Source organism: Gossypium raimondii, chromosome 11, assembly GCF_025698545.1.
Source record: "Gossypium raimondii isolate GPD5lz chromosome 11, ASM2569854v1, whole genome shotgun sequence".
Classification (NCBI taxonomy): domain Eukaryota; kingdom Viridiplantae; phylum Streptophyta; class Magnoliopsida; order Malvales; family Malvaceae; genus Gossypium; species Gossypium raimondii.
The window spans coordinates 48,809,921-48,882,009 of record NC_068575.1 but is presented as its reverse complement, the minus strand read 5'-3'; the positions used below and the strand labels follow the sequence as shown (position 1 = coordinate 48,882,009).

The 72,089-nt window shown below is 34.0% G+C and overlaps 3 protein-coding genes across 4 annotated transcripts in view; 2 read left to right on the top strand and 1 right to left on the bottom strand.

The window, feature by feature from the left end:
• LOC105803417 (glucose-6-phosphate 1-dehydrogenase, chloroplastic) overlaps positions 1 to 3,872 on the top strand; it is a 4,193-nt gene extending 321 nt beyond the window's left edge. The window contains exons 1-10 of the mRNA XM_012635584.2: positions 1 to 57; positions 537 to 727; positions 863 to 957; positions 1,062 to 1,176; positions 1,764 to 1,969; positions 2,057 to 2,206; positions 2,292 to 2,412; positions 2,509 to 2,738; positions 2,840 to 3,040; positions 3,387 to 3,872. The exon at positions 1 to 57 is cut by the window's left edge and continues 321 nt beyond it. Coding sequence (XP_012491038.1) covers positions 1 to 57; positions 537 to 727; positions 863 to 957; positions 1,062 to 1,176; positions 1,764 to 1,969; positions 2,057 to 2,206; positions 2,292 to 2,412; positions 2,509 to 2,738; positions 2,840 to 3,040; positions 3,387 to 3,639 — 1,619 coding nt within the window. The 3' untranslated portion in view covers positions 3,640 to 3,872. The remainder of the gene's footprint in view (positions 58 to 536; positions 728 to 862; positions 958 to 1,061; positions 1,177 to 1,763; positions 1,970 to 2,056; positions 2,207 to 2,291; positions 2,413 to 2,508; positions 2,739 to 2,839; positions 3,041 to 3,386) is intronic.
• Positions 3,873 to 46,354: 42,482 nt separating this feature from the next.
• On the top strand, positions 46,355 to 49,148 carry LOC105800984 (transcriptional regulator STERILE APETALA). The gene is given in 5 exon segments (XM_052623684.1): positions 46,355 to 46,561; positions 48,447 to 48,575; positions 48,578 to 48,803; positions 48,806 to 49,108; positions 49,111 to 49,148. Coding segments are annotated over 5 exon segments (903 nt in total).
• Positions 49,149 to 66,248: 17,100 nt separating this feature from the next.
• LOC105803419 (zinc finger CCCH domain-containing protein 18) lies at positions 66,249 to 70,711 on the bottom strand. Of its 2 annotated transcripts, none has more exons than XM_012635587.2 (8): positions 70,404 to 70,711; positions 68,564 to 69,504; positions 68,301 to 68,468; positions 68,031 to 68,210; positions 67,497 to 67,576; positions 67,217 to 67,390; positions 67,000 to 67,135; positions 66,249 to 66,816 (listed from the first exon to the last, which is right to left on the bottom strand). In XM_012635587.2, the coding sequence occupies exons 2-8, from the start codon at positions 69,475 to 69,477 to the stop codon at positions 66,744 to 66,746; spliced, it is 1,725 nt and encodes a 574-aa protein (XP_012491041.1). In that variant the 5' UTR covers positions 69,478 to 69,504; positions 70,404 to 70,711; the 3' UTR covers positions 66,249 to 66,743. The 2 variants fall into 2 exon arrangements, with proteins under 2 accessions (XP_012491041.1, XP_012491042.1); XM_012635588.2 differs by having other exon boundaries at positions 66,249 to 66,813; positions 70,404 to 70,710.
• Positions 70,712 to 72,089: the final 1,378 nt, after the last annotated feature.

Sequence of the window (72,089 nt, the reverse complement as noted above, 5' to 3'; positions counted from 1 at the left end):
ATTTCCGGATCAAATCCTCTAATGGACATCCATTAAATGCTGTTTCTATGCAGGGTGGTCAGTCATTTTATTACTTTTTTAAAAAAAAAAACTGTTTGATTTGTTCATAATATGCACTGAGCTGTATTTGCGAATGAAATTTAGATAATTGATTTTCAGTTGGTAATAATGTAACCTGTTATTTACAACTTGCAAGCATTCTAGTTGTTGGATTTTGGAATTGTTGAATGGAATAAGCTGCTTTTACCTTTCAAGATTTGAGATATAAATACTTTGACTTCGCCTATGTATGATTTCTGGGAAGCTTTGATGCTGTGTACTAATATGATTTTGGTGGATAATTATCAATTTGTCAAATAATAAACTATTTAAAGAGGTTTTTAGATTAGTCTAAAGCGGTGCAATAGTTTCTTTTACCATGTATTCGTAATTGTGATTGAAAGCCTGTTTTGGATTCTGGAAACCATGTGATTTTGTGTATTCTTCATCAAGTTTGTGGTTGGTTTAGTTTCTCACTCGAAGGCTTTTGGGATTAGGTATGGACGGAAGCCCTTTGGCGAAAGGGATCAACCCTGAAGAACAAGAAGAATTTTTCATCGACATCTTGGACAAAGAGGAAGCACTGTCTACACTCAGCATAACTGTTGTTGGAGCTTCAGGGGACCTTGCTAAGAAGAAAATTTTCCCCGCACTTTTTGCTCTTTACTATGAAGATTGCCTTCCTAAGGTAAAATCTTCTTCATTTCTTTCTGAAGATCGAATAATTTTCTTTGACTGGAGCCTACATGATTTCTATATGGCAGAAAAATAAGACATTGGCAATGACTAGTGAGTTTGTGCAATGTTTCCTCTTGTTATGCAGAACTTTATAGTTTTCGGTTATGCTCGTACTAAACTCACAGATGAAGAGCTCAGGAACATCATTAGCACAACTTTAACTTGTCGAATCGATAAGAGGTAAGATTATTATCATGCTGGAGTAACTTGACTAATCTCGATCATGTTATATCTAAAAAGTCAGTATGTTGTTGTGTTGATTTATTACATGGTATGACTTGTAGGGAAAATTGTAAAGATAAAATGGAGCAGTTCCTGAAGAGATGCTTTTACCATTCAGGTGAATATAATTCCGAGGAGAATTTTGCTGAACTAGACAGCAAGCTGAAAAAGAAAGAGGTAACATGTTAGCTTGCATTTTTTCTCGGTTTCCTTAACCTCGAATCAATCTTATTCTGTTGTTTTCGTATTTCCTTTTAAGACTAGCTTAAAAATGTACATGTAGGTACAGGAGCTGCATAGGTTTTAGCAATGCATATCTAATGGTATTAGGTTTGCTATCTTTTTGGAGTGGGATGAAACAGACTTGAAAATCTGAGAAATTTCCTTTAGATTTATGGAAAATTTACTTTTGAAAACGAACTATTGCAACCACAACATATAGCATTTTCTAACATTTTACAATTTGTTTCACCTACAAATTGTGATACCACTACACGATCCTCTCATTGAAGTCCTGACATTTTTAGAATGGTGCAATAGTGGAAGGTTTTTCATGTTTGTTCTTGTATGATAATACCGGGGAATTGGCCTTAGAAAAGATCGATTAAGATCTGATACTTAATGAAGTATAATACAGAAGGTTAGAGAATGATATCAAGGATTATCACTCATTGGGATGTCTTATTGAACCTAATGATGGATTTCATTGTTTGCCTGCTAAACACGCAATACATGCAAACTGATAGAAATAGCTTATTTTCCAGGCTGGAAAACTGTCAAACAGGTTATTTTACTTGTCGATACCTCCAAATATATTCGTGGATGTGGTGAGATGTGCCAGCATGATGGCCTCTTCAGCAAACGGCTGGACAAGGGTCATTGTTGAAAAGCCATTTGGCCGTGACTCAGAGTCCTCGGCTGAGCTAACAAGATGTCTGAAAAAGTATCTAACTGAGGATCAGATATTCAGGTACATCTTGCTTTACAGTTTTTAAAATGAAAATGTCGAAGTTGATGAAACTAATCGAACATCTTAATTTTAATTATGCTTTTTTAGGATTGACCATTACTTGGGTAAGGAGCTTGTTGAGAACCTCTCAGTGCTTCGCTTCTCGAATCTTATTTTCGAACCTTTATGGTCAAGGAATTATATCCGCAATGTGCAATTCATATTTTCTGAAGACTTTGGTACCGAAGGACGAGGAGGGTGAGTTGCTGTTCATCTTTTTGCATTTAAAAACACGGTTCTTTTCAGTGACCAAGATCACTTATGTGTTTCTTATTGATTTCAGTTATTTTGATAATTACGGGATCATACGGGACATAATGCAAAATCATCTCCTGCAAATACTGGCACTATTTGCAATGGAGACCCCTGTCAGCTTAGATGCTGAGGACATTAGGAATGAAAAGGTAATGTTATTACCTTTGACATGATTTACTTTTACATTGTTTTTAGTTTTCCGGAAATTCTATTTATCAAGAATCTAACATGGTGGGCATTTTCAGGTAAAGGTTCTGAGATCAATGAAACCATTGGAACTAGAAGATGTCATCATTGGTCAGTATAAGGGCCACAACAAGGGTGGTAGAGCATATCCAGGTTACACCGATGACTCAACTGTACCGAAGAACAGTATAACGCCTACATTTGCAGCAGCAGCTTTGTTTATCAATAATGCTAGATGGGATGGTGTCCCTTTTCTCATGAAGGCCGGAAAAGCTTTGCATCGGAAGCGGTAGGTGGATATTTTTATTCTTTGATTTTTATCACGGGCCTATGCCTTGTAATCATTCTTATAATTGAATGGATTGAAAAGTTGTGGACTTGAAAACCCAGGGCGGAGATCAGAGTTCAGTTCAGACACGTTCCAGGTAATTTGTACAAGCGTAATTTCGGAACTGATTTGGACAAGGCTACAAATGAGCTTGTGCTGCGTGTGCAACCTGATGAAGCCATTTATCTGAAGATCAATAACAAAGTTCCTGGTCTTGGAATGAGATTAGACCGCAGTGACCTTAATTTGCTTTATCGAGCCAGGTAGAGGGTTAAATTAACTGTTTTTCAACTCTATATGCTGCTTTCTTTCATTGACCTGCACTTAACGAGCTTGATATTGGAAACTATAATGTTCTGCATAGTAAAAACAATCATTGCTGGCCATTTTTTTAGTTCAGCGGCATCTTTAGACCGGCAAACCCATCGGTTTTCCCTTAAAATCACAGATTTTACAACTACCCTTGGCAAAATAAAGATTTCTTGCCAGAAAATGCATATCTAACAGGATTCAATTTGAAAAATAAAGATAATTTTTTGTCTGAAACTCCTTATTTCCTTCCAAGATTCTCTCATTGCATGAACTTAAGACTCCGGTTATGATATTCAGGTATCCAACAGAAATCCCAGATGCATATGAGAGGTTGCTCTTAGATGCTATAGCAGGGGAGCGAAGGTTGTTCATTAGAAGCGATGAGCTCGACGCTGCTTGGTCACTGTTTACGCCGTTGTTGAAAGAACTTGAAGCAAAAAAGATTTCTCCAGAACTATACCCTTATGGGAGCAGAGGACCCGTCGGAGCACATTATCTTGCAGCCAAGTACAATGTTCGGTGGGGTGATGTCGGGGGTGAAGACGACTAATGCTCCAAAAGTATCAAACAATTGAATCCTGTATACTCATTGTAAGCCATAGCAGAGCTGTTTCTTTCAAGTGTGTCGTGCATTTCAAGTGATACTTGTATTCACAAATCACAAGTTTGAAATCATTATTTCACATGCTGATGCATTTGGCATGTATCAAAACTGAAGATGTGAAAACTGTTAGTAGTCTGCAATTATACTTATTCAATTTAATACACCAAGTTTTAGTTCAATATGCATGTACTAATTTCATTAAAATTTTAAGCTACATTTTGTGCAAAAGATAAATTGATTACTAACATCTCAAATTAGTGGGAGATTATTAATAATTTGCAATATTTAGTAACCCTCCATTGCTAAGAAATATATAAGTTTATATATGTTCTTCAAAACTAAGCCAAATGAGTCTACATGATTAGCTCATGTATATATATTCACAGATTGACACTAGGGATAAGTTTATCCATATATTTCTAACAAAAACTATTATACTTATTATTTATGTTGTTTATATATGTTGTTTCATTACTTATTTTTTTATTTTTAGGGTTAAATCATTATTTAGGTTTGAACTTAACAACTTTTGTTATGTTGGGGTTTGAATTTTTTTTTGTCAAATTTCGAATTAGACAATTGTTCACACATTAGGACTTGAACTTGGCAATTTTTCCCATACTAATACTTAAACTATAAGGCTTTCAAGGACTAACTTGGACAAAAAAAAATTTAAGTCCTAATATAGGAACATTTGCCAAGTTCAGGCCTAACTTGAATAAAAAAAATTCAAGTCCTAATATAAAAACAATTACCAAATTCAAAATCTAACTTTAAAGAAAATTCAAAATTCAGACCCTAATATAAAAGAGTTACCAAATTCAATTCTCAAAATATGAATTAACCCTTATTTTTATAAACTATTGTCTTTTTTGAATTGCATATCCATTCCAGTATTAATTTGATTTTTAGGGTTCCTACAATACCACTGTTGGTGCATAGGCTGAAGTGTACCACAATATTTTGAAACTAATGTTGGTATATCTCATGCCACAACTTCAGTCAAACATGTGCCAATATCAGTCAAATTGATCTACATATTGTCGGTAGTTTTTTTACGACAAATATACCTCTTATTTTAACAGATAACTTGACAGCAAAATTTGTGATGATTAATAGTAGATAGTGGTTATTTTTATGATGGATATATTTTGGTGATTATCTTAGCTGATAATGAATAGCTTGTGTGATAAGGCAACAAGAACTTGATCAACTAATGTGAAGATTATATGTTAAGGTTTAATAATCATATGTTTCTTGAAGATAATGCAAGTCATAGTTGATGAACATATTGAAGATAATATGGATGATTAATAAGAAGATAATGTGGTATTTTGGTAATAATATGTAAAAGCTTATTGTACAAATTAGTGTAACTACATTTTTTGGTACACTTAACTACTAGATTTTTTTGGGGGGTTTGGTATTAAAATCATCCATTTAAAGTTGAACTCAATGTCCACTACTATTAGATGGTTCAAATTAGGCACATTGATTGAAAGACTAGAATAAGAGTTTTAGTCAAATCAATTGATGAAAAGGTGTTGAGGTGTATAGTTACTAGATGGGTACCTCTCTACATTGAGGCAAATGGTGTACAAACTCCTATAGTTGAGACAACATGGACATAAGAAGAAGATAAAACAGTAAACTATAACTCAAAATCTTAAATGTTATATTTGTAGCTGTAGATCCAGAAAAAATTAGATTGGTCTCAAAATGTGTATCCACACGTGAAGCATAGATCGTACAAGAGACCATGCACGAGGGGACACCAGGAGTCAAGCTCTCAAAACTCTAGATGCTCACTTCTAAGTTTGAATCATTACAAACGAATGATAGGGAAACTATTGCTGAATATTATGCCAAACAATATGATATTACTAATGAGGCATACTCTTGGTGAAGTGTATCTTGATGAGAAACTAGTTTGAATAATGCTAAGATTACTCATTGAAAATTTTACAATGAAAGTCAAAGCAATTGAAAAAGTCAAAGACATGAGTACCATACGTATTGGTGAGCTAATTGAATCACTACAGACTTTTAAAATGAAACTACATGAAGCACAAAATGGGCAACACAAAAATAAAAAAGACCATAGCATTGAATGTAACTACAGTAAAAGGTACATACGAAGATGCTTAACATCAAGGTTTAGTCGAGGCATTTGAAGCAAAGCGGTGGCGACCCCATTCCTAAGCCACTTCATCTTTTCCAGGCATTGCTGGTAATATCCGATCTTGTAACCGTTTTTAAGATGAAGAGTGTTACTATTTTTGTGCGACACCCCACACAAGATCCGTTGGTCGAATCCGAACGGATATATCACAATACGTTGTTGGAATAACTCAAACTATTTCTATTCATTTCGCTAAGTAATTTAACATACAATCTTAATGAATCTCATACATTTTCAATTTCAGTCATAAACATGCACAATAGAAGTTCACTAGTTTTTTTTTAAGTATTTTGGGATTATATGGGATCATACACATAGTTAGGATTCAAATCTAACTCAAAATATTAAAATTCAACAGTGTGTCTCGACACATTCCTCTCATGTTTTTTTTTTGAAATTGATTATCTCAAGACAATTGTCTATAGACAATGGGGTTCATGTCTCGAGACAATGACTTCCTTGTAACTTATGTCTTGAGACATGTTCATTTTGTCTCAAGACCATTGACCAGAAAAATCCTAAATGATCATTTTTGTTCTTAATGTCTTAAGACATGCTCTAGCTGTAAGTGTATACAAGGAAATCAGTAGAAAACAAATTGACTGAAATGAATTGAAAAATGATTTATTATTTCCTACCTTGATACAGTTTTAACTAATGTATTTATATACAATTTATAGAGAGATAACTGCTACTAACAACTTGTGAACAACTCACTAACCATACTAACAACCTAACAGATTCTTTACTAATGGAAGACGACTAAAATAAGCAAAAGTGGATGCAAACAAAGCTTTTGTGAGAATATCAGCAACCTGATCGTAGACTGGAACCTCACTGACAATAAAAGAACCATCAGCCACTTTCTCCCGAACAAAAAACAAGTCAAGCTCAACATGTTTGAACTTAGAATGCAAAACTGGATTAGCAGCTACCGCAACAACACTAGAGTTGTCACACCAGACAGTTGGAGTATCAGCAAAGCAAAACCATAATTCATTCCATAAAGAAACCAACCAAGTAACATCAAAAGCTGCAGCAGCCAAACTTCTGTATTCAGCTTCAGCAATGGAGCGAGACATAACTTGTTGCTTCTTAGAGCACTAGGAGATAGAAGTAGTTCCAAAATACACGCAATAACCAGTTGTCGATCGTCTATCATCAAAGTCCAAGCCCCAGTTAACGTCAGCATAGCCAACCAGAGATAGTTTGTTAAATGGGCAAAAAACCAACCCATAATCAATAGTGCCACTCAAATATCGTAAGATTCGTTTTAAAGCAATCAAATGAACACTAGTGGGCGCATGCATGAATTGACAAATTTGATTGACCGCATAAGCAATGTTAGGCCGAGTGAGAACCACATATTGCAATGTGCCAGCAAGACTTCTATATTCAGTAGGATCGTCCAGAAGAACTCATTCATCTTTAGACAACATAGAAGAACTAATCATGGGTGCGTAGACACCCTTGGCATTAGCTAATGAACTTCTGTCAAGAGGATCCAGAATATACTTACGTTGGCAAAGATGAAGACTTCCAGTCGACGAACGAGTAACCTCAACGCCCAAAAAATAATGAAGGGCTCCTATGTCTTTAAGAGAAAACTCATCGTGCGATTGTTGAAAAAAAGCATCAATACTTTCAGGTGCATTTCTGGTAATGATAATATCCTCTGCATAAACTAACACATACATACTCAAATCATTTGTAGCCCGAACAAATAGTGAAACATCATATTTTGATAAAACAAAACCTAAGGACACAAGAAACTGTTTTAACTTATCAAACCATGCTCGTGGAGCTTGGCGTAGCCCATACAAGGCTTTCGTCAGTTGACACACCAAAGGCTCTCCATTCACACCACATTGAACATACTCTGAAGGTTGTTGCATGTACAATTCTTCAGTAAGATCACCATTCAGGAAAGCATTGTCAACATCAACCTGAAACGGCTACCAAATATTGGAGACATCAACAAATAAAATAGTCTGAATAGTAACAGGTTTAACCACTAGACTAAACGTTTCTTCAAAATCACACCCTAGTACCTGAAAACAATCCTTTACCACTAATTGAGCCTTACGACGAGCTACAGTACCATCAAGATTATTTTTCACTTTGAACAACCATTTACAACCAATCTTCTTTCGTCCAGGCAGCAAGGGAACTAGTTCCCTAGTGGAATTTTTAATCAAAACATCATACTTAGCTTGTGCTGACAACCGCCACTCTTTACTATCAAATGTTTCAGCAATCGTGCGCGGCTCATTATCAACAACTTCAACAGACAACGCTTTGGGTTTAAAAACTCCCGCTTTGAACCGTGTAACCATGGGATGCGTATTACCCACAGGCAGAGGGATAGAAGAAGTAGTCGAAGTGGTAATCAGAGTAATATGACTTGAATCCTCCGATATAGCAGACAGAGTGTCTTGATCACAACCAACAACCCCCAATTCAATTGATGAATTTATCGGTCCTGTTGTGGTATGAGAATTAGTTTTAACAGATAAGTTACGGAACAAAGATCCAGGACTTAAGGACTTAACTGGCCTATCAAACAGAGACAGCATAATAGGAACATAAGTGGAGACATAACCACAGGACTGGGAAGGAACCATAAAAATCTCAATGTACAGAAATCGACGTTCATCAAACACAATGTGTCGAGAAACAATAACCTTACCATCCGGTGTAAGACACTAATACCCTTTATATTGATAAATCTATCCTAAAAACGTGCGTGGCTGAGAACGAAATTCTAGCTTGTGATTATTAAACAAACACAGATATGGGAAACAACAACACCCAAACACTCGCAGATGATCATACGTTGGGTCCTTACCATTAAGAATCTTGTAAGGAGACTGACCTTTCAAGACTGAGGTAGGTAGTCTACTTATTAACTATACAACACAAGTGAAAGCATAACCCCAAAATTTCATAGGTAGATTTGCTTGAGCCAAAAGAGTAAGACACATTGCAACAATATGTCTGTCTTTTCGTTCAGCCACACCATTCTGTTCTGACGTATGTGGGCACGAGAGCTGATGAATAATACTATGCTGAGCTAGAACTACCGTGAAAGCTCGAAACTCACCACCACAATCGCTTTGAAATTGTTTGATATCTCTCCCAACTAAGTTTTAACCAACTTCTAAAATTGAATAAAATAATCAATGGCCTGAGACTTCCGTTGAATGAGAAATAACCAGGTAAAATGACTAAACATATCAACAAACGATACATAATACCAATTACTTCCACAAACAACAGACATAGGTCCCCATAAATCTGAGACAACCAAATCAAAAGAACTAGTATATTCAGTAGTAGAGTTAAAAAATGACAACTTATGAGATTTTTCTCGTTGACAAGTAGTACAAACATTATCAAGTGAAACTTTATTCAAAACAATTTGACATTTATCTAAAACTGATTTAACAATACGGGCAGAGGGATGACCAAGTCGGCAGTGCCATAGTGCAAAAAAGTCTCAGGTGGCGGAGCTAGTCTAAAGTCCTGTGTTATGAAAAGAAGGAAAAACACCGCTTTGAACAGGGGCAATCAGTGAAAACTGATAGAGCCCATCATGAGTGTAGACCCATAACAAAATATCCTGAGTCTGAATGTCTTTAATAACACAGTGAAACGGGTGAAATTCAAAGAAGACATTATTTTCTTTAACAAAATGTGAAACAGATAACAAATTATTTCGTATATTCGACACACACAAAATATTAGACACAGATAAAGTAACTTATTCTTTGTATACAAGGTAGAATGCCTGATATATTTTATTTTTACAGGTGTCCAATCACCCATTATAAGAGGAGATGTACCTGAGTACGGCGTAGATTCATTCAAGGCTGAGGCCTCATTGTACACATGATACGTAGCTCCCGAATCAGGATACCACGACGAAGTTCCTACAGGCATAGGGACATAGGAATCAACATTATCAAAATTGGACCCATATTGGGTCGTATTTACATTAGACCCAATAGTGTTCAAGAAATTCGACTCATGTGCATCAGGGACCCTTGGCAACCCAACACATGGTGGAGAATCAAAAGCAAAAGTCAGATCTAAGGCCCTAACTCAAGAAGTCGACCCATAAAAAACACACGCTCTAGGCTTTGTTAACCACGGAACACTCGGCCCACTATTCGACCCATGAAAACCAACATCATTGACACCTAATCGCCTAATACCTTGTCCATGACCAGGTGGGCCCCCAAAGCTAACAAAGTTAGGTTTCAGCCCAAGTCTTTGGCCAACATGGTGCAGCCCAAGAGTGTGGCCTATGTCATTCAGCCTAGCAAAGCCATCATTTAGCCCAAAGTTATAGCCTGCAACATTTGGCCTAGTAAGGCCCATGGGAGAATCATGTGACCCAATGCGCATAACATCATAAGGGTTATGGAAAACCCTAAAAGATACCTCATTTGAAACGGCCTTGAGTAAACCTGGTGGAGCCACTATCAGAGATGCGCCGAATAAACTTGGAACCTTTAGAGGGAATGTAATACCCCTAACCCGAATCTGTCGTCGGAACAGGGTTACGGAGTATTACCGAAGTTTACAATTTAGACGAATAGAAAATTCAAATATTTCATAACATATAGCATTCATGTCAGAAACTAATCATAATCTTGCATATTGTCCCTAATACGAGCCCTCGAGGCCCAAAATACACCTTAGAAACAAATCGGGACTAAATTAAAAATTTAGAGAATTTTTTAGAAACTTATAAAATTTTTAAAACTGCAGGGGTCACACGGCTGTGTGGCCAAGCTATATGACTCACATGGCCAAAAGACACGCCTATGCTTTAGGCCGTGTCGGCATTCAAAATATGAACACATGGCCGCGTCTGAGCCCGTGTCCAAGCCGTGTGAGCATACTGACTTGCATTCTTTAAAAGATACAGGGGACACACAGTCGTGTCACCTGGCTGTGTGTCACACACGATTAAGACACACGCCCGTGTCTCTACCCGTGTAGACGAAAATAGGTCATTTTCCAAGCCACATTTCTCACCCAATTTGGTACCAACCTAAACACAACAATTTGTATATAACCAAGTCATAAATAGGCATCCAAAACCAGCCAAAATCAAGCTTAAAACATGTAATATCATCACATACAACCAATATGCCCTTGGCACTTCAAATGACAACTTATAATATGAATATTCATGTATTCAATATATCCAAATGTATAACTCACTTATATGCATATTTGCATCCAAAGTTTATCGAGCAAATTTACATCATTTCTTACCAAATTACTTACCTTCCAAAACATATCATTTAATGCCAAAATGTATTTCAAATACTAACATATTTAACTTATATGCCTTACATATCAAAACACCAATTCATGATCAATTCTTCATATTCTAGAACACATATATGAAATGCACATTAGGCTACCTTTTTACCACTCTTCATTCAATCATAAACCAAACAACACATCAACCATAATAAGCAAAATATGCACATATCCAAAATTTCATAACACAAACCAAAAAAGTGGCTAATATCAACAAAACATGTATAAGCCAATATTGGTCAAATTAACCTATACATACCATTATAACCGAAATTAAACAACCTAATGTACCAAAAGAGCTGATGGATGGTGTGATATAGCTCTGACAAGCTTCCAACCCGAGCGAGCTTCTGAATCACTAAAAACACGAAAAGTAACACAGAGTAAGCATTTAAGCTTAGTAAGTTCGTATAACATAGAATTTAACTTACCATTTAGTCACATTTAAAATAAGCATACAAAGCATATCCAAACTCAATTTGGCCAAAAGCCTAAACACATATCCTCATAAACCATGTTAGTCATGTAATTCTTATAAATATCAAGAAACATGTATGAGCTCAACAATAATCAAACTTCCATGTACATATAATTTCCACATCATCTATTTATATATCATGTACAAATCATTTTCATATATCTCATGTAAATATCTATAGTAGTTCGTATTGAACTCATGTAATCTAGTAACAGAATAGTGCCCATTGAACCATTTAGAATATCGTTGGATACGCGGGTAATACACACGAGGTGTACTAAACTATAATCTGTCAATTCCTGTACATATATGCTAATACAAGCTCTGGATCGGTTTGCTCTTACGAGCTGTAAATGGTAAGCTCCTTCGAGCTAAATAACGGTAAGCTCATGTAAGCTGAGTATCGGTAAGCTCATACGAGCTGAAACCGGTAACCCTAATGACATGTCATTTATATCCTACGAATTCCTAAAGTTCAAACGGGGCTCGGTAATCGTCGTATGTTGTCGGATATACGATTGATATTCATATATGATGATCATGCAAATAACATACATCTAATTCAATCAAAGCATATAATTACACAATTTAATTACACGAACTTACCACGACGAGTGTACGTAGATACGAAGGTGACTAATCCGATATTTTTCTTTTGCCCCGATCTAACTCCGTACGAGATCTAACCAGATCTATACGAATGAATTTAACTTAATTTAATATAATTCATATTCAATTTAGCCCAACACACATTTTTGGCAAAATTACCATTTTACCTTTATACTTTTAATTCTTTACAATTTAGTTCCTAGGCTCGAAAAATGAAATTCATTTAATTTTATCCGTACCCAAGACTAGCAAAATTATAAACATATTTATAGCAGCCCATGTATTTCAAAAATTCATAATTTTGCCACACAATTTATCACATTTTTAATTTAATCCCTAATTGATAATTTCATGAAAAATTCCTTTACAAAAGTTGTTTATCTAACAACAACCATTCATTTTATATCGTTAAACTTCAAAAACCTAACATTTTCATCAATGGAAAAACTCAAATACTTTAACAATTTCACAAATTAGTCCCCGGGCTAGCTAGATTAAGCTACAACGATCCCGGAAACATAGAAATTATCAAAAAAGGGACAAAACCCATACCTAATTGATGGAACAAGCTTGCCGAACCTTAAAGAGAAAAAATGGCTTCTTTTTCTTGGCTATTCGGTTGAAGAAAGAACATAAAAGATGATACTTGGCTTTATTTTACTAAATTTTGTCTTTATTTACTTAATTACTTATTTAACCTTTAAAATTATTTCAATTTACAAGTTTACCAAGCCATGACATTCCACTAACACATTTATGGGTTATTTACCATATAAGGACCTTTACTTTAAATTTCTATAGCTATTTAATACATTTAGCTATTAGAACTCAACTTTTGCACTTTACGCGATTTAGTCATTTTTATCAAATTGAACATGTAAACAGTAAAATTTCTTAACAAAATTTTTATACGATAATACTATCATACTGTTGACCATAAAGTAATAATAAAATAAGTTTTTTTACTTCAAATTTATGGTCTCGAAATCACTATTCTGATTTCACTAAAAATGGGATGTTATATGGAGGGAGAAACCACTATAGGTAGCATTTCCGCATTGATTCACAACACTTCAACCAAGTAAATCACACGACCCCCTTTTGTCACTTGCAACTGGAGCCCAAGCAGTCGAAACTCGAGCTACCTCCAGCGTAGAAGGGTCGTCGTAGTCCCTATTAAACTAATAATAGCAACGTTGGGCCAAGTGCCCAAACCGACCACAAATTTGACACTGGATCCAAGATCGAAAACCCTTCCCACGACCACTAGTGGAGGAGCGACCACCACGCGCGAGTTCCACCACCATCAGCGACGAGTCCGCTTCTATCAGGTTTGCGTGAAATAGCATCTCCTGCGCCACACAAGTCTATTGACTTTCATATTGCAATAAGACATCCTGAAGCCTTTGCATGGGAAATGGTTCAGGCGAGAACAATGCAAGAGTAAGAACGGCATCGCACTTCGACTACAAACTCGTAAGAACAATCTCAACCTTCGAGATTCAAGATCCAGATGCTTCGATCAAGGCACAGGTATTTTGAATTTTAGCCACATATTCTTTAATTGTCATATTACCTTTTTTAATCAAATGCAACTCATGTTTAGTGCAAGACAATTTGGCTCCGGTCACAGTGGCGAACAGTTGGTTTGCGGTACTCTAGACATCGCATGAAGTCTTTGCATCTGTAAAGTAAGAAAGTAAAGCACCACTTATTGTGGACAATAACCAAAACGCAAGCAACTTATCTTACTGATGAAAGAACGATGCCTCTAGATTCGGAACCAGAGGACCCTCCAGAGATGGAACAAATTGTGGTGGAGCAGGTAAGGTTCCTTCAATAAAACCTGTTAACTCATACCCTTCAACAATTAATTTTTTATGTTGTTGCCACTGAACAAAGTTACCTTCGTCTAATTTGATAGTATCACATCGAGGGAAACATTGAACTAACCGAGAACTTGACAGAACATTGGACAGATTACCATTGTTTGTAGAAACAGACTCAGTTAAGTTAGCCATGAAAGTGCAACACTAGGAAGGCTCCAGGACTTAGGTGAAAGATACCATGTAAGTCTATATAAGGAAATCAATAGAAAAATGAAATGACTAAAATGAATTGAAAAAGGATTTATTAATGCCTACCTTGATACAGTTTTAACTAGTGCATTTATATACAATTTATAGAGAGATAACTACTACTAACAAACTTGTGAACAGCTCACTAACCATATTAACAACCTAACAGATTCTTTATTAATGACGTATTCTAACATAGATGTCTTGAGAGTCGAGACTCTAATGCAAAATGGCCTAAAATCAACATTTTAAAGCATATAAATTATGACCATCCCCTACCTAACTTGGGCCAAAATTTTACCTATTCCATAAACATCTTAACATTCAAAAGCGTGATCTAAACATTTCAAAAGCGTAGCAATCAATACATCTAACATAGTTGTATATGTAACTTAATACTAATAAACATGCATACTGAACCATTAATTTACCATTGAAATTCAACAAGTGAAACTTCATTGGTCCAAAATTAACCAAATCATACCCCTGTATAGCTTTATAAATCTATATCTTTTGTAAACTTAGATACAACCTTTTCCATTTTTTATCTTTTTACGATATGTTTGGTTTAATGGAATGTAATAGTTATACGGTAAGAATGGAATATAGAAGTAAAAGATATTACGTTGTTTGGTTGATTGAAAGGAATAGATAACTAATAGTATTAGGTTGTTTGGTTGGCTAGATTGATGGTAAGGAATAGAAAAGTAATAAGTGTTAAATGACATTATAACCCTAAATTAAATAATAGTATTTTTATTATTCTATTATTATTAAATGTTTACACAAATTTAACTTAATTAATATAATTCATAATTCATAAAATATATATATATGTAGAAGATTTTAATATTATAATTTCGTACTATATTATAAATATATTTAATAGTATAATATATTATTTATAAAAATATGATTTATGTCTTAATAATTTTATAAATATTATGTCAAAAATAATATTTGAAAATAAATAATTTAACATTCTATAATTATTAATAAAACATTATTTAACAATAAAATTAATTTATTAAATTTAAAATAAATCTAAAAATCACATTTAAAATTATTTTATTATATTTAAATATTTAAAAATATTATTAAAAACCTACCTATAAAAGTATAGAATTTTATTTTAATATTACTTTATCACTTTCTTTTATATGGAGTTCTATCTGCTTCTCTTCGTTTTTAATGAACCAATTTTGATTTTTCCAGAATCTTACCACTCTTTGCTCATCACCATCGTCATTGTCACTTTATCAACCATCATCATAGAGGCTTTATGAAATTTCATCACAGGTTTCTCATAACTTCGTTCTACTGGGATTTTTCAAAAAAAAAAACTTAAACAATAAACTTGGATTACAATAACAATATTTAGCTTCCATTGCATTTTTGTGGTCTTCCATCTCTCCAAGCCTTCATTTTGGTTATCTTAATCATTGTTGACTCTTAGAATTTAAAAGCTCAAAACCCTTATTGCTAATTCAAATAAAAAATCCAAAAAGTTCTTCTTCTTTTTTGTCGTACCTCTTTAGCAGGAATGGTGTTGAAAAAACCAATTCAAGTTTGATTGGATTTGTCTTGATTTAGTTTGAAATGATGAGGGTAAAACTGAAAAAAAAATTATATGCTATTCGTCGTTAAGCAGAATAGTCATTCCTTGATAAAAGTGAAGAATAGTCATTCATTGTTGTCAGTAATAACTCATGGATTCTAATTTGGCTAAATAGGGAATTCATTAAACCAAATTACAGAACAATCATTCCCCTTGGAATAGACCCAAAATGGGTTGGATATTCATGCCGACCAAACGTACTATTAATGTTTTAGATAGAACCACTCTAGATTTTAATGATCAACTTGCATTTCAAGGCTTATCTAGGAACCTTTCTAGTTTTCAATGCCAAACTAGAATCTCTCACCTTCTTACAAGGGTTGATTTTGTGTAAACAAAGAAATACCTCTCTAATGTGGGTGTTTACAATGTTTAAGCTCTCAAAGATAGAATAAATTTTATACAAAGATATAACAATAAAGCTTTCACAAAAATTATGGACAAGAGAAAGAATGAATGAAGAAATTAAAGCTCTATTGTATTCTTCACATCATTTGATGCTTGGATGTTCATTTCTTGTTTGGATGTTGATCTCATACTTGTTGTAGTGTTTTTAAGGTCTATAAGTCCTCTCTAGAACAATCACATTTTATAAAAGCATTTCACTATAACAATTGATTTTGTTGTATAATTAATTTTTTATGTTTTATTTTGGCTTAAAATAACATTGATACTTTTTTCCTAATTTGGTACCTAAACTTTCTTTTTGTCTCATATGGTACCTAAACTTGTCAAACATTATAGAAATTACGCCTAGGAAAATACTCCCATATAATTGTATCCCATATAATGTTCACCAAGATTTTACTCCAATGGGGTGAAACTTCTAAATCGAACAATTTTTTATCATAAAAGTGTCAATTCTTCTCGAATACTTTTTTTTCTTATAAAACAAAACAATTAATGTTTCTTAAAAAGTATGAATGATTCAACTATACAAAATTAAAAAAAACATGAGCCAATCATGTAGACTCATTTGGCTTAGTTTTAAAGAACATATATAAACTTATATATTTCTTAGCAATGGAAGGTTACTAAATATTGCAAATTATTAATAATCTCCCACTAATCTGAGATATAGTAATAAATTTATCTTTTGCACAAATAAAGATTATAGAAAATACTCCCAACCTTTTTTTTTAGCATTGATAGTTTTTCCTTGGACGGACACATGCCACGAAAACTCTATTAGTATGTCACCATTAAACTAACTTTTATAATCATTCACGTACTTCTTACACTTCATGCAAATGCCCACACATCATCTAAGCACACTTATGCACCTTTACACAAATACACCCCCTTCTTTGTGCTAGTTTCTGATCCCTATTTCGAAGAACCAATATCCCAATTCCATCATGCCACTCCGTAGAGACAGTAGACCAGTTATACCCATCGAATCTCCACAATTCCTCCTTGTTAATTCGAACACATAAGTGTTTCCCCACAAGGTTGGGTATTCACTAGTCACGATTTGCATCAAAATGTCACATCAAAGGCAAAATATATAGTAACATTTCTCCTTTCTTCTTTTCACCATCATACGTATCAACACTCCGATACCCCTTTTCGTCGATCCGGATACAGAGCTTGTGCACCAAGGAAGGTGTTTTCAAACCAATGTACATGCAAGACGCATGTCTATGTTTTAATAACTTCAATAGTACATGCATCATCTAATTTCCACATTCCTTTTGCAGACGTACCAAAACCAAAGATTAGGACATCTCACTTGAATAAAAAAACAAGACAATTTAAACATGTTGATACAATTAATAGACACAAAGTACAAAGATACTCACTAGAAACCTTTGTATGGGATTTTATCTACTCGACAGGTTCTTTTCCCTTTACACAGTGAGATTCTCTTGTATCTTTGGCTAAAAACAATCAAATAACTCTTTTAAATAAAAAAAACAACCAAAATTTAACATAATAGCAAGAATCGATAAACATGCAAACAATTCCCAGATGGTAGTTTTCTTCATGTCCAGTATTTCAAATGAAAACCCTAATGAAATGCTTTTACATCTACCTTTTCCTACCTGGTAAAAACTTAAAGAAAGATTTAAGAGTTTACCAACAGACAACTAAAGAAGGTAGCTTCTACAAGCTTAACGATCAGTTCCTCTATAATCAATGAAGAACATTTCTGAGTTTTCTTCGATGACAATGTAGTTGAGTAGAGAAGATGAAAATAAAAATCTTCTCTCCACTACCAGGTTGTCCTATTTATAGGCAAACTCTAATCCAAATCCCACTTTAAGCTCTAACTAGTATCCATGCCAGACGTTTCCACTAATCAATCACATCCTACAAGGTTCTCCAAGTGTCTTGGTTATTGACATGTTACCTCCATTAGGATATCATATGTAACAACCCAAAAGTCAGTGGTGTCGAAAATGGTGGTTTCAAAATCCTGTTCTCTGACGATCGAGTTTGTAAATATTATTAATTAATATTTACGAGTTTATTATAATATTATATTAATTTTTGGTCTAGTAATTTTATTGAATAAATAGTTAATTAAGGTACAAGTGTATCAACCCTAAAGTCAATGGTTTTGGAAAATGAGGTATCGGGACCTCGTTTCTATAAATTGAGCCCGTAAATATATTTATAAAATATTTACAGAGTTATTATAGAGGTGAATGGAATTTTGAATAATTATTTTTGTTAAATTAGTGACTAATTAAGGTATAGAGACTAAATTGTAAAAGTGGTAAAAGTTAATCGCTATATATTTTAATTAATTGAAGGACTAAATGAGCATTTGGGCCTTTCTTAAATGGTGGTGGATGCCAAATTTTATCCATTAAAATTAGTAATCATCATAAAATTAAGTTAAATAAAGTTTAAGTTAATAAATTAAGATTTATTAATTTAATTTAGGAAAAGGAAATAAAATAATAAAACAAAACCATTTCTTCTTCTCTCACTCATTTTATTCACGAAAATAAGGAAGAAAAATGTAGGGTTTTGAAGTTTAACTTTGGTCCCTCAATTTGATAATATTTCAAGTTCTTTTCTTATAACTTTTATATTTTTGAGGTCTCGGAGGATTGATTTAGCTAACCTATGTATCAATTTGTAAAATTTTTAAAGTTTTCAAAAGTTTCCATTGATGAGTTCTTGATAAATTTGGTGTTAAATGCTTAGATTTTAAGCTTAGATATGAAAAAGTACTAGTTTGTAAAATAAATTGCTCATTTTTTATCATAAGGTTTAAAGTGTGAATATTTCAAAATTAGCATGAAATTTCTGTAATTATGGATAGTATAGGGTCTTAGAAGAACGTAATTGAGACTGGTTTCAAAATTGAGGCTTAAATTTGAAAGATATTGTGATTTTGATTTTAGGGACTAAATTGATTAAAATGAAAAAATTAGGACACTTTCAAAAATGAAATTGAATTGATATATGTTTATAATAGGTTGTTATAAGATTTTTGGAATTGATAAATTGAAATAAATTATTATAGATCGGGAATGAAATTAATCGGAGGTTAATCGTGGAAAAGGAAAAATTACAGATTAGTCTCTAACACCTTGTTTGCTGTTGTTTTTGCCAAGTAAGTTCATATGAAACTTACTTTATTAATTCATGATATTTTTTATTATATTGTTTTACTTATAGATTGAATTGTTATGTAATTAATGTATTTTGGCATCAAATGGACTAAATCATAAAATATGATTTAATTGGCAAATATGGATAAATACATGATATTGGATGAATGTGACATTGCTATATTATTTGATAGTATGTGTATGATGATTTTACATGGTTGAAATTGTAAACAGATTGCTATTTGAAATGTGAAATGTGTGTATATGGCTACTAGGATCGTACTGAACTACATATGGTAAAATTGTCCGAGTGAATGTATTAAAGGATAAGATATGATTGGCATGCCAATAGGATTATTTTCACGTTGTACGAGATATATGTGATGGTGGTGGAGGGTGTCTTGATACTGATTATATGATGCCTACAGACTTTGCACTTCAGTGCCCTGGTGTGGTGTAGTTACCCGTGTATCCAAGTCTATTTATTATAGTTCATCAGGCTACTAGAATAATGAAAAAGAGAAATGATAGTGAAATGATACAAGTAACATGCTCAAATGGTTATATGATGAATAAATGATACAAATGATAAAATATTGAATAATATATTACATGTTATAATGCTATATTACTTTGTTATACGTTGAACTCATCTTAATATTGTAAAATGCTATGTCGGGCTAAATTGTATCAAGTTATGATATTAATATGTTTCAAAATGAGTAAAGTTGAATGACATGATTTTACTTGTATATGAATTGAACAATATGATCTTTTTGTATAAATGGACTAACCTTGTGGTGAATTTGTGAATTTGTATATGTATGCATAAGGATGACAAAGGAGTGCCATGTTTTGTATTATTATGTTTCAATTACTTTAACTAGTTGAAATGGAAAGGTATGTTTAGTTATAATTTTCATAAGGACTTACTAAGTATTTGATATGCTTACCCCATTATTTCCCTTTCCCTATAGATCTCTAAGTTATGGAACATGTCTAATGGATCATCGAGAAGCTCACACTATTTTGTTATTGATTTGGTAGTCTTTCGATCGTTTAAAGCTCAGTTTTATAGAATGTTCTTAGGTGTTATGTAATTGGCAAGTTTAAATATTGATATAGTTGAAACTTACCTAATGCTTGATTATTGGTAAGTGAAAATGAATAGGTTGAAATGGTATGTTTTGAATCATGTATATAGGAGTTCATATATGTGTTAGTTTTAAACTAATAGTTGGTCTATATTGAACTAATATGGAAGTTGTGACTATGGTGACAAGTCATGTGCATGACTTAATAACAGGTTTTGAAATATGAATGATATATATACGTTTGCATGATGAAACATGTTGTGACATGAAGATTAATGAAATAGCTTGTTGGCATGTTGATAGTAATTGGAATGGAATGGTTTGTAAGTTTGAATGGTTGAGATTTCATAGGTTGAAATATTATGCTTAATTAGTGCTTAATTATTTGTTTGATTTTGGCATAGTTGAAATGATGACTTGATATGTATTTTGGAGTGATTTATATAGGTTTGAAGATGCCTAAAGGTATCATATTGAACACGTTTGATTGGGGATGAGTTAGGAATTAAAATGAATGTTTTTAGCATATGGGTTTGAATAATATGGGAATGGTTAATTACATTGTTTTGGGACAAATTTTGGTCAGTTTTGTGTAAGTATGGATGCGCAATTATGCACCAAATGGGTTATTGGTATAGTTGGCTTGAAATAGGTATCAAATGGCTTGATTTTCACCAAAAACAAAGTCCTCTTCCTGATGACCATATTTTCTCGTCGAAATGTTGGTCAAACAGTAGGTGACATCGTGATGTGACAAATTGTTGGGGGACTTCACGACGAGGAGGAGGTGACATCGCAGCGTCGGTCCTGGATTTTGAAAACTTTACAATTTGGTACTACTTCACGCTCAGGTCAACAAAAGAGCTTCATAAGCTCAAGTAAGGCTCGAATTTAATTGTGTATCTTAACATCTAGGTATTTATGACATAAATGAATATTTGAATGACTTGTTTATGGTATACTTGATCAAAAATTTTAAAAATGATACAGAAAGGTCATTATTTGATATCGGATTGACTGTAAAGCATCTGTATGCTTGAATAAGACCTAGAAATGAATGTTCATGATATTCAATGTTGAACTATTTTTTATTGCATGATTTATGATGTGAAATGATGTTTTTACTGTAAATTTGTCTGTAGTTGCTCCGGCAGATTGTGACATCCCGTTGCTTGGACCCGACAGTCGGGTCAAGTATAGGGGTGTTACACCATGTGACTTAAACTGTAACACCTCAAACCCGACCTAGACGTTATGGCCGAATCTGACGATGTCACATGGTAGTGCTTTTCGAAAAAAATGTCGCCGCTAAATCCTCTTTTCTATTTAACCATTTTTTTATTATCTTATGTTAACTTCAAATCATGTCGTTCATTTTCAAAATATTATTCATTTAGAAATCATTATTCAATTTCAAAACGTTTTATTTATTGCGAAAGCTTTTAAATAGTTTGCTTATTCGTGGTATTTTTGATAAAACATTAATTTCAATTGAAAACCCGAGTTTTACCTAACACTAGCAGATTTAAATCAGAAAATCGTATAAAATCTAAATACTCCAAAATAAAAGTAAAATCATAAATAGGTAGTAAACAGTGTAAAAGAAGTCGTGTGGCCACCACTGAGTCCTCCGCTGCACCGATCCGCCTATATCTAGGGATTACCTATACAGATTAAACAGAAGGGGTGAGTTTATGTAAACTCAGTGTGTAATCCCCATACAAATGAACAGACAGTAAAAAAATAATCATAGTCTGGGATTAAGCCCTTTTCAGTATTAGTATCAGTATCAGTCCAGTTTGGGCCTTAGCCCATCTCAGTACAAAAATGGTCATGCAGTAGGGCTTTAGCCCATCACAATATCTGTAGCAGTAACATATATGCAGTCACAAAAATCCTACCCATCGAGCCTTTAGGCTCGAGGCCTTTCAGTACACTTCCTCCAAACATTATAATCCCCCAACCCAATGCAAATATAACATGCTATAACATAATATCATGCATGTAAACAAGGCATACAGTATCAAATCAGTGGGACATCATCATGCTTAATCATATTAGTCATATAGTCATTTCAGTCAATTAGGGGTCTAGGTAATGTAACACCCCTTACCCGTATTCGACACCGGAATAGGGTACGAGGCATTACGAGAACACATACACTTGTAAACGTATTGAACCGAGTTATAAAATTTCATCTAAATTAAAATTTTCAAATTATTAACATACTTTTATAATTCTTCACTGTATATCCTCAAAATATTATATTCATAATAAATAGGGCCTACTAGACCCGATACATGCTCATGCAATTCAATGATTCATTTCCTTTTCATTCATTTCACAATTTCTCATGCTTACAATTCAAATCATATCACTAGCAATTTCCTTTTAATTCACTTACAATTCAATATCATTAAGATCAATACTAATACGTATTTACCATTTAACTCAATGTTTATCGATTATACCATTCATTAACACATCTATGAAATTCTCAATTTTGCAATGAAAATATCACTTTAGCTTAAATAACAACATCAATTCAACTAATTATCCCCTTTTTCGTCATTTTACACTTCAAGTATGAACTTACTACTTCATTACCTTTTTATACTCGTTTCCTATGGATATCACACAAGACATAAACATATCATTCAACCATAGTCGCAAGCTAGTGCATTTAAACATAATGCTTTTTGGAACTAACCACATGAAAAATCATTTCATTAGAGATTACATAATTTAAATCTTATCAGCCCTTTCTTGATCACATGCATATTTCCATTTTGGCACTTACCATTTCAATGCATAACTTATAAGTTTAATGTGGCATAATCCAGCCACAACTTGGCCAAAGCCTAAGCATATACACCAAATATGTTAGCCAAATAAACATATAGCATAAGCATTATAAGCATGGATGAGCACAACATTTGTTCATGTATCAAACTTACCAACATGAGTTAATTCATAAACCATTCATGAAATTACTTCATGCCAAATCATATACCCAATATACCATACACACATACTATGAAACTTTATTTTCTCACATGAGTTTAAACCATGACCAATAATGCACAAATATAAGCGTCATTTCTATTTCATCGTTTATCAATTATAATCGAACAAATGACTAATTATACACAAATAAATCATATATTTTCCAATTTTCTCCTCCTCCTCTCCATTCCACATCCTTAATGTATATACCACACTTAAACCACATTATCCATACTTTCACTATTTTCCTGTATGTAAATTTAAGTTGTTTATCTGAGTCAGAGTCACTAATTTATTTATATCTCGAGCTATAAAGCTCCAAATTAATATTCATTAATTTTCCACAAAAATATGCTCATATATCTTTTTACCATAAAATTTTCATAATTTTTGACTTAGCCAATAAATACAGTTTATTCTTTAAAGTTTCCCCTGTTTCACTGCTCGACAGTTCCAACCCCTCTTCACTAAAAATTATTTATCTCATTGTACAGAATTCAAATAATGTTCTCATTTGTTTCTTTTGAAAATAGACTCATTCAGAATTATAAAAATATAAATTTTAGCCCATAATTATTTTTTAAAAATTTTTAATGATTTTCCAAATTTAGAACAAGGGATTTTGAAATGATTCTGGCCTTGTCTCACTAAAATTCAAATATCTCATAATATAAAAATATTTTGCTTGCTCTGTCTCTTTTATGTGAAAATAGACTTATTAAAATTTAATTTCATATATTATTCAGCCTCTAATTCAATTTCCACCATTTTTGGTGATTTTTCAAAGTCATACAACTACTATTGTTCAAAACTATTTTATTTCTAAATTTACTCTTTAATAGTTTCATTACTTCATATCATCTTACTCAAGGGTCGATTAAATATCGAACCCAATATTCATCACGTAATCTTATTCATTTCACATGTACTTTCACTTGTCCAATTTCTCCGATGAGCACTTTGAAATATTAACCGTTACTCGGTGGAATCGACACTAAGCAACCAACTTATATTCAGTGATACGGGGAATCAGCACATAGCAACCCCTTTCACAATCAAGGATACGGTGGAATCAACACTTAGAAACCACCCTTAGAATCAATAATTGGGGGAATCAACACTTAGCAACCACATTTAGAATCAATAATTCGGGGAATCAGCACTTAGCAACCCTCGGGGAATCTGCACTTAGCAACCCCTTTTTGATCAGTGATTCGGGGAATCTGCACTTAGCAACCCCTTACATTCAATGAATCCCAATCTAATCCGAGTGTTCAATCAGGAACCTTATTTTACAACATTTTACCAACTTTTTCAAATTTAACCACATTTTTGTAATCTACATCAAAAATTTATTCTTTATTCAATCGTATCTCAACAATATATTAAATAAAATTAAAACAATGCATTATTCACATACAAACTTATTTAACACTCACATTATTCAATTTAGTCCAAAAATCATACTTTAGAAAAATTACATTTTTGCCCCTAAAATTTCACAAAATTATGATTTTGCCCTAGGCTCGTAAAATAATTTTTATTCAATTTCCTTACATTTTAGGCCTAGCCAAACCATTTTCATAACTAGCAGTCCACAATTTTCACTTATTCACACACTTACACACATTTTACAACCTAGTCCTTTTATGCATTTTCATCGAAAATCACTTAGTAAAAGTTGTTTCTCTAACCATAAACATGCATAATCTACCATTAACCATCAAAATGCACAAATTTCTAACATAGGTCAAAACCTAGATCTTCATCATATCTAAATAAATGGTAGAAATAAATAAATCATGTTACAAGGATTTCAAAAACGTGAAAATCATTAAAAACGGGGCTAGAACGGACTTACAATCGAGCTTGGAAGCTCAAAAAACCCTAGCCATGGTTTCTCCATGCAAATTTCAGCCCTAGCTTGAAGATGGACGAAAATTAGCTTTTAAATTTGTTTTTAATTCATTTTAATTACTAAATGACTGAAATACCCTTAATGAAAAACGTTGGAAACATGTCTAACCGTATCCATTTTTGTCCACCAACTTAACCATTGGTCTAATTACCATATAAGGATCTTCAATTTAAAATTTCATAACAATTGGTCCAATTTAAAATTTTCGAACGAAATTTTCACGAAATTATTCTGTGAAATTGTAGACCATAAAAATATAATAAGAATATTTTTTTCCTCGTCGGATTTGTGGTCCCGAAACCACTGTTCTGACTAGGCCCAAAATCGGGTTGTTACAAGTAAGCTTACTGACTCTACAGTAGGTTCACATTCGACTTTCGCGACCCGTGCAACCCATGCAACCTTATTAGTCAAACAGTGAAAATGGGCCTACAATCCCATGATGTTCGCCCGTGTAGGCCCACACGCCCGTGTCGCCCACATGGCCCAGATTGTCATTGGCCTCGTGATCCATTTTAATGTAACCCGTGCTAGATAACTATTCATATGTGTTTCCACTATTTACTTATATGGTCCTTCAAAGTTGTCTACTTGAGTCACTGTTGCTAAATTATTTGTATCTTAAGCTACAGAATTCCGAATTAAGATACGCAAATTTTCCCTGAAACTAGACTCACATATATTCTTACCATAAAATTTTTAGAATTTTTGGTTTAGCCAATAAGTACAGTTTATTCTTTAAATTTTTCTCTGTTCTGCAGTCTGATAGTTTCGACCTTTCTACACTAAAAATTAATTATCTTCTTGTAGAGAATTTGGATGATCTCGTTTGTTTCTTTTGAAAATAGACTCGCTCAGGATTTTAAACATATAAATTCAAACCCATAAATATTTTTATACAATTTTTAATAATTTTCTAAAGTCAGGACAGAGGATTCCAAAATTATTCTGACTCTATCTCACTAAAATTCAAATATCTCATAATATGAAATTATGTTGCTTACTTCGTTTCTTCTATGAGAAACTAGACTCAAATATCTTTAATATCATATTTTGTTCATCCTCTAATTCAATTTCCACAATTTATGGTGATTTTTCAAAGTTAGCCTACTGATGCTATCCAAACAGCAAGCAATTTCGGCTCTTCGCCAAGTCCCTTATCTTTGTGTTTCGGGTACACACCTGGTTTTGTTTCGTTACAAAAACACTCTCGAGCACTCCAATACCTAAAATTGGCCAAATGAACCCGGAATTAAACACTTAAAACAACATTAAACCGAACCAAAAGTGATGGACAACCAACTTAAATCGACTAAAATCTTACCTTAGGTCGAGCAACATTAATCCGTACATTTAAAGCGTCGACTAGGAAACCCCAGCACCTTGATATTCTCATAAACACAAGATACATCGATTAACTACCATAAACTGATGTTGTTTGACCCTAAATCAAAGGAAGAAGACCAAAAGAGATCACTTACCAAATGAAAAAGGGCCACGAACGCAAGAGCGATGATTGACTACAAAAAATTCAACAGGAAGCGGTGAAAAATCGAAGAAGAAAACTGAAGAAGAAAATCGACATTAGAATTTTGGAGAGAAAGAGAGAAACGAATTTTGAAAAGAATAAAAAAATAAAAATTATACTGATAACTCCCCAAATCCCAAATCCCCTATCTTCTCTCAATTAACTACCCATTAACAATCCACTACTCAAAATCCATCTTCTGCACAACTCTTCTAGGAAACTGAGTAAAAAGATTAACATTCTCGCTCGCGTAGATATTTGAACACATACGTATACGCATACAAAGCCCCTCAATAGAAGGTACTTATTCTTGATGATCAGCTTGTTCAATTGACAGTAGTCAATACACATATGCATGGATCCATCATTCTTTTTCACAAACAATACTAGTGCTCCCGACGGAGACACACTAGGACGGATGAACCCACAATCCAGTAACTCTTGAATCTCGGCCTTAAGCTCAAGAAGCCCTTTTGGTGCCATTCTATAAGGGTTAATGGACACCGGTGCTGTACCAGGAAGGAGCTCTATCCCAAAGTCCACTTCACGATTTGGAGGTAAACCTGGTAGCTTGTAAGGAAAGACGTCCGGAACATCCTTTACCATTCTGATATCCTTAACTGTAGAGTCCCTAGAATCCGAAACACTTACATAGACCAAGAATGCCTCACATCCCTTACGAACCAACTTCTCTGCCACCAGTGCAGATATCACTTAGATAAGTAGTTCTGACGTTCTCCGATCATGACTACCTTCATATCCTCCTCGGCGATTTTCGCTTTCTCGACCAGGGCAAAAAATCTCACTCCCCCTACTGGGCTATCAGAACTCTCAAATTATCTCTGAGGTCATTCTCAAAGCAGACACATCGCTCATACTCAAATGCTACCATACCTCGCGCATAGCGGCTCAGTCTCAAAAACTCGGCCTCATATTCGGCCACATTAAGGTGACCCCAATGACACCCCTGAAGAGCTCAGCTCCATTGGATTGGAGTTGTTCCGTAACCAACCGTCGGCCCCCAAATCCAGTATTGGGCCCAACGACCCTCTCCAAAATCATTAGCATAGCCTGGGACAATGCATCGTCCCCAACCATTCGGTCTTGTGACCCAGTCTTAGTGACAAGCGACACCGGCATCTCGCTAGTGTCCAGATTTGACATACTACCCAGTGAAGAGGACTCAGCTCAAGCCCCTCTACGACCTCTACCTCGGCCTCTAGTACCTCATCCGTGAGTACCAAGTACGCTCATCGTCTAGTCGCGCTTATTTGTATTAAAAGCTTTATGAATCAGTTTACAGTTCAATAGTTATTAGTAGATGTTTTATGGAAACAGTTTCAGTAGTTTAGAGTTTATTTTCGTACGACACAGTGTCTATCAGTGTTTATCGGTTTTACTACAGTATCAGTATACACTAACCTGAGTGTTTTCAGTACAGTCTATCTATAGTAGTCTCAGTATATACTATCTTTAGCACTTTCAGTTTTTAAACAGATATCAATTCAGATGACTTACAGGATTGGCGTCGGAGACTCGATGTACCACACTTTCAGTTAAAACATTTAGAAATCAGTTCTCAGAAATCACGTCTTAAAAACCCACACCCACAGTAGATTTTTGTAACCTAGCTCTGATACCACAAATGTAACACCCCAAACCCGGAATAGAGGTTATGCTCGAATCTGACGACGTCACATGGTAGTACTTTTCGAAAAAAATTTCGTCGCTAAATCCTCTTTTCTATTTAACCATTTTTTTATTATCTTATGTTAACTTCAAATCGTGTCGTTCGTTTTCGAAATATTATTCATTTATAAATCATTATTTAATTTCAAAACTTTTTTTTTTATTTTTATTGTGGAAGCTTTTAAACAGATTGCTTATCCGTGTTATTTTTTATAAAACATTAATTTCAATTGACAACTCGAGTTTTACCTAACACTAGTAGATTTAAATCATAAAATCATATAAAATCCAAATTTTAAACCAAAATTTGTAAAGACCATAATTACAGAAAAATTCTCACAAATAATAGTAAAACATATAAATTCTAACCCATAATTATTTTTATACAATTTTTAATAATTTTCCAAAGTTAGGATAGAGAATTTCGAAATCATTCTCACCCTGTCTCACTAAAATTCAAATATCTCACAATATGAAATTCTTTTGCTTACTTCGTTTCTTTTATGAGAAACTAGACTCAAATATCTTTAATACAATACTTTTTTAATCCTCTAATTCGATTTCCACAATTTATGATGATTTTTCAAAGTTAGCCTACTGTTGTTGTCCAAACAACAAGTAATTTCAGCTTTTCGTCGAATCCCTTATTTTTGTGTTTCGGGTACACACTTGGTTTTGTTTCATTGAAACAACACACCCGAGCACTCCAATACCCAAAATTGACCAAACGAACCCAGAATTAAACACTCAGAATGACATTAAACTGAACCAAAAGTGATGGACAACCTACTTAAATTGACTAAAATCTTACCTTAGGTCGAGCAACGTTAATCCGCACGTTTAAAGCGCCGACTAGGAAACCCCAACACCTTGATCTTCTCATAAACACAGGATACATCGATTAACTACCATAAACAGACATTGTTAGACCCCAAATCAAAGGAATAAGACCAAAAGAGATCACTTACCAGATGAAAAAGAGCCACGAATGCAAAAGCGATGACTGACTGCTAAAAATCCAACAGGAAGCTGCAAAAAATTAAAGAAGAAAAGTGAAGAAAAAAGTCGACATCAAAATTTTGGAAAGAAAAAGAGAGAAAAAAATTTTGAAAAGAATAAAAAAAATAATCCTAATAACTCCCCAAATCCCAACTCCCCTATCTTCTCTCAATTAACTACCCACTAACAACAATCCACTACTCAGAATCCATCTTCTACACAACTCTTCTAGGAAACCGAGTAAAAAGATTAACATTCTCGCTTGTGCAGAGATTCAAACATAGAACCGTCAACACTCCAACTCCATTACCATTTGAACCAGTAGGATCATTTGAACAAGGATAAGGCTTTAATCAGAAAAAAATTCCAAAATTCCACCAAAGGCATGGCTTGAACTTGGGACCTTCTACACACACCTAGAACACTTAACCACAGAAGCAGAGAGATATTTGTGTCATATTTTTACAAACAAAAATATATATTTTAGGGGTGTTACATACACGTGTCCCACTAACCACTATTTCTAACACACTAATACATTTAAAGTAACACAAAACACAGGTGGTGAACTTATTAGCGAAAGAATCCACCAAATAAGGATCTTGCCAAACAAAGAACTCGCCAACTATGAAATCAGAGTTCGCAAAGTTGGCAAAGCTTAGAGAAATACTTTGCTAGGGAATTCATCAATGCAAACCAGTCTAAATGTCGCGACTTAAGCGATTTCACTAGTACAACCTTCCAAACATATCGGTTCGCCAAGTGATGGTGTGACAAAATTTTTATCTATAACAACAACCATAAAATATGAAGACTCCCTATTAAATTAGTTTTCTATAATAGCCTCTTGTCTAAAGTTTTAAAAAAAATTAATTATTTTCTTAAGTGAAATAAAAATAATAAATTTTAGTTAAGATGCTATTTCAATAAAATTTTAAATTTATATAAAAATATATAAACCAAATTTATATTGAATAAAAATAATCCTTCATAAATGAAATTACATTTGTAAATATTATTAAATATATACTATCTAAATATCGCTATTTAATAATAATATTAATATAATATAATATAGACATCTTATATGTTATTATAGGTGTACAGCAACCAGCTTCTTATAACATCCAAAACTTTAGCAGACGAATAAAATTGTTGTAGAGAGGACTGGTTGTATTTACATCAAGAAATGAGTTTCTAGTTGTTTGGACTCGTTGGGGGATGAAAATTAGTTGTTGGAAAGTGAAAAAGTATGTGAAATTTCAACCCTAACAAATAAGGTTGTTTTAAAAAGGATTGATTGTATTTTGGGATGACAATAGAGTAAGACGGGGGCGAATGTTGCTAAATTAATCATCGCTCCACAGTTAGCACATTTTGGTTCACCATTGGTTTCACTCCACTATGGATGTATAACATTGAAAACCACTATCACCTCCATGGATATTAGATGCATTCATCCTCGCCCCACCCCATCTCACTTTGTTTCAATTTAATTTTTACTATTTATCTTTTATATTTTTAATCTTTTTAAAGGCAGGTAATACTTAAACATATAACATGAGTTTTTTTCTACAATTCATTATTACATCTTTACCATTTTAATAGTTATATACAAAGGGATAAAATAATAATTTTATATAGTGAAACAAGATAAGGCAAACAATTACCTTAGATCTATAACTGCTCAATACTCGTTTAAAAAAATCCACCCTATCTCGCATTAAAATTGTAACACTCCGAATTTTGAGGTTAGAAGTTTTAAGCCTTATGGTTAGGGTTAGTGAGTTGGTTGTGCTATTGTGTTTAGTTGCGTGTTTAAATGATAGAATGGGTTTGTTGGTCTGGTGGTTGGTAGTGTGTTAGTGTGCCTTTTGGTCCCGGGTTCAAGCCCCTAGGAGTGTTTTGAGGGACCATTTTTTTTGTTTTTTTTAAAGGTTTAGATAATTATCTTCTTTACTTAGTGTTTATTTTTTTCTTTTCTTTCTTTTTGGACATTCTCCTCTTCCCCTTTATTTGTTTTCTTTTTGTTATTTCTTCTTTTCTTTTTTGAAAAAGGTTGTGTTTGTAACACCCCTAATCCCTCTCAGTCGCCAGAATAAGGTCATGGAGTATTACCAAAGTTTACAGATCAATTACAGAAAAATTCATATAATTTACTATTCATATCCAAAATGATTCATTCAGAGAATCTTTCGTGAAATTTATAAATTTTTGCTTAGGTGTAGGGGACAGATGCCCGTGTGGCCAAGCCGTGTGGCTCACACGGCCAAGTGACTCGCCCATGTCTTAGACTGTGTGGGCATTCTATCTGAGGCACATAGTCGTGTTCCAGCCCGTGTCCATGCCCGTGTAACTGTCTAATTTGGGTCACACGTTCATCCACACGATCGTGTGCTAGGTTGTGGACAATTTAATATTCAAAAATTAGGTGTAGGGATCACACGACCAAGTTACAAGCCCGTGCGCTAGGCCGTGTGTCATACAAAGTTGAGACATATGGCCGTGTCTCTACCTATGTGAAAATATCTGGGCATTCTATTTCTCAATTTTAAGGATGCAGGGGACACACGGCCAAACCACATGCCCAAGCGTATGACCGTGTGTCACACACAGTTGAGACACATGCCCGTGTGTCTACCCGTATGGACGAAAATAGATCATTTTCAATGCCACTTTTCTCACCCATATTTTCCTTCAACCTACAACAAAACTTGAATACATTCACCAACCAATTCAAGACATTAAAACCAAGCCTAAAACCATTCTTATGCATGATATATCATCATATGTATTTTAAGTATTCAAACTTACCTATTTATATAATCATATAGGTTTATCAAAATTCAATCTATCATACCAAGCACATATATATATTAAACATGATATAACCTCCTACATATACATCAAACATACCATCACTAGCCATTCCAATGGCTTGTTACAATCAACTATATATATGCCATCATTTGCCAACTTAGTCTATACATGCCATTATACCAAAATAAGTTTGCTATTTATACCAAAACGAGCTAAAGGATAGTGTGATGTTGCTCTGACCACGTCCAGCCTTCACGAGCTTCCAAGTACTATAAAATAGAGAAAAGAAAATCGAGTAAGCATTTAATGCTTAGTAAGTTCGTATAACAGGAATTTAACTTACCAATCATGTTCATTTAAAATAAGCATACATAGCACACCTAAATCAATGTAATCAATAACCTAAACACATATATATCTTTATCAAACATGTTAGTATTGTAATTCATATAAATACCAAGAAATATAGATGAGCTCATCAATATTCCATTTCCACGTACATACATTTATCATTTCTAGTTTCTAGTGAACATGTACATATCATATTTTTGTATATCAAGTATTTCTCATAGTCACTCATATTGAATTCATATCATCTCATATGAAAACTTTACCCGCTAAATCATTTAAAATATCGATGGATACATGGGCAGTACACACGAAATGTACAATATGGTAAATCCATCAACTCATATCCGGGAGTGCTTATAAAAGCACATAAATGGGAAACTTATCCGAGCTAAAACAGGAAGCTCATAAGATCCGTGTTCAAGGAGCTCATACGAGCCTATAACGGGTAGCTCTAAAGAGTCATTAATTGGGAAGCTCTGGATAGCCATATGTCGAGAAGTCCAAGCGTGCCATATCGGGAAGCTCACAAAGATCCAATTTAACGGGAAGCTCACGAAGAGCCATATATTGAGATGCTCATAAGAGCTAAGGTGTGTCCACAACACAGGTAGGATCACAACCTATCAGGACGCTCCGAAGAGCTATAACGGGAAGCTCGCAAAAACCATATAACAGGATGCTCATGAGAGCTAATAACAGGACTCCCTTTTGAGCTATGGTGTGTCTGCAACATATGCAAGACCACAACTAATATGGGAGCCTTGTATCCAATCGATTTTCATGTATTCAAACAGGTTTTAATATTTATCGAGCATTTTTCTGATATTTGATTAATTTCATAAACATAACAATTATAAAATTCAATATTCACATATACAACATTTAATTCAAACATATAAATGTACACAATTTAGTTACACGAACTTACCTCGACACTTACTCGTGTATGAAAATCTACTAATATGATGCTTTTTCTTTTCCTCGATCCAATTTTGTACTAGGTCTATCCAGATCAATATGAGTAAATTTAACATCAATTTAATGCATTTCATATTCAATTCAATTTAATTTACATCCTAGGAAAAATTACCATTTTGCCCCTATAATTTTTAATTAATTCCAATTTTGTTCCTAGACTTGGAAGATGAAATTCATGATATTTAATCTTCATTCCAAGCCTATAAATTTCATACATAATAATAGCAATCCCATGAATTCCATAAAATTTAGAATTTTTCATGAATTCAACATCTTTTCACTTTAATCCATAAATCATGTTTTCTTCAAAATTCTTTAATAAAACACTTTTAAATAACCATTAACACTTCAAATTTATCATCTAATAACTAAAATCATATAAAATCATCAATGGTAGCTCCCAAAATTTTCAATAAAATCAAAAACCAAGGTAAAGGTTACTTGGACCTAATTGTAACAATCACAAAAACATAAAATTTTCTAGAAACGGGTGAGGATTTGACTTACATGAAGAAAAAATTGAAAAACCAGCTTAAACCCTCTTCAATGTATTTTTTTAGAACTAAAAATGATGATGATTTCTCTATAATTCTTTACTTTCTCATTTATTTCATTAAATTTGGTAAAATTTCCAATTTTGCCCTTCGTTCACACCATTTTGTCATCTTTTTAAGGCTTATGCCGGCCCAGCCATATGCTTTTGGCATATTTCTGCCTTAAATCCCTCCTTATTTATTGGTTAAGTTATTTAATCACCATTTCTTTTAATTAAAAAGTTTTACACCTTTTTCAATTCAGTCCTTTTTAACAAATTAGACGTGTATTTCTTAACAAAATTTTCATATAACATTCCTATCATATCATAGACTATAAAATTATATTAAAATAAATTTTCTTCTGACGTTGGATTTTTGGTCTCGAAACCACTGTTCCGATTTCACTGAAAACAGACGGTTACAATGTTGTGATTTTTGGAGAGCTTCAATTTTTTAGTCATCGAGTCGAGTTCTGGACGTCTTTGATCATGAATCAGGTGTGGGTTCAAACTCTTCAATTTTAATTTGTAGTCTCGATTGTGTTGAACTTGACATGTTCTAAGTGTTTTGGTGAATGTGTGGTAGGTTTCGCTTCTAAGTTTCGTCAAACTTGGTTTTCTATGACATGTTTCTGATCTATTAGATTTTAGGGGTGTTTGGTGTGTGAATTTACGATTTACAAGATGTTTCTAGGTGGTTTCGGGACCATATGGGCAACCACATAGGCGTGTGCTGGTTCACACGACCATGTGGATTTGGGGATTAGGGATTTTGGATGAAAATTCATGCCACGTGGCTGTATTGTTGATTTGGGGAAATTAGTCCATTTTTACACGGTCGTGTCCCTTGGGCATATGGGCGTGTGTGTTTGGGAATTATGGTTATAGTGATTTGGTGCCATACGGCCTGGTCACATGGTCGTGTGGTTAATTTGGGGATTTAGGGATTCCACATGGGCGTGTTTTTTGGGACACACTGCCGTGTCTGGTGGGCACAATGGCATGTAAGACTCGTACAAGACCGTGTCAGCCCTGAACCTTATTTTAACATAATTGGAAAAAAAGTTACACGGTCTGTTCACACGGCCATGTCCTAGCTCACACAGACGTGTACTTTAGCCATACGGTTGTGTGCCTCCACTCACACAGACGTGTGTTCCCTCACACAAGCGTGCCTCTTCCTCACGTGGGCGTGTTGACCTCCACACAGCCTAGGCATTTCCACACGTCCAGAGCACACGGCCGTGTAGCCCTAAGTCACCAATTTTAGTTTCATATATGTTTTTTATCTGAACTTGTGTCTGTGTGTTTCGACCCTTAGCTAGGCTTTAGTAAGGGTAGTTAAGACTCTAATCTGGGCTCTAGCTTATGTGTTATTTGTGATTGAGGTGCGAGATATCTAAATCTAAACCTAGTTATTCGGGTGTGTGCATGTCTGTATCTGTCTGACTGTCTGTTGATGTGTTCACTGTTTTTATGTGGTTGTAAGCATGCTTGCATTTGCATAAAGTAATTTTTGGGTTAGTTGTGAAGGGAAGGAAGATTGATTCTGATCTGATCTAGCAGTTTTAACTTCAATATATCTATACAGTGGTTACCGCATAGTACCGCATATACATCAGCTTTGCTGCGTATTATTTTTTTAGTGGCTTAGTCCACATACATGGTGTGTAGGGTTGGATAGGTCTTTCGAGGTCCTATGTTGTGTGTTTAGTTGGATGAGCTTGTACAGCTCTTTTGGGGTGTAATTGGGGGACGGAGAGGTGTGTTGGCTAGATGAGTGGGTTTTTTATTACTTGACTGCATTCATACGCATCTGTTTAAGTGACAAGGTGTAAGATTATTTGACTGTATTCTATCTAACTAAATAACATTTGTGACTAAGTGACTGTGTATGACATGGTGTGCTTGAATTGTTATGTTTTTTTGGGACGTTGGTTCCAAGTTTACTTTTTTATTCTGTGTATCTCTGTAAGTATGTTTCGCTATCGAACTAAGGGTCTGTTTGTTTGCCAGTAAAATGTTTTCCAGAAAATGATTTCTGGAAAATGATTTACTAAAAATATTTTATGGTGTTTGGATGAATCTGTGTAAAATATTTTCTGTTGTTTGGTAGTTCCTGAAAATATTTTTCGGAAAAGTTGTTTTTACATATATTAATAAAATTATATACATATTAATAATTTTTTATATTTTAAATTGTTTTTTCATATATTGCAATAATTTATTTATAAATAAATAAATCAAATTAAATATATCAATCAAATGGTTTAATTGTTCAAGATTGACAATAATCCTATAAGATTCATTCACATCACATGTAAATGGTAAAAACTAATCAACATATTTGTAGTTTAATAACTAAGTAGCAGCAGCTGCCTAGTAATGTATTGAAGCCGAACAATATATAGAACATATAGAAAAATATCTAATCTGAAATGACATGCAGTTTCATCCACAAAAGTGGATCATATCTGATTGTATCTAATGAAAAATCCCAATACAAAATGAAAGATAAGGTTGGTGTTTGCAGTGTTAACCATATCCTTAGGCATTCCAAAGCCATTCCAACAAATGCCAAAAAGTTAAAAGTTTAGTACATGAGCCGCTCCTTTCAGAACAAAGATTTAAGGATCAAACAATACCTACTAAAGGAATCATACAAAGATAGCTCTACCCGCAAATGACAAACGCTTATCTCTATCCTCATTGCTCATCATTTCACTTTCCCTTTTTCTTGCCCTTTTCAAATAACAAAATTGTTACAATGGCGTAAAGGAACCGGAGAAAAAAATTCATGATGTAACGAGATCAGGTGTTTCAGCCTCAATTGATAACCAAGCATATTATGTACTTTTCCTTCCAATTATCCAACCAGTCACGCAATCTATTGATCTGTGGAATTCCCAAAACTCGTGGCTGCACCCAAGAGACATGAATTGTTCCCTCAACTTGATCAATTATTCCCTCAATCGATTTAACCTGCAAATCATTATTCGCAAAAAGGTTATACAAGTTATCTTTAGAATTTTGAACCCGCTGAAGTATAGCTAGTTGCTACATGCAGGCCATGGATCAAATGTATACAATGGTGCATCGTCCATATGAAAAATTGAGACTTGGACTTCTACAAATGTTCACTATTCATAATAATTTGGATCTATAGGAACAACACTCAACTTTACAACCTCATAAAGCAACTTACGGCGGCGCTTTTACAGACTTTTTTTCGTAATGATTCATTTACCATTGAACCATTCACGTAATCAAAACCATAGGCCACTAGGACATGCATAACATCAATAGTTCGCGCCTCATCCTCTTTGTTCGTCAGAAGGTATCCTCTCTCGCAAGAATTCCTCAAACTGTAGGAACTACAAACTTGATTCACAAAACAATTTATCACTATCGAAAACAGAAAGAAAGAATGGCAATCTTCTGCATAAAAAAACCGCAAAATTGAAATATGAAGAACACCAAAAAGAAAGCAACATTATATATTAGTAAACAAAAAAGGAGTAAAAGAATCAATACTTACATCTCCTTCATCAAGGTGGACACATTTCCTCAAGAGTTTTACAGAGAAAACCACCTTCTTGTCAGCATTCGGGCATCCAAAACCAACCAAAATTTGAATATCCTGTCTCGACAATGACCTGAAATCAACTTTCTATTTTAGAGCCAGGCAAACTAACACTAATCAAAACAAGTGGTTCAAAATAAGTCCTTCCATAAACAATTTTTTCATAAATTGAACATATTAATTCAGCCAAAGAAGCAGAAGACTGCTAAAGAGGGACCAACATTGATACAAGCAGTTTGCACAGTCTTGTAGTCCTTAAAATCAATTCCAGCATCATCCTTGACTTCCTCAACAACATTAGTCATATCAAATCCCAAGTCTTCCACCATCTTCTCATCATCTCTTCTTTTATAATCAAAATAATTTTGCTGCACTAATCTCTCCATCAATTCTATCCACTCGGGCCATGGGTGCACCATCTCCACCTCCACATTATGCCCCTTATTCTGCATTTCTGACTCGCCCAACTTAGTCACTGAATCAGCACTCAAAACACCAACTTCAAATTTCACTTTTAGCATCCTCAAGACTTTCCTTATTCTCCCATACTTGAATTCCTCCAAGCATGAATCCTCCGAAAGCACCTCCGTTGGGTAAGTCAGTTAACTCAAGTGAATCGATAAAGCGACATCGTTTTGGCACTACCGAATCGAAATCATCATCAGAAGACTCTTTATCGTAAATGATTCCAACAATCATCATCTCAAACATAACAAAATAAAACATCAAAGCAAAGAAATTCGAAGGAAAAAGAAAAAGAAAAGAAAAAAACTACAACAATGGAAGTTTCAACAAACAATTTGGATTTTCTGGAATCAAATCAGTGAAAATTAAACAGAAAAAATGTTTTCTGGAATATTCAACAATGGAAGTTTCAACAAACAATTTGGATTTTTAAAAGAATTAAACAAAAAAAAATACCTGCTGATGACAGAGAGAGAACCACTGCTTCTGGGTCTTCTTTTCTTGACTGTGGCTGCTAATTTTTTAAGGTTTCTTTAAAATACAAGTAAGGCCGACGGTTGACGGAGATGACGGACGGAGATGGTGAGGTGAGGTGACGAACGGAGATGAGGAGGCAGAGGATGTGGAAGAAAATTTGCTTAGAAGAGAAAGAAGATTGCTTAGAAGAGAAAGGAGAAAGGGAAAATGTACGGATTAGAAATCGGTAAGACAATTTCCAAAATTTTGCTTTGGATTTTACCCGTGTTTGTAAAATGTTTTCCTATGGAAATCATTTTACACAAAACAAACATCAGAAATGAATGAAAATGTTTTCTGGAAAACATTTTCCACCAAACAAACACACCCTAATTTCTGTAATTCTGTTATTAGTCACGTGTCGAACTTACACTGAGCTAGTGTAGCTTACCCCCTTAATGTTTTCCCCTTTCAGGTACATTTATGTATTCTGATGCTGGGCTCGGTATACGGAGGTCTCGGACAGTCACGATTTAAAACAAGCTTTAATAGTGTTATTATAATTTCTGAGATTATAACTAAACAATTTGTGTTCTAAGTACTATTTGAAAACTGTGGTACAGAATTTTGTGTTTTACGCTCGTAAGTGTCGTTGGGACGGCATCTTCTTTTAAAATATCAGGGTTTTATAACTGAGAGTTTTTACACAACTTAAATACTGTTATGTTTTTTGGTTTGTTAAACTAAAATTTTCCTATTACCACTTCGGTGATCAATGCGACCTCCGAGATTCAGCCTAAACTTCTAAGCCGGGTTTTGGAATGTTATAAAAATTTATCATCCCTAACTGCAAATTGTTGAAAATTGAAAACTAAATAAATTTATTATAAAAAAATGTGTTAAATTTTAACCTCCAAGAGACAAGTGTATTAAATTGCAATCCTACATAGTGATTTGCAAGGATTTGGACCCGTATTACCTAATCAACATTAAGAAATATTCCAAATATTTAACCAAAATTTTATTTGATATTATATAAACTTCTAACAAATATAGTATTTAATAATATTTTTTACACCATCTAATACCCAAATTTTGCCCGGCCCAAGCCCAAGTATTAAAACCATAATATATAAAAATATATATTTCTAATAAATAAAATGCTCAATTTTTTTTACAATAGCAAGCCCAAAATAGCCCAATCCAAATTACTCAATATCAAAAAAAAAGCAATCATCCCAAGCCACCTAACCCCAGCCCAACACAAAAACAAATCAGAAAACCCTAGCATCACAGCTTCCAGCGCCGCAGCCACCAGGGTTCTCCAACAGCCTCGCAACGCGCCACCTTCGACCTTCCTCTCTACGCGCGCCACGCCACCACCTCCGTACTCTAGTACCTGCAGCAAACAACAAGCCAAAGCAGCAGAAAAGGAAGAAGACAAAATAGCGAAAAAGAATGAGATTTTTGTATTTTTCTCCTTTTATTATTCTGTATTTTCGTTATAAAATGGATTGTAAACCGAACGAAAAAAGGAACCCCACGAATATTGTATCAAAATCTTCGAAAGAAAAGCAATATAAAAAAAACAGTTTCAAAAGGTGACTGAGAATCCTTTCGACTATCTCTTTGCTTTCAATTGCTTTTTTCAATTGTTTTTTTTCTTTTTTCACATTATGTTTACTATTTTATAAAATAAAATAAACAAGGAGGGGGGTTTACCTTATATCGGTGCCGTCGAATCATCGTCGCTTCGTCGCAATCGAAGTTCGAATGAGGATTGGGGCATGAGAACGGCGGATGAGAAACCCTAGCAGAGACAAAAGAGGATGAGGCGGCCTCCTTCTAACCTGGACTTAGGGCTGAAACATTTTGTTTCAGATTTTGGGGTGCTTAAATAGATGTATAAAACAACGTCGTTTGAGGCTGGATTTCATAGCTTCAAAACGGCACCGTTTTGGCCGTTCAGTAACCACAACCCGCGCGGTGACTCAACCCGGGGAGGATTCGCATATTTTGTTTCAATGGCCTATTTATGTGTTTGGTCCTTCTATTTTTTCGATTGACTTCAATTTAATCTTTTTGTTTTTTTAATTTCGCTACATAATTCAATCTTGTTTTCAATTTCGTCCTTTTTTTCAGTTGAGGAGACAAACGTTCGAAACGACGCTGTTTCCAATAATCTGACTTGATTGCCAGATAGGATTTGCGCGTTTAATTTCTGTTCTAGTCCCTCTTATTTTAAATGAGTTTCAGTTCGATCCCTTTCATTTCATTTTATTGCATATCTGCACTTTGACTTTCTGTTTTAGTTTCCAATTAGCTCTTATATATATATATTTACTACAAATTAAGTGCTCTTATTATTATTTAAATTATTATTTTTATAATAATCAATGATATTATTCGTACTAATTACACACATTTATTTACCTCTTTGTATATATATATATTTTCTTATTATGTATTAATATTTTAAGTTTTATATTATCGTATATTAGTATCCCATTTCATTATATTTTATTGGTATTATAAATAACCATTTTAGAGTTATCATACATTTGTTTTAACCTATTATGTATTATTTATTTAAAATCATGGTATTATTGTTCCAAAGTTACTAAGTATTATTATTTAAATTTATCTTACATTTATTTTATTGTTTTAATTATAATTTGTACATATTTTAATGTTTTCATTTTATTTATAAGATTTTTCTTTACATTTTCTATGTTTTTTAAAATTGTTCTTTATAAAATAAAACTCTTATATAGTATTATTTTATACTTTCGCATTAACATATGATAAATTATTTTATTTTTATACGTATGGTATTTGTTTATTGGTATTCATTTATTATTAGTGTTTTTTAACATATATTGTGGTTTATGAATTATCGTCTCGCATCGTGCATTGTTATTCTGTCGTGCTTAATTCGTTCAAAAAGTCGTGTTTAGTATGGTTTAAGTATCAAAACCAATTTATTCAAAGGTTTTCAAAAATAACGCAATACTCGAAATTTGGAATCCTCGAGAGAATTGAGCCCTAACGTATTGGGTTCCAATTTTCCTCGTTGAATCTAAATAATCAAAAATTTTCTTTAATCAAAACACATAAATAAAAACTCATTCTCGGGAATTCGATACGTTGTGTCCTAATGTATTGAATGTGACATGCCGTTTTCCCGAAATGAAGATTTTAAAAAAATAATAAAGGCTATACTCAATGCTAGGAATTTTGAGAAATTGTGCCCTAATGTATTGGGTTTTAATTTTTCATCTGACTTAAAGCAATTGAATATCCTTTTTAAACTTCACCACACGAGTTTTGAAAATCAAAAGACAAGCTTATTCTCGAGGACTAAAAATGTCGTGTCCTAATGTATTGGGCGTGATATTTTATTACTCTGAGACGAGAAGGTCTTTAGCACTCACCTCGATTTATCCAAGCATCTTTTATAAAATTAACATTAATAAAAAAAGGGGAAGGATTGTATTTTAAAATATTTTCAAATTCTCAACACTAAGACTTTAGACAATCAATTCGGTACCAATATTTTTGGGCGTTACGAGGGTGCTAACCCTTCCTCGTGCGTAACCGACTCCCGAACCTATTTTCTTAAAGTTTGTAGACCTAAAATCGTTTTTAAGGTGATCTGATCACACCTCTTTAAAAGATCGGTGGCAACTCCCATTTTATTTTCAAAGTCAATTCCCGTTTTAAATCTAAAATTAAGAGTGGTTTCGACAGCTTGGCGACTCCACTGGGGATGGGTTCCTAAGGTCTTCTACATGTGGTTTAGCTCTAAAGTCGAGGTACCTGAACCAGCAGATTCCTTGATCTTCACCCATTATAGGCTCATACAGACCGAGTTCAGTTCAGGGGGATACATTTCCCTATGGCTGCACGGAGATGAAAATCTTACGAAGACATAGGTACGGATGTATCCCGGAAGTGATCTACTATCCTGCACGGAGGTGAAAACCTCACGAAGGAGTAGCTTCTCACTCTCGCTTAAAAGGGTAAGACTAACAGTCTTTATGCAATATGATGCCAAGGTATAAAACTCAATTTATAGTAGTCATACAAACAAATGCAAAGAGAGGATCGTAATTTTTCAAATCAAATTTTCAATTTTCAATAATAAAAAAAAATCAATTTTGCGACTTGACTCTCTTGAAGTCCCCAGTGGAGTCGCCAAGCTGTCGAAACCACTCTTAATTTTAGATTTAAAACGGGAATCGACTTTGAAAATAAAATGGGAGTCGCCACCGATCTTTTAAAGAGGTGTGATCAGATCACCTTAAAAACGATTTTAGGTCTACAAACTTTAAGAAAATAGGTTCGGGAGTCGGTTACGCACAAGGAAGGGTTAGCACCCTCGTAACGCCCAAAAATATTGGTACCGAATTGATTGTCTAAAGTCTTAGTGTTGAGAATTTGAAAATATTTTAAAATACAATCCTTCCCCTTTTTTTATTAATGTTAATTTTATAAAAGATACTTGGATAAATCGAGGTGAGTGCTAAAGACCTTCTCGTCTCAGAGTAATAAAATATCACGCCCAATATATTAGGACACGACATTTTTAGTCCTCGAGAATAAGCTTGTCTTTTGATTTTCAAAACTCGTGTGGTGAAGTTTAAAAAGGATATTCAATTGCTTTAAGTCAGATGAAAAATTAAAACCCAATACGTTAGGGCACAATTTCTCAAAATTCCTAGCATTGAGTATAGCCTTTATTATTTTTTTAAAATCTTCATTTCGGGAAAACGACATGTCACATCCAATACATTAGGACACGACGTATCGAATTCCCGAGAATGAGTTTTTATTTATGTGTTTTGATTAAAGAAAATTTTCGATTATTTAGATTCAACGAGGAAAATTGGAACCGAATACGTTAGGGCTCAATTCTCTCGAGGATTCCAAATTTCGAGTATTGCGTTATTTTTGAAAATCTTTGAATAAATTGGTTTTGATACTTAAACCATACTAAACACGACTTTTTGAACGAATAAAGCACGACGGAATAACAATGCACGACGCGAGGCGATAATTCATAAACCACAATATATGTTAAAAAACACTAATAATAAATGAATACCAATAAACAAATACTATACGTATAAAAATAAAATAATTTATCATATGTTAATGCGAAAGTATAAAATAATACCATATAAGAGTTTTATTTTATAAAGAACAATTTTAAAAAACATAGTAAAATGTAAAGAAAATCTTATAAATAAAATGAAAACATTAAAATATGTACAAATTATAATTAAAACAATAAAATAAATGTAAGATAAATTTAAATAATAATACGTAGTAACTTTGGAACAATAATACCATGATTTTAAATAAATAATACATAATAGGTTAAAACAAATGTATGATAACTCTAAAATGGTTATTTATAATACCAATAAAATATAATGAAATGGGATACTAATATACGATAATATAAAACTTAAAATATTAATACATAATAAGAAAATATATATATATACAAAGAGGTAAATAAATGTGTGTAATTAGTACGAATAATATCATTGATTATTATAAAAATAATAATTTAAATAATAATAAGAGCACTTAATTTGTAGTAAATATATATATATATATATATATAAGAGCTAATTGGAAACTAAAACAGAAAGTCAAAGTGCAGATATGCAATAAAATGAAATGAAAGGGACCGAACTGAAACTCATTTAAAATAAGAGAAACTAGAACAAAAATTAAACGCGCAAATCCTATCTGGCAATCAAGTCAGATCATTGGAAACAGCGTCGTTTCAAACGTTTGTCTCCTCAACTGACAGAAGGACGAAATTGAAAACAAGATTGAATTATGCGGCGAAATTAAAAAACAAAAAGATTAAATTGAAGTCAATCGAAAAAATAGAAGGACCAAACACATAAATAGGCCATTGAAACAAAATACGCGGATCCTCCCCGGGTCGGGTCACCGCACGGGTCGTGGTTACTGAACGGCCAAAACGGTGCCGTTTTGAAGCTATGAAATCCAGCCTCAAACGGCGTAGTTTTATACATCTATTTAAGCACCCCAAAATCTGAAACAAAATGTTTCAGCCCTGAGTCTAGGTCAGAGGGAGGCCGCCTCATCCTCTTTTGTCTCTGCTAGGGTTTCTCATCCGCCGTTCTCATGCCCCAATCCTCATTCGAACTTCGATTGCGACGAAGCAACGAGGATTCGACGGCGCCGATATAAGGTAAACCCTCCTCATTGTTTTTTTCTTTTATAAAATAGTAAATATAACGTGAAAAAAAAACAATTGAAAAAAGCAATTGAAAGCAAAGAGATAGTCGAAAGGATTCTCAGTCACTTTTGAAACTGTTTTTTTTATATTGCTTTTCTTTCGAAGATTTTGATACAATATTTGTGGGGTTCCTTTTTTCGTTCGGTTTACAATCCATTTTATAACGAAAATACAGAATAATAAAAGGAGAAAAATATAAAAATCTCATTCTTTTTTGCTATTTTGTCTTCTTCCTTTTTTGCTGCTTTGGCTTGTTGTTTGCTGCAGGTACTAGAGTACGGAGGTGGTGGCGTGGCGCGAGAGAGAAAAGGTCAAGGTGGCGCGCTATGAGGCTATCGGAGAACCCTAGTGGTCATGCAACCGAAAGTCGTGATGCTAGGGTTTTCTGATTTGTTTTTGCGTTGGGCTAGGGTTAAGTGGCTTGGGCTGATTGGGTTTTCTGGATATTGGGTAATTTGGATTGGGCTATTTTGGGCCTGCTATTGTAAAAAAACTGAGCATTTTATTTATTAGAAATATATGTTTTTATATATTATGGTTATAATATTTGGGCTTGGGCCGGACAAAATTTGGGTATTACACACCACATCGTCAAATATCATATATACACACTACACACCCACACACGAGAAAATAGCATTTAACGTAGGATTAAAGAGAAAGGTGGACAAAAGAGAGATACGCCGATAAAAGCACCTGAAAATGCTGTACAATCAAAACCTCCATCAGTTTCTTCAGTGAGACTGAAACTATGCCCCCCCCCCCTCCCGGCCGCCTTTGCAGGGCGGGAAAACCTCTAATCTAAAACCAAACATATTTACTTTTTTAGATGTATTTATAGATGTATGGTACTGATACATGGTGTAATTATATCAGTATAAAAACTATGTACGGATGATAGCTTAAATAAAAATGAAAATTCTCGTTTTCTTTTATATATATTACGTCCAAGATTTTCAAACACTATCATTTGGGTCCCCCATTTGGTGTCTTCATCCACTACCTTTTTGTCCTTGTTTCTTTGTCTGCTCACTCTTTCTTTCCTTTTCCTTTATAGCTTCTCCACTTACTTATATTTGATGTCTTCATCTTCCGCGGATGGTAATGGCAATGGTGGTGCAAGAAGAGGCGGTGATTCCGAAGGACCTTCTTTGACTCGTAGACGTACCAATAACGAAATCTGGCCAGGGCCTTTTCTTGAAGACCTTGTCCTCCAGGTCGCCATTGATGCTTCTCGTTCTCTTGGCCGCCTAGCCGCAGCTGCTGCACTTGCCAATGTGTTTCAAGTATGTCTTTCATCTTCTTCCTACTCCTCGTTTTGGTTTGATTCTTCTAGGAGATAATTTTGAGTGCATTAGATAATCCTTTCCTTTTAGAAGCTAGCTGGTCAAAAATATCGTTTTCAACCCTGAAACTGCACTACAATTTTACAGACACTGGCAGCCCAGATATTTAGTGTCAACTGTCAAGTCTTAGTATGGGTGAAAACTGCTTTTGGGAAGGGAACTGACTTTGGGTTGGTCCATTTTCTAACTAATATATGTCCCTTTCGAATGATGTAGCTTCGGGCAATGTTAGTTATTCATTTCCTTTTTACCACTTTCGAAATGTCTACTTTTGGACCTCTTTTTCACATATTGAGTAGTTGGAGGGGAAAAAAATAAAGAAAGGTTGTTTTGGTTTTTGAATTCCCTTTCTTGGAATGGTCCTTTTTAAGCTCTCTAGATTTTTCCAACTTTTTTGACTGAATTGTTAAGGCGCCATAGCTGCTAAAACTCCATGGGATTCTTTCTTTATTAGTGCTAAAATGTGCAAACTGACCCTTTGAGGGCATACTATACTTCTTAAATGTGCTGCGAATCATATATAGCTTTTAGCATAATTTAAGGCCATATGCTCTCTTTTTGTTCTTTGTTCTCTTGCCTTCCTCATGTTCTGCATTAGATATGTCCCAAACTTGTTAGATATTTCGCGTTATTTATGATTTTGAATCTTTTGACCATTGAGAAATGTGACCAAAATATATTAACGATTATTATTTAAAAATTTCTGGGTTGCAGTGCAGCATGATGAGTGCTTCATGCTTACCTCCCCTTGATTTAGTAACAACGTCTGTCATTTTATGTGAGGCGTGAAAGTACAGTTTTTACCCTACTCAACCCATAATAATATTTTATTTCAGGAGCATGTTAATGAGAAAAAAGAAGCTTTGGTATGTATATAATCAAGAGACTTGAAATTCAAGTGAAAAAAAATAACAGATTTTGTAACATTTAAATAATATTACTACTAATTTCCATTCAAACGCGTATTATTGTCAATTGTGGCCAAAAAAATGATTATAGAGGAAGAAAATGATAAAGTAATTTACAAGCAACAGAGAGTGAAACAGGTAAAATTTTATATGATAATTATGAGCAAAGATTGGTGTTTAAAATAATAAAATATTAAAAATTTCAAGGCTTTTGTAGTAAAGGCGTGAGGGGATATGGGTCAAAAGTCAACATTGGCAAATGTCCAAAAGGAGATGGAACCCAATGCTTGTTTATATTGAATTTCATTTTAAACATTAATTCATTGTCCGAAATTTAATTAATATAAATTTATTATGTACTAATTTATAAATTAATAAATCAAAGGTATGGTGATGAAGCCTGGTGGAGATGCGTCCCGATTCCCAAGTCCCAATAGTACGGGGTAAGTAAGACTGACTGAAATTCAGAGTGAAACAAGGGGCAGAAGAAATTAGTGGGGTGGGGAAGCCCCATTCAGGATTTAAACCATGAAACGAAAAGACACAAGAAAAAGGGTAGCCTGACGGTTGAATTATGTCTATGCTTCAATTCAAGACAAGTCAGTTCAAACAAAACAACCACTATTTATTTTCTTCTCTTCTTTTATTTCTTTATCAAGAGCTGTGTTTGTCTATCTCATTTTCTGACATCTGAAACCTTCTCCTCCCATCTCTATCGTCTCTAGTGCCTACTTTCTCCCTATAAGCTATTCACACGCATGCACTTAGCTTCCCGTTTGGAATTGATTTTACATTGCAAACACACCCTTCTATTTGATCCTACCCTAACCCTAATTTTCTTTACCGCATGAACTCCATTTTTGTACTTCGGCTTCGGGGTTTTTTTTCCCTTTACGTACAAATGTTTTTGCATGCAGGTTTGTTCGACGTGGGAAGCTGTTTCTCAATTTTATCCACTCTGGTACCGTCTCACAAGCATCATACGGGGACGTACTCGCCGCATGCACGCCACGTGGCGAGATGAATACATATATCGTCATCGGACCTTTACGCAGGCGTCCCTGGCCGTGCTTTCCACATTTGGGATGGTAACACTGAAGAGCTAGTCTACCTGAACGCATCATTGACTGACCCAGAAGCCGTGATGGGGTGGCACACGTTGACTGAGTTCACTGAAACCATAGGCCGAGTGAGGATGACAAGTCAGGAATCGGCTGTGGCATGTACGGATTCGAGTTACATGATTCTGGACTTGATAAACCATAGTTCACATTGTACGACCAGCAGCATAGAAGAGGACTTAGAGTGACTTGCTTCGACACCAACAACGGGGCGTTTATCACGGTTGACAACCGTGGGCGGGCTATCGTCCGCCGCGCTGGTACGTTAGAGGAGGTGTGTAGATTCCACACACGGCATAGTAACGCCATTGGTTGCGTGAACTTAGGGTACGCGCTAATGTGCGGCGCGGGAGTGGTAAGGACGTGGGAGATAGAGCAGGGGCAATACTTGTATAGTTTGAATGAGAACATAGGGGCTATAAACGCGATGGTGGCGGATGATAGGCACGTAGCAGCTGTAGGGACATCACCATACACCTATGGGATTTTGGTGCATAGCAGCGTATGGTGAAGCCAAGGGTAGTGATGTTGTTTAGGGCGTAGGGAACGAAGGGAGGAATGTAATCTAGCTTGGGGAAGTGACAGGCGTGTTTGTTTTGGGTACTTTTTCAGGTTTTAGACATAATTAGTGGGGGAAAGTATCGGGAATTCACTTCCCTGGGGGATACTGCTTTAGTTGGTGTATTTTACCTAAATTAACAAGGAAATCAAAACATAATCCTTCGGCTATTTTTTAGGAGAATGAAATGAGAGGAGGAATTTTATATTATATATTTTGTTGTTTGATATATAATTTCATGTATTTTTTTTTTATTGAAGTTAAACGGCTACATTGGATCCATAAATTAAATCTCCATGATGAGATATATTTCAATTCAAATATAGCAACGAGCGTTAAAATAAAAAGAAAATGTTTATATATTTTAAAAATTAAATTATAATGACTTATTTAGATAAATTCTTATAATAATTTTGTACATAAATAAACTTATTTAAATAAACCTTATATATAATATTTCTTGTATTTACATAAGCTCTTAAGCTATAATCACTTATTTCAATAATATTAATAAAGTACAATTATTCTGAAGTTATAGATTTACATTGAATTTTTATCACCACTAGATTTGTGATAAACTTTTAAAAGGTAATAAAAAATTATGTGCCTATCCAAGCCAACAATTTATTTTCATGTAAAAATGTCTAAGTAATTAAATATAAGGGCTTTTATGAGTACAGATTAAAGAAAAGGGACCTTATTCAAATAAGTTATTATAGTTTGAGAGTTTTTTTTTTAATATGTAAGACAAAAGAAAATGACTATTAGGTATGTTTGGGTGAGGAAAATTATTTGTATAAGGTTTTACTTATTTGGGTAAATAAATTAGAGAATTTCAAAATTTGTAATTAATTTCTAGAGAAGATTATAATTGTTCAATTTCTTTTTTTAATTTCTTATAATTTTATTTTATTTAATATACATGGTCCCATTATAAGATAAAAAATTTTAACTTCAAAAAATCATTTTATTTAATTAAAACTATTTATAGAAATTTACAAATATAATAATATCCATATTGAGTGTTTATTTTATATAATTTTTCTTATTTTATACTTATTTTTAATTGGTAAAACTCCAATAACATTTTTTGCTATTTTCAATTAGCTATGATTGATGAGAATGTCAATCTTGGAAAAGTTGCTTTACAATGTTTGATATACACTTATAAGTATTGAATAATTTTTTTATTTTCCTATGTTAAGATTTCAATGGATTGTGATTGAGGAGAATGTCATTCTGGAATGTTACTTTATAACGTTTGTAGGTATTGATTAAAATCTCATGTTTGGTACATTCAACACATTCTGAGAATAAAATGATACTTCACAAAATTATCCTTATTAAATAAAATAATATTAACATATTTTAATATTATTTCAATAATTTTATTATTAATAAATATTTAATAATATTTTCAATAATCTTTATTATTAACCAATATTTGAATTAATCCAAGATGATTTTCTCATGTTTTGATCTAATCCATTATATGAATACATTTTAAAAAAAAAACTTGCTTGTTAACTTTGTGAAGATGTACAATTTGCAAATTTTTCCTCATTGCATTATAGGTATAAATTCAAATATATTCATATATTGCATATATGACTTGATATTATCTTAATATTAATTTTTAAATTAGCAGCTTGAGTTAGATGTATGACATTTTATTCAATAACTTTGTTAGGATGGCATGCCATGCGTCTTTCTTGATTAGAAAATTGGGCAATAAACTAGTTTAAAATTGAATTTTAGAGTAGGTGATGTCAATGTTATCATTGGAGCAATGGGATATCATCTATGAATAGACTTGTTTTCTCACACAATGTATCTTTCATGAATGCGTTTGACTAATAGTTGGACTAATGGAGGTATTAACTTGGGGAAAAAGTAGTTTAGGTATCAAGATGGAAAAATGATATAGTTTCGGTACCAATTTGTGTGTTAAGCCTTTTTCTTATATGCTAAGTTAACAAAGAATTTAAAAATTATGTCACACCCAGAATGTTAGGTTTAAGTCAAAATATTGATTTTGGTTATTAATTTGAAAAGCTTACAATTTGAGCGGGCTCTAGTGGGAAAAAAAAGGGAATTGGCAGACTGGTTGAGGAAAGGTTGGATTTCAAACTTTAGTTCGGTTAATTTTGAACTAGAATTTCCTTAGTGGAGGATGCGATGATTAGGGATACCTACAGATTTCTGTTGAATTGGTTTTGGTGAAGGTAGAGCGGGAGGACCATATAAAGAGGGAAATTATTCTCCGATATTACTTTTTATTTTTTTTGTTCTTTCTTCATTTTCTTCTTTGGTTCGTCCTGGAAGAGAAAAGGATTAAGGTGCGTCTGTTGGGAAACATATTGTAGTAAACATGTAATTATTTTCTATGTATTTAAACGATAAATAAATAAATGAAATTAAGTTCACATTTCACTATTATGTCTTTTTTTTCTGTCTTTCATATTTTACATGCATAGCAAAATTGTGAGCAAATATTAGCTCTTTAATTATCTAAGTTCAAACTGATTATAAGTGGCACTGTAAGAATGTTTACATTGCGAGAAAGAAAACTTAATTTAGTAGATAATCTAGACGGGTCTGTAATCCTGTAAAAGAATCAAAGTGAGCATTTGATTCAAATACTTGGAAGGACTATTATGTTGTCTACAATTCCAATTGGAGAGATGACTAGTCTTGGCTATCGAAGCAGTTGACTCCATGGGTAGAGATATAGATGTACTCATTAGAAGAATGATACATTGGACTAGATCCAAGATGAATTAATTCTGAATCCGTTTGTGAATTAATTTACATGTGACATTCATGGTGTGATTTACCTAAATCCTGAGTTAGCCACTAACCATGCGTAAGTAACTCATGTTCTTTAATATAAATGGAGGCTTTTGCTCTAAAGATGATCGAGCTCATAGTTGGTATGTTGGGTACATGACTTGTGATGGAATTCATAACTCAATTAAAGAGTTAACGATATCCTCTTATTGGCATTGTGTGGATTCATAAATATGGAACGTGACCATGGGTTGCTTATTCGATCGAGCAATTTATCACAGTTATTTGTTGATAGTGATCATATTAATCATTAAAAAGATATAAGGGTGACAATGAGATAAAATAAGATTTTATTGAGTGAATGAATTTAACTCAAAGGAATCAAGGATATCATATGAGAGTAAAACACACATAACGAGGTCATTAGACAAAACAGTTGATTGAATCGCTTCTGTAAATAGTATATAATAAGGAATTTCCAATCATGGTACTTCTTGTGAACTTACTCCATGATTAAGTAAATTGCAAATTATCAGACTGATCCTTTTGGACATAATTGCAATTAGTCGAGTCTAATTCTATATATTTGATTGGTCCCTTCGCTAGCTCAACAAAAACTCAATCGGATTACATTTGGATTAGAAGAAAATTCTTTGACTTTGTAAATAATTTAATTGAGTCGATTTATTCGATGTGGAATTAAATTAGGCAGTCGTGAGAATTGTTCAACTAGAGAATTTGATTTAAGAATTTTCTTGAAAAATTCATTTGGAAAATCTAAGTGATTTTTGGGAAAATTAATTTTGATCAAGTAAAATTAAATTAATCAAGTTAATTAAAATAAATTATCAGACTGATCCTTCTGGACATAATTGCAATTACTCGAGTCTAATTCTATATATTTGATTGGTCTCTCCGCTAGCTCAACAAAAACTCAATCGGATTACATTTGGATTAAAAGAAAATTCTATAACTTTGTAAATAATTTAATTGAGTCGATTTATTCGATGTGGAATTAAATTAGGCAGTCGTGAGAATTGTTCAACTAGAGAATTTGATTCAAGAATTTTCTTGAAAAATTCATTTGGAAAATCTAAGTGATTTTTGGGAAAATTAATTTTAATCAAGTAAAATTAAATTAATCAAGTTAATTAAAATAAATATGATGTTTTGAAAATTAATTTTTAAGTTAGACAATTGGCCCAATGGATAATTAAACTTGAAAATTAGACCTTATATCAAAAATTGGGCTCAAGAACCCAAAATCAAGACTGAGACCAAAAAACTGGTTGAATCAGGCCTAGTATGTAAAACTGGATAGATGGTCCAACCGGTGGTAGGACCAGACTAGTCGAGTCGTCACTGGCCCTGACTGAATAGGCAATAGCCGAACCGACTCGAGGTGTCGTGAGGGTATCACACCTGCAATGGCATCCTCGAACACGATGGATGGAATCACACTCCTATTAGGACTTTACTGGATAATTTGATTTTAAATTAACTATTTCAAAAATAATATTATTTTAATAAATTTAATTTAATACCTATCTTAATAGTATATTATTAATTTAATATTAAAGTGATTATCTTAAAATTAATTTTAATTTTATATTTATCTTGATAAGTATTATATAAATTTAATATTAAAGTGATTAAGTTGAATCAAAGTTGAACTCTCTAAACTCTCTCTATATAAAGAGAACCTTGGATCATTATTTTTCACACGTGAATTCAAGAGAAAGTTATAGAGAAAAATTCACTAAAGAAATTATTTTTAATACAAAAATTCCTTATATAAAATGTATCGTTATATTTTTAATGGGTATCGATACTTTTGTTAGTTTTGAAAGATCATAGAATGTAAAATGGTATCGATAAAATTTAGTATCGATATAAATCAACAGTATCGATATAATTTTAAAAGTATCGATACTTATTGTTTTGTTTAATTTTTATTCAAGTCAAATAGTAGTTTTGGTAGTAATAAAAATGATCAATCGATAAAATTATGGTAATATCGATACCTTTTGGAAAATATCGATGCTTTTTGTAGGGGTAGTTTGTTAATTGTTTTAAGATAGTTTTAATAAATTTTAAGACTTTAACATTGTTTTGAACTTTGTTCAAAATATTCTAAGTGTTCAAAATATTTATTAATATGTTTGGAAGTCCTGAAATAATTTTTATGCTTTGAACTTTATTAATTCTTTGTACTAAAAATAAATTTTACATTTAAAAATATTTTTGTTTGTTATATCAAAATAACTTATCAAATAAAGCTAATTTAACAGATGAGATTGAATGTTGCCTTATCAACAAAAGGAGTTGTAGCTTGTGGAACAACAGTAGTTTTTCTACGGAACTTAGATGGCGTTTCTTCAATACTCGATAAATCTTTAGCATGGTCACCATGATTTGCAACATCATGTTTCACACAAGCATTAAACAAATGTTGGTCTTCATTACTCATATGTGTTCGATCCTTCATTACCCAAATCTGCCTATAGTATGATCTTCTTGTTCCATTCATTGTTCTAACAAGTTTTGCAGCAGAATTGAACTTCTTTCAATCTCACATCATTCTATAATAGTAGGGTTTGATATGTCCATCTTTCTCACAATAATAGCATATAGTCTTTCTAATATTTTTATTCATTGCCTCATGACAAAAAGAAGAATTCACATCTTTAACTTTAACAAAAAATTGGAGGAGCGATAAGTTCCTTACTTTTATTAATATAACCAAGTCCTCTTTGGTCTGGTTCAATTCTCCCTGAAGCCAAAATTTCATCAAGCTTCTCAATTTGGCCTCCAAACTTCTTCAAGATAGCATTTCCATCATCTAGCTCACTTTTGGTTTCTTTCAAAGCATTACCCTTTTCTTGGACCACAATTTCAAGCTTTTCTTTTTCTCCTTTAAGGAGAATAATTTCTTCCCTCAAGGAACATATGGCTGTAAGCATCCTCCAAAGATTTAAAAGGAACATCGTCATTGTCTGAATCTTCTTCAAAATCTATTGGAACATGGTTTGGAGTAGTAGTAGTAAAACCAACATAGTTGCTCACATCTTCATCTACATCGAAACTTCCTTCGTCACTCCAAGTGACTGTGAGTGACTTCTCATTCTTCTTAGTATTAATATGTTTTGATTGTAAATGACCAAGTCCTTTGCATTCATAACATTGAACATCCTTCTTCCTTGTCTCATTGATATCTACTTTAGTTCCATTCCTAGCGAACCTCTTCATGCTTTTTGTGAGCAAGGCTAATTGCTTTATGATCTCCTCAATTTCCTCCACTATTTGTTCCACTGTCGGGATAGCCTTTTGAGCATTGAACGTTACGTTCTTTGTAAACTTGTTTTCTCAAGATGTTTGGAGTGAGCCTATTAACTTGTACATCTTGAAAGCTGTAATATTTTTTACCTCCTCTATTACTGTGACTTTAATGGCGGATCGTTTTGGTTAAGGCCTGTAATGACCCGATAGTCACAAGTATCAGAAAGTATATTTTTGGGTCTCCGTTTTCGTAAGAAGGATTCGTAAATATTTATTAAAAACATTTATGAAGTTAGTTGCGTAGTTAATTAGGCTTTGGTTAGGTGAATTTGCATGAATTGAGAGTAATTAGGTATAAGGACTAAATTGCATAAAGGGTAAAAGTTTAATTATATATTAAAGAAAAGTAAAGAGACTAAATAAGAAATTAAGCCTTATTCAACAAGTGGATGATAATAGTGAATACATGTGAAAAAATAATGTACATATGAATATAATAATAAAATATGCATTACTTAATATTTAAGTAAATATATATTATAATAATAAAGTAAATAAAATAAAGAAACAAAGAAAAGAAATAGAAAAGAAACAAAGTAGAAACAAAATAGATAAGGAAAGAAAGAATAGAAAAGAGAAAGAAAAGAGAAAAACTAGGGTTGAAATTTTTATATTTTGAAATCCGTTATTAAATACTACTCGACCTATGTTGAAATTTTAGAAATTATTGAGTTTTTAAATGTTGTCTATGTTAAATAATTTGAGTATTAGGAATAAATTGATAGATTTTTAAGTTAGAAATGAAAAAGAATTGAATTGTAGAATAAATTACAAAATTTTGAGTATTAGGGACTAAATTGTGAAATTTTCAAAATTTAGGATTTAAGAGAAATTAGAGAGTTAAATCTAGTTTAAAGTGAAAATTGAATGAAAATATAGAATTAATTATGAAGAAATAAAGTTAGTCTCGGTTTAGGGACTAAATTGGAATTTAGGCAAATGTTGAATAAAAATTGAAATATTCAATGTGAAATTGAATTGAATTGTATTGATGAATTTTAATTGTTTTAATTTCGTAGCTAACGTTGTACCGAAACCCTTAACTAATAAGGGAAAAGATAAAGTCAACGAGGAATAGCTCGGAAATTTCTGGTTTGTATTTCTATAATCCGAATTTAAATTATTAATTATTGTATTTTGATTAAATGTTTATGGTAAGTGATTGAGGTGAGTATTTAGCATTTTGATATTAAATTAAAATTATATGAATATGTGAATAATGTGAAATTTGAATTTTGGATATTATAACATTTGAATTGTGAATTGAAATCTTATTAACTGTATCAGGCTGAGTCGGATATAAATGGCATGCCATTGGATTGGAAGAGTTCAAGGATTTCTTCGACTTCAAGTCGATGAGACATTGGCTGTCAATTTATTACTTCAGATTAATTCGATGAGGCACTGGGTGCCAATTTACTTTGGTTTAGCCGATAAGACATTGGGTGTCAACTTATTGCTTCGAATTATCCAATGAGGTACTGGGTACCAAACTGGTGTGTTCTGGTTCGATCCGTGTATCCGTCCGAGTCCGAGTCGTGTTAATAAGGGTAATTAAATGAAGTGACATTATTAATGGTATTGGATAATACTGAATGTGAAATGAAATTGAGACACGTGAATTGTGTAAATATCATAAGTGAATATGTTATGGATGAATTGTTTATGAATTGATTAATTGAATGATAATTGTTATTGTATGATTAAATGTGCATATTATATTATTTTGCTTTAAAATATTCGGATTATAAAAATACCACTGAGTTTATACTCAGCGTACGGTTTTGTTTTCCGTGTGCAGGTTACGTACTTAAGTTTGATCACCGATTCAGCACCCAACAACGGTCCCGAACTCAAACGTGGTGATGTTATTCCTTTTTGTGTCGGCATGTACCTAGGGCGTCTAAATGTTAACTATTTTTTGGATTGATTGTGAATAAGATTATAAGTTAATATTAGTTGGTTATATATAAATATATGTTTATATTAAGACTATAGTATGACATGTTTTAAATTAGTGCATAAGTGTTCATGAAATTAGGTAAAAGTTGACTGAATTTGGTAGGTTTATAATATGGACTATATTGATATTTTGATGATTTGCCTTGATAATATAATTGTGGTACCTATGAGGGTACATTGGTTAGATATGTAGGTTGACTATTTTGACATGTTTAAAATGTATTTGACCGTGTTTTGAATTGGTTGAACGAATGATTTTTGAGTTGCTTAGTGTCCAAGATTGCAGGAAATGGTAAACTTGATGTTTAAGGTTCATTTTGAGTCCACACGGCCAGACACACGGGCGTGTAACTAGACCGTGTGAGACACATGGCTAACACATGGACGTGTGGTTTGGCCGTATGTCCCTTGCAACTTTAAAATTTCAAAACAGAATGCTCAGGTATTTTCATACGGGCAGAGACACGAGTGTGGGTCTCAATCGTGTGTGGCATACGACCTAGCACACGAGCGTATGACTTGGCCGTGTGATTCAAGTCAGTGAGTACCTAAGTTTGGAAATGGGCTGGGACACGGCCGTATGCCCCTATTTCGAATGCCCACACGACCTGGTCACACGGGCGTGTGTTCCCTATTCCTTTGAAAAATTTTGATATTTTTGGAAAAATTTTCTAAGTACCCGGTTTAGTCCCGATTTGTTTTTAACATATATTTTGGGCCTCGAGAGCTCATATAAGGGACAATTTGATTGATTTATGACATGTGTGTTAAATAATATGTAATGCCCGTATTTGATCTAAAAAGTCTGATAATGCTCTGTAACCTTGTTCTGGCGACAGATAAGGGTTAGGGGTGTTATAAGACCTCAACACTTTGAGTACCAATTTATCATTAGAAAAATGTTCACCGAAACAAAAAGCCTCATTAGGAATCTTACATAATCTTGCATAAAACTCAAAGATAGTATTATTTTCAAACATTCTCAAATTTTCAAACCTAATTGTTAAAATCTAAAGTTTTGACATGCGCACGATATCATTTCCTTCATGTTGGTTTTTCAAGATTGTCCATGCCTTCTTAGCATATGCACATACATAACTGACTTTAAGTTGGTCTAAGTCAACTCCATTGAAAATGGCATTTAAGGCTTGTGAATTTTCATGAAAAGTCATTCTTTCTACATCAGTGTATTTACTTCTTTCTTTAGGGCATGTGGTGCCATCAACAACAATTACAGTGGGTTGAGTCCACCTATTTCCAATAGCTTCCCAATTTGCTTCGTTGACAAACATAATGGAATCCCTCATTGAGTAATCGAACTACCTTTCTTCATGGATTTCATGGTTGCAAATCGGACAAAGGATCACATTCAAATAGCTTTTGAAGTCTGCTCTATAACCAATTGAAAAATAATTAGTCTGTAGATATAATAAATCAACTTTGCTTAACGTTAGTTGTAACGACAATTAGAATAAAAACAAGTAGCGTAAAAAATAAGAGCAGAAAAGAATTGACACAATCGATCTTTGTTAACACAATTCAGACACAATGATCCTACATCTGCGAAGCCTCATCCAATGAATGATTTTATGCAATAATCGTCTGAATCACCTATTAACTTAAGTCCAATATAACCTCACACAAATAAGTACTTTCAGCCCCAATACCAACAAAAATTGTCACAAATCAACCACTCAAATACCTCATAATATAATCAATAAACTCTCTCAAATATACCTAAAAGAGTGCCACAAAATAACCATAAGAACAAAACAAAGTTGTTGCCAAAGACACCTTAAAAACTACTCTTGATGTGTGGCATAAAAGTCTTCGTAAATCAATCTTCCAATTGCACCAAAACTCTTTTGAATAAATATGATATATATCTCTAAAAATAACACTTTGATAATGAAACTTTCGTGCTTATCCAATCATCTCAAGTAATTCATTTAAGAGTCTGAGCACCCTAGTGGACCCATGTATCTAATTTTGTCAAATATGTTAAATTCAAATAGACCGAACTCAGCACAAACGAAAGTTATTGAAAGCCCAAGTCCAAGAAAAGAAACAATTTCGACATAACAAGATATAAAACGAGCAGCAACTTTCCCAATAATATAAAATTTAAAATGCAAACTATATAATTTTAATAATTATAATAATAGGAGAATAATATATTTCACAGAATTAACGTGAAATTTCTTTGGGGGAAGAAAACTGATCTTGAAATCATGAATACAGAAGGTTTGATTATGGTTGAATTTGTGTAAGCATCCATTCAATGTATATTTTGGTTTAAAATATTTGCTTTTGATTTTGAATATATGTTTCATTATTATTTGTAGGGACGACTTATAAAATGTATGTATAAAATTGTGATTACTCAAAATAGAATTGAATTTTGTTATTTATTTAATATATAATTAATTTTATTTTTTATAATATAAAATAAATGTTTTATATTTAAAATAATAAAAGTAATTTAAAATTCTTAAATTTTATTATTTTTAGAAATATTTAAGAAAAAGAACTTAAAATTTTATAAAATAATATTTAAAAACTATAAAACAAAATATATTTTATCAAAATAAATTTAAAAAATAAAAATTATTATAAAAAAAAAGCGAAAATCTAATCGAGCTAAAACCGACTTATAATCAACTATTCCAAAAATTTAAAAAGCTGGACGGAACCAAACTGATATCTCACCTGATTATTTGGTCATTACGTACAGAATCCTTTCCCAATAATTACGTTACTAACCTAAAGTCAAAGAATACAAATTCTTACATTTAACTTAGATAATTATTTGAAAATCTAACTGTAAAAGGTAATATAAATTTAAATAAATAACTGTAAATAAAAATATTTATATTTGACCCACAAATTATGGTAATCGTAATTAAATGTTATATGGACACAATTAAACCTAAGTTAAAATTATAAAATATAAATGAAGATAAGATTATTTGTTAGGATCAACTCATATAAACAACGAGAAAGAAAGAATAAAGAAAATTGAGTATACAATTTTACGTGAAAAACCTCTTTCAAGAGGATAAAAAATTACGGTCAAAAAAGACTTCAGTAATAAACAAACAAATGAAGAGTATAATATGGAAAAATTCAAAACAAACTCTAACTCTAAAAATAAAACTTTTTGACTAAAACACAAAATTCTCTTAAAGCTCTCTCTTTAAGAATCTAATTACGCAATTGCTTTAAGTTAGAATTTGTCGTGACGTCATCTCTACTTTGCTTTGTTTCGAACGTTGTCACGTTGTTGCAACGTCGCTTCTGCTTTAACTTTAATTCAATCGAAAAATGCGAGAAATTATTGAAAGAGAAGCAATTTTGGTTTGAACGACAAGAGTTAATTTTCATTGCTTTGCATTAAAAATAAATACATGTGTTTAACTAGGTGTTTGAGATAGAATACAACAGTGGTTTGAATCTTTCAAACTATTCAAAAAATAAACAAATCCAATCCTAACTACTTTGAATTAAAAACAAAAAACAAGCCATGTCAGCTAGGTGAGGAAGTTGACGTGGATTGAGTCAGTTGCTTAACACCCCCTCCCCCCGGCAAACGATGGGGGAAGCACCAGCAGTTTGTCTTTCATCAACAAGAAGCGTGATTTTGACAGTGGTTTAGTGAGAGTATCAGCCAATTGATCCACAGTGGGTATGTAGGAAACAACAAGATGCTTCTGCCGAACCTGATCTCGAACAAAGTGGAAATCGAGCTCAAGATGCTTTGAGCGAGAATAAAAAACTGGATTTGCAGCCAAGTATGTAGCAGCCACGTTGTCACACAATATCCGAGGAGCAGACGACGGAGGATGCCGCAGCTCACGAAGTAGACAACAAAGCCAGTATAACTCAGAGGCAGTTGTAGCAAGCGCTCGGTATTCAGAATCAGTGTTGGAACGAGCAACGGTCTTCTGTTTCTTTGAGCACCAAGAAACAAGATTGGCACCGTGATAAATAACATAAGCTGAGGTACTCTTTCGATCAATTTTGTCTCCACCCCAATTGGCATCAGAGTAGGCAGTTAAAGCATTCGAATCAGATCGACAGAACACAATGCCATGATCAAGAGTTCCCCGTAAGTAGCGAAGAATGCGCTTAACTGTTTGCCAATGATGAACAGAAGGCGAATGCATGTATTGAGCCATTTTATTGACAGCCTGCGAGATATCCGGACGAGTGAGAGCCAATTATTGTAAAGCACCAACAATTTGTCAATACAGTATCGGATCCTCAAATGTAGTAGAGGAAGCAGCCAAGTCAGCTTGTGGAGTCGACGGGGTTGCAACACTCGAAGCCTCATGCATATTAGCAAGATGCAAAATGTCCAAAATATACTTTGTTTGAGTGAGCTGCAAACCATTTGAATGCCAAGCAACCTCGATGCCGAGAAAAAAAGATATAGATCACAAATCTTTTAGTGCAATCATCTGTCCAAGAAGATTAGTGAACCGTTGTAGAAGAGATGGGGAAGAACCCGTCAGAATCAAATCGTCAACATATACCAAACAGTAGGCTGTGTCACCATCGGCCGAATAAATAAACAGCAAACTATTCGCCTTAGAGCCGTAAAAAACAAGCTTCTGAAGTGCACCAGCAAGACAAAAGTACCAAGAACGAGGCGCTTGTTTTAAACCATAAAGGGACTTCTTGAGAGCACATACATGAGTCAGTTTTGTTGGATCAATAAAACCCTGAGGTTGCTCCATAAAGACAGGCTCGTCAAGTGCCCCATGGAGAAAAGCATTCGAGACATCAAGTTGTCGAATGGGCCAAGAATTTGTCACAGCAATTGACAAAACAAGACGAATCGTAGCCGGTTTGATAACCGGACTAAAAGTCTCAACATAATCAATGCCTGGGCGTCGATGGAATCCCTTGGCAACGAGGCGAGCCCGATATCGATCGATCGAGCCATCAGCTTTGACTTTAATCCGATACACCCACTTACAACCGATAATATTCGAAGTAAGAGATCTCGGAACCAAATCCCAAGTGCCATGAGACATAAGTGCTTCAATCTCTTCTGACATTGCCTTCCGCCAAGCTTGGTGTTTAGCTGCCTCAGTATAAGATTTGGGTGTGGTTAAGATGGTGGAAGAGGCGATGTAGGCTCTCGGTTTGAGGCTGCCAGTTTTCAAGCGTGTAGTATATGGATGATTGGGTATTGGTGGCGGTCCAGAGGTGGTGGGACAAGTCGGGGGAGGCCTAGATTCGGCCGAGGGAGAAACAGGAGCAGCCGCAATGATCTGATCATTGGTTGCGGCAGTAGAAGGCAATACTGTATCGGCTGAGCTTTGAGGAGAAGCTAGCGGGGGAGTGGAGGACGGCATCGATTGGACTGGCAGCACATATGTGGACTGTGGTGTAGTGTTGCCGAGGGAAATAATGGAGGCTAGTGGTGGTGGAGTGCCAAGTATCGAGGGCCTGTCATCACTGTCTTTGAACGGAAAAACCTGTTCATCAAAGATAACATGTCATGAGTAAAAAATTTTATTGGTGGATAACGATAAACATTTATAACCTTTATGACGGATACTATAACCAAGAAAGACACATTTTGTAGAACGAGGCTCTAATTTATTCTTTGTATACGGGCAAAGCCAAGGATAGCAACAACAACTGAAAACACGAAGAAAATTATATTCCGAGTTTCGTTGAAAAATAACTTGATATGGGGATTTATGGTTGAGTTTTGGGGTTGGCAAATGATTTATGGTATAGACGGCAGCAGCAAAGGCATGATCCCAATATTTAGGTAGAACTTTGGAATGATGTAAGAGTGCTCGGCCAGTTTCAGTAATATGTCGGTGTTTTCTTTCAGGGCAGCCATTTTGTTCAAGGGTGTAGGGGCATGAACTGCGCTGTAAGATGGCATTGGAAGCTAAGTATTTTTCTAGAGCTTGAAATTCCCTACCCCAGTTAGATTGAAACTGTTTAATCGGTTTGCCAAAATATTTTTCAACGAGAGCTCGGAATTGAACAAAGCAATTGAATACATCAGATTTATTTCGCAAAAAATAAATCCATGAATACTTGGTATAGTGATAAAAAAAGACAACATAATATAAATATCCATCAACTGAAGTAATTGGAGAAGGTCCCCACAAATCCGAACATATTAATTCAAGAGGTTCTTTTGCTTCAAAAGTAGAATCAGAAAAAGACAATTTTCGAGACTTGCTAACACAACAAGCCTCACATAACGACAAGTCATGCTTAGAGGAAGCAGACAAATTATTCAAATTTAAGACTTTGTGAACAGTTTTGGAACACGCATGGCCTAAACGAGCATGTCATGTAGACAGGGAAACTTAGTGACAAACTGGAGAAACAGGATCTGCAGCCAGCCGATATAGGCCATCTCTAGTGACTCACTGATGAAGTACCTGCTTCGTCTTGAGATCCTTAATCACAAAATGGTCAGAGAAAAAATTCCACAGAAACATCATTAGATTTAGTAAACTGAGGAACAGAAAGCAAATTGAGATTAGCTTCTGGAACATGAAGAATATTATGAAGCAAAAAAGAATGAGAACCAATAGTAATTGTATTAGAACCGAAACGAGCAATGGACAGAGATTCACCATTAGTGAGAGTAACTTCATCAGTTCCGCTATACTCAGAGTGGAGACCAAGGTTTTCCAGTTCAGAAGTTAAGTGATGAGAGGCACCCGTATCGACAACCCACTACTTGTCGAAGTGATGAGATGAAGAGTTGTAATTGGCAGTCGGCTTAGGTTGGGTATCATTGTATTTCGGACTTGAACATTGTCTGGTAGTATGGCCACGCCCTCGACAATTATAGCAGGTTGGTTCAGAAGGATATGAGCCACCACAGCCCTTGGAGGAAGAGTAACCAGCTCGGCGGTTGCCACGACCTCTGCCACGGGAGTTGCCATTAGATTGTTGCCGACCGGCATAGTGAGCAACAGCCGTTGGATGAAGAGTCTCAGAGGCAGATTGTAACTGTGATTCTTCAGACAAAAGTAAGCCGTATAGATCATCAAATTTCACAGACACTAATAGTGCCTCGATGTTGCGAGTGAATGGCCGATACTCAGGACCAAGACCCCGTAAAATGTGATCAACAAGATCATCCTCAGAGATCGGTTGATTGAGAGAAAGAAGCTGATCATATATACGCTTTGCACGATCCATGTATGTAACAATCGAATCAGTGCCGCGAGCGAGAGAATGCAATGAATTTTTGAGGGACCGGATCTGAACACGGGACCTAAAGGCATAGGTGGTTTGAAGCTTTGTCCACGCATCAATGGCAATAGTTGAACCAACAACTTGAGACAGCACTGGTTCAGAGAGAGAGCCAAAGATCCAGCTTAATACAAGCTGATCTTTAATATACCAGCTAAGATGCTTGGATTCTACAAGACCGTTAACCTCTCTCGCTGGAGAGGCAGTTCCATCAACATGACAGTATAGTTGATTGCCATGGAGGATCGGGGTGAATTGAGTTTTCCAGATAAGATAATTTGAGGCGGTGAGTTTAATGGTGAGTTGGTTGTGGATGGAAGGGAAAGACATAAGCGAGGACATGACATAGGAGATATCAGCATCGATGGTTCCCATGGCAGAAGGAAAATGATCGGGAAAAAAAAAAGAGCGGCGTTGAATCCTAAAAGATGGCTAAATCTGATACCATGAAAGAGAAGCAATTTTGGTTTGAACAGCAAGAGCGGCGTTGAATCCTAAAAGATGGCTAAATCTGATACCATGAAAGAGAAGCAATTTTGGTTTGAACGGCAAGAGTTAATTTTCATTGCTTTGCATTACAAATAAATACAAGTGTTTAACTAGGTGTTTGAGATAGAATACAACAGTGGTTTGAATCTTTCAAACTATTCAAAAAATAAACAAATCCAATCCTAACTGATTTGAATTAAAAACAAAAAACAAGCCATGTTAGCTAGGTGAGGAAGTTGACGTGGATTGAGTCAGTTGCTTAACAATTATTAGATGTGAAATTAGGAGTAAAAAGAAATAAGATTTTGTCCATTTCAATTTCTTCTTCATTAACAATATGTTTATTTAACCTTCCTTAATGTTGATACTTGATGGGATTCAGATGATAATATATTCAAGATCTAGCGGGTTATAAAATAATTCTGCATGAATCAGATCTCAACTTTATAATTTTTTTTTATATCGACCTAGAATCCGTTTTAATTAATATGAATCATTTTCATACCGAAAAATTAGGAAATATCATCATTAGTCCTTTTAATTTTATTTTCTTCTTAAAATGACGTTAATTATTTATTTAACTTCATGTTTACATCCCAATATTTAAACCCTTGTACATGCAATTTCATTTCAAGTTTAATGCCACTTCTACATCCATATTTAAAAATTCAATTTATAATTTTTTCAGCTACTTTAATCAATTTATATTATTACAAATTTTTAAATAATAATAATAAAATAAATAACTAATCTATTTCACTCAACTACTTGCTTATTTATACATCTTATGAATCACAAGAATGCAACTCAAACTCAGACCACAACTAGGACAATAAACACCTTAACCACTAGAACATTCTTTTATACCTGAACATCTAATTTGTTGCATGAAAAATAATAAATACATTCATCCCAACGGCAAACCTATGCAAATATTAGTTTATTTATTAATTATTATTTTAATTTTAATTATTTTAATAATCTATATATTCACCCGTTAACAAATCATAAAAATCGAAGCGTCAATGGGGTGGAGAAATGTTGAATCAAATCAGGTCCACTAATCTTATCTCATCAACCAACATCTAATCCTCCTATCTCTACTAATTCGTATTGCCTCCATCCTACTTTATTTTTCATTCCTTGGCCCCACCCAAGGCGACATCTTCCACCACTAATCATCATTACACATTTCAATCTCCACAACCAAATGATACATGCAACTATGCATATTACAATTATGATGATATATGTTAATGCTGATAAAAAGCAGAGATTTCTACATCTTCTCTTTCATCTCAACCTTCTACGATATTTGTACCTTTGGTTTCTTCTTTTCAACTAAAGAGAAAAAAATACCGTATATTACAATTCTCTTCTAAAACATTCACAGCTCTCTGCCTGCTTTCCTGTGATTTTTAATTTAAAAAAAAAAAAAAACTTACCCTTTTAACATATTAGGTTTCTATATTAAGTTTTGTTTGGAATCTTCTCCATTGGAAGTAAAAGTGGAGAATTTCTAGTGTTTCTCTCCTGCGGTTGGTATGAACTATGAAAGATGCTGCCGCCGGACGATGATGTTTTGGTGGTGAACTTCAATTGTGTTTAGAAAAGACAAGGAAATGGGAAGAAAATGAAACTCTTGTTGTTGTTGGTATCCATTTTCCTGGATTTGCTCTTGTTCTGGATCTGAAATCTCAGTCTTCTCTCTATATAACTGTTGAAATGCCGCTCCCTATTGGAGATGCAAATGGGCTCTCCGGAAGATTGAGTCCCTGACTGCTGCCAACATAAAATTTATGCACTTTAATGCCTCTCATGCACCAAAATTGCATGAAATATTGGCTATTATAGGATGCAAAACCTTTTATTATTGCTTTATTCATTTAATGATTGCAGTTCGTTAATTATGGTTTGGATAAGTGAAAAGACTGAGGTTTCGGAACGCAGAAACCAGATACGTACCTATCCGGGTCATTATAATTGGTACTAATATGCTTCACTTTGTCCTCACTGGTTGAACCAGTATTCAGAACATCCAAAAGATAGTTGAAACGCTCCGCGGTCGGGAAATCCACCGCTTGGTCTGCGCAGGCTACAACTGTAGTTTTCCAATGGTTAGAAACACATACAACGAGACTTGAAGAATCGGTTGTTTCACTTAGTGAATTTGGTTATATACCATCTGTGTGCTTCAGCTCATCCATTGAGTAGCCAAAATAGAAGTGATTGGTCATGTACTGCTTTGGTGCTAATTGCAACTCTGAGAAACGCCTTCCCTCGAACTCCAGTGTTTGCTCACGATCGTCGATTAGCTGTTTCCGAAATGGTCTCGAGTTATCACAAACTCTTGGCACTGTAAAACGGGCAGGCAATTTGGTGTTGAATCAGAATAAGCTACCAATATCTTACTGGAAATAAAGAAAGATATAAAACAAAGCATAAAATGAAAAGGTAGTAACTTGATTGAAGTTCAGAATCCCCGTCTATGAAGTGTGGACCGTAATACATAGGAGGATGCTGTAATTTCTCGGGATACTTCCTGCAAAAACCGAGAGGGAAATAATCGATGTGTCATTGACAAGAACATCAATAAGATTAATCACAAAGCAAATTATTTCACCAACCAGTTTATTTAAGAAGCAAAACAAAAAGTTGCATGCTTTGGTGACTACAAATGTTTTGGCAATTAGACAGATACAAAAGGTTCATTTTTCAACCATCATTTATTCGCAATTGCAAATGGAAGCCATGCGATGTCTGCATAAGGGAGTCACACCAGTTGTAGCATTCATTGGAATGAAAAATATGTTGATTTTACCATATGAAGACGGCAACCAGGTCAGGGAGAACATAGGAGTCAAGCACACACCGTATCCGGCCTTTGAGTTTGAACCCCCAAAGTTTTTAATATAAACAAGATCCAACTAAATATAGACGAGATGAAGTGCTAGAGAATATGATCATTTAATATGCTATGAAACTGGAGACTTTACCTATCAACAAGCCTTGATTTTTCCCTATATGGTTTCACCAGAACACGAGCCCCACATACAAAATGAGGATTTCCTTTAGCCAGAATTTGCTTCACTGTCTCAGCATAAACAAAAGTGACAAATCCAAACATCCTCTTCTGTTGGCACGGAATCCTAACGTCTTGAACCGGTCCGAATTTGCTATAGAATAATTTAAATGGAAACATAAGATCAAATACAAAAGAAGATAAAAATGAACAACTTGAATGATCTTCATTATGATTTCCTTACTTGAAGTAGTGTGAAACGTCTTGTTCAGTGAAGGTACTCTCAGCTGGAAAGGTAAGGTATATCTGCCTAGAACCGGCAACTATTGCACCGGGATCATTCCTCTCGCTGGCATACTCAAGGTACTTGGGAGCATCTTCTGCCAAAATCACCGCGTGCTGCCCATGGGGCCTGCAAATCAATATGACAGTTAAATCCAAACATTTCTTTTTTCAGCTAATTGTGTAAATGCAAGGTCCAACATGAACACCATTCGCATTCCGCACCTGTCAATGAGACGAATGCTGCTCTTCAATCGAGCAAGAAGCTTGGTCAGACTATAACCAGCCTTACCATGTCGTTGGCTCTCAGTAAGATACCCCTCAGCTTGAAGTGTCCTCCCATACTTCTCATAATATAACGTTGGCAAAGAGGCAATAGAAACAGGCAACCCTCTCCTTGCTTTTAGAAGCTCGGTGAGCTCCAACTCTAGCTTTTCAAGAGTCCCAGGAGAGACAACATTATCTTCATTACCGGCCTCGTTCGAACTCGAGCTGAAAAGCTGTGAAAAGCTCTCCGGCATAGGCTGGCCATGGAAGTACCTACAATTGTTTCCATGCTTGCAAAACCCCTTGTTGAAGTAATGGCAAATCTTAACGGGGAACTCAGGCAAGCTAGGGGACCTTCGGCTGGTTCTTGCACCCAATGCAGGTTCAGAATAATAGTAACTGCTCGAAAATTCGGAACCAACGGAATTGGGAGGTTCTAACTGATCTTCCATGTTCAAGAAATGCATTTGGCTTTGGAAGCTATGATCTTCGGCAACAGCATCCGAATACCCTGGCGGGGTGAATTCCAAACTATTCACATGTTGCTCAGCAGCAGTCACTGAGGGATCCCAGAAAGGAGTAGCGGCAGCTCTTTGGGTCAAAACCGCACGGGAAAATGGAGTTAACTGCATGGGGAAGTCGACCACAGGGGTTGGACTCACCTGAGAAACAGGTGGTTTGTTTAAGCTGAGTTGGGATTTAGCCTTGTGGATCAAAGAGTGGAGCAAAGCGTCAGGGCTAAAGGCCAAACGGATCATGTCCAGGTCCCCATTGTCTTGCAAAAGAAGATAACCGATAATTTTAGAAACATTCTCAGGCTCCAATTTTTGGATCCTATTGTACACAATTTTGGTGGATTCAGAAAAATCCATGGGCAGGGCAGGTTGCTCAAAAAGACCCTGCAAGTGCAAGCAAAGATTGGAGAAAACACAAAATGAAATAATCGCGAATGGAAATAAGCTTTGAAAAAAGGTAGCAATATATGTTATTCTAGGACAGGGAAAACATTAGCTGTAGGAATTATTATGAAGGACCAAAAATAAAAATAACATTAATACCTAGAGAATGAACCACAAAGTTCAAACCAATATGGGTAAGAAAAAGGGACGGATGCAGGTCAATTGTAAATGACTGACAGCACAACCAAGGCCTAATCTTAGTAGACAAAAGCTGGAATTTTTTTTCCAGTTACAGAATAGCTAATTAACTTCATCAGTGTCTGAATATAGCAAAACATGTAACATTAATTGGCTTCAAAGTTCAAACATTAACCATAAAACCAAAAGCAATATATATGAATGAAACATTAACCCTTTCCTCTCTTTTTTTCTTAACCTTTCTGTTTATCTTCTGTTTGTTTGTTTGTTTATTATCATTCATGGAAACATATAGTTCCGCAAATTGAACACTTTGCTTTATTAATTTACAAGCTTTTTTTGTTTTTTTTTTTTGAAGCAAGAACAGTTTCAAAATTCATGAGCATTAACCAGTAAGGAAAAGGGGGGCCACAAGAGTCAAGAGTTTCTGCTTGTTTTTTCTATTTGAAAATACCCAATGAAACTGAAGATGTGTTTCAAAAAGCAGAAAAACAAAGTTAAACACAGTTGTAAGACAAAAACATGAACCAAAACTTAGTATCCTGTCATTTTGAAAACTCGTAACCACATTTCCTTGAAAACCCATGTCGGAAAAAACATCGTTTTTACCAGAACTAACCATTACAAAGAAACCCCATCAAATAAAAACAAAAAAGAAAACACACACACAACTTTGTTGAGCAAAGATCTAAGATACCCACCAAATCTAACAGGCTCCAGAAGATGAAGAAAACTGAAGAAAAGAAAATCAAAAGAAACAATCCAAGGCCTCAAATTCTTCCATGCCCATCATTATTGTTCCTTTTTCTCTCCCTTCCTTTCTATGGAGTTCTTTTTTAGCTACTTCTATAATTCTATCTTCTTTCTGGTTTTCTACAATTCTTATTTCTCCCCAGAAACGACACTCCTTTAAAAAATATTGCCAAAATGACAGAAAGGATAGCCTTTAAAGGGCGCCTTGTCTTTAGTTCAAATCAACACTCACTTAAATAAATCAATATATACTCATTTTCCCATGTCTTCCTCTCTCTCTCAAAAAGAAAACACACATAAAATATTTATACATATTTCTAATTACAGTAAAGAGAAAATAAATAATTTTGATTTGACTTTATTTATTTAATTAAAAAAGTCACTACTTTTCCAGTTTATGTTATTGTTGCTCTTGCTCTTATGTTTTCTTTATGATATTTATAAAAAAAATTCAAATGTTTTCTTGTTGCCACATATTTTTTAATGTACAAAAGAAATTAATTAATTAATTATTATAAAATTCCAGGTTGTAGTTGTCGTTACAGAAAGTTACGGGAATTTTATTGAAAATGCGCCTGGATTTCCGAAACAGTTCAGTGATTTTTTGTAATGTCTTAATTACCCTTATTCATTTCATGAAATTCCCCCATTTGCTGCTTAATTATTTTAATTTTAACAAGAAAATATTATAATAATAATAATTAAAAAGAACTTGTTCGGAAATATCTATGCGGCTGAGCTCTTCATACAAAAAACTCGAACTTCGTTTTTGTCTTTTTTTTTAAATAAATTATTACTAATTGAGAGGATGTGTAACACTGTAGTGGGGTCAAGTAAGTTAAAACAAACGGCTGTGATGGAAGATTGGGAAAGCTAATCAAGAGCATGTTAGCCACGTGGCTGATATGCAATCTGATTCGCGGGAAATACGGGACAATCAGAGGATAAGGTGGAGCCCACATCATCCGGTTAAGTCCATATCTTACCTGGCACGTGTGGATCCCACTTTCCTACCTAAGTTCGCTTCTCCGTGATTGGTGCTCGAGCTCAGTCCCGCCTCAGTAACTTTTTCTATTTTTTGACTGAAAAATAAAACGACAAAATGGATTCTTTTTAATTTATTTATATATGTATTCGGCTAATGAATTATGAAGTTAATAAAAATAGAGGGAGAAAAAAAAAAGGTGGGAGTCAAAGAAGGAAAAAGGAAGACAAGGGTAGTTAGGGTAAAAAGGGGGAAAAATGGATGCTGTGGAGAGCGGTTCAAACGGCAGGAAAATCGGATTGCTAGTTACCGTGAACCGCTGACGGAAAGTAACCTAGATTTTGAGGAATCCAATCCGATTTGGCGTTTCGGATCGGCGGGAAAAAATGTCGGGTCGTTATGGGTCTCTGTTAGAACCGGGACTTCTCGTTAAACTTCCGGTCATTTAATTATTGATTTCAAGTTCCAATTTATGTCTCTCTTTTTTCCACCTTAATTTAATCCAAAAAAAGAAAAGAGGGTTTAATATTTTGTATGGACAACACTAAAAATGTCCTAATCTATCCCACTATTGAAACAATGACATTTTTGTTAGATGTAATAAAAATCAGTATAATGGAGCGAATTCTCCATCCTCCAAATAAGTGTG

Coding starts and splice junctions, on each gene's coding strand:
- LOC105803419 (XM_012635587.2), bottom strand. CDS start 69,477: ATGGATTTTTCTGAATCCACCAAAATTGTGTACAATAGGATCCAAAAA. Junction 68,469..68,563: donor AGCATTCGTCTCATTGACAG/GTGCGGAATGCG, acceptor ATTGATTTGCAG/GCCCCATGGGCAGCACGCGG. Junction 66,817..66,999: donor AATTATAATGACCCGGATAG/GTACGTATCTGG, acceptor TTATGTTGGCAG/CAGTCAGGGACTCAATCTTC.